General features: G+C 35.5%; 4 protein-coding genes across 4 annotated transcripts in view; all 4 read left to right on the top strand.

The window, feature by feature from the left end:
• Nucleotides 1-4,449: 4,449 nt before the first annotated feature.
• Nucleotides 4,450-23,246, top strand: LOC120343220 (uncharacterized). The gene is made up of 19 exons (XM_039412354.2): nucleotides 4,450-4,486; nucleotides 6,974-7,052; nucleotides 10,521-10,739; nucleotides 11,375-11,515; nucleotides 12,126-12,281; nucleotides 12,726-12,779; nucleotides 13,249-13,486; nucleotides 14,634-14,818; nucleotides 15,341-15,409; nucleotides 16,554-16,754; nucleotides 17,090-17,161; nucleotides 17,475-17,663; nucleotides 18,075-18,146; nucleotides 18,572-18,763; nucleotides 19,011-19,061; nucleotides 19,392-19,478; nucleotides 19,790-19,960; nucleotides 20,338-20,409; nucleotides 21,731-23,246. Exons 2-19 carry the CDS (start codon nucleotides 7,032-7,034, stop codon nucleotides 22,025-22,027), a joined length of 2,487 nt encoding a protein of 828 aa, XP_039268288.2. The 5' UTR covers nucleotides 4,450-4,486; nucleotides 6,974-7,031; the 3' UTR covers nucleotides 22,028-23,246.
• A 5,915-nt stretch (nucleotides 23,247-29,161) lies between these two features.
• Nucleotides 29,162-31,543, top strand: LOC120343221 (uncharacterized). Its single transcript, XM_078110779.1, has 3 exons — nucleotides 29,162-29,299; nucleotides 29,721-29,792; nucleotides 30,103-31,543. The coding sequence occupies exons 1-3, from the start codon at nucleotides 29,162-29,164 to the stop codon at nucleotides 30,397-30,399; spliced, it is 507 nt and encodes a 168-aa protein (XP_077966905.1). The 3' UTR covers nucleotides 30,400-31,543.
• A 4,726-nt stretch (nucleotides 31,544-36,269) lies between these two features.
• On the top strand, nucleotides 36,270-45,526 carry LOC120342136 (uncharacterized). The gene is made up of 16 exons (XM_039410831.2): nucleotides 36,270-36,498; nucleotides 36,762-36,865; nucleotides 37,183-37,371; nucleotides 37,890-38,071; nucleotides 38,376-38,540; nucleotides 38,856-38,932; nucleotides 39,346-39,517; nucleotides 39,743-39,865; nucleotides 40,093-40,255; nucleotides 40,613-40,756; nucleotides 41,100-41,240; nucleotides 41,596-41,736; nucleotides 42,226-42,372; nucleotides 42,646-42,870; nucleotides 43,309-43,602; nucleotides 43,859-45,526. The coding sequence occupies exons 1-16, from the start codon at nucleotides 36,317-36,319 to the stop codon at nucleotides 45,178-45,180; spliced, it is 3,771 nt and encodes a 1,256-aa protein (XP_039266765.2). The 5' UTR covers nucleotides 36,270-36,316; the 3' UTR covers nucleotides 45,181-45,526.
• A 6,227-nt stretch (nucleotides 45,527-51,753) lies between these two features.
• The window catches only part of LOC120342305 (sodium-dependent glucose transporter 1C-like), an 18,955-nt gene continuing 13,481 nt past the window's right edge, over nucleotides 51,754-57,227 (top strand). The window contains exon 1 of the mRNA XM_039411079.2: nucleotides 51,754-51,873. Within this exon, the coding sequence (XP_039267013.2) occupies nucleotides 51,819-51,873 (55 nt within the window). The 5' untranslated portion in view covers nucleotides 51,754-51,818. The remainder of the gene's footprint in view (nucleotides 51,874-57,227) is intronic.

Raw genomic sequence — 57,227 nt, 5'->3', positions numbered from 1 at the left:
CACAGATTTGTCAAATTCGCGAAAATATAAATCAAAAGATATGATTGAGCACTTTGCGCCAGACATTATTATTACCGCGGATTGCCGTGGTATTTTAAGTATTAATAATGCTTATATTTTGTTGACGCAACCGCATCTCACATTTTTATGTCCACAAAAGTCTTTTATTTTGTCGTGAGTCGACGTAACCACGAGTTATCTTGAACACAAATAAATTAAATTCATTTAAAATTCCTATAGTTCTCGTGGATTGAATATTTTACGCCACATGAAAGTCATTTAAACGCTAAAAATGTCGGCTGTTTTAACGAACACATTATCTCGGCGACCGTTCCAGAAGTCGTTGCATAAGAAATTCCGATTTTGAACAATCAGCTATTTTAATAACAAAATTAGTGCTGTAAAATCGCATTCGGTGTTTTGAAAGTTTCATAAGGGGGCGTTTCGAACTCAGAGTCTGCTGCTACGCCACAGCTTGTAATAATACGATTGAAAATAGTTGTTAAAAATTATTCTGCGCTTCTAGCGCCTTACGCACAATACGCCTCGCCTAAATTCGAGATTATACATGATATAAATTGTGTCCAAATATGTTCTTAAGTTGAGCAATGAACTTTATTCGAAGTTTACGAAAAACAATGTTTAATTAAACGACTTTTGCAAATAATATTAGATGTTTATTCCAACGCAAATCTTGCTTAGACGCTCGGCAATTTGCGGGTTGTTGTTTCTGATTGATATAGCTATTTGTCCGCTTCATTTTGGTTGCAAAATATCAGCTTATTCAGGTAACTTTAATGTACCACAATGCTTGCAAGTTGCAACACTTGCCATATTTTAACTGGAAATGTGGGAGCGTTGATAATTTGTAAAAAAAAAATGGTTGTGTGCAATTTCAAAAAAGTTTCTGTCCCATGACTCATTTTTGATAATTTTTAAAATCTCTTGATTGGCTTCAACATCTGTTATTACAAGCTTGTAATGACAACAGTTTGTTTTATTTGATTTAGAATTTCAGACTTCGTCACATGTTTCTTACACTCACTTATGTTGGGAATAAAGTTATTCAAACTCTGGTGCAGTATTGTTTTGGTTATTTTAGTTAAGTTTAAACCGGTGCTCTTCAACCGGGTATACAGTATACCCAAGTGTACACCGGACCATAATTTGGGTATACAACTGATAATGGGTATACGAAGGGTATACAGCTTAAGTCAGGGATTCTAAACTGTAATATAATAAATTATAAAATATTCATGCGGAGACAACAATGCAAATGGGGCGCACATGAAATTTGAATAGTTATTTACGCAAATAACCGGCTTAAGCACATTGTTACATCACAAATTATATAGATAATGCAGGCACGTGTCTGGGTTAGTGATTTCGGCTGCCATGCATGTTGCTTGATTTACGTTGAACATTATTCCCGTTGACGCTAAGGCTGTCAAATTACAACGTTTATAACTTGCTGACACTATGATTGCATGATGATATTGCAGTACAATCTGTGCTTAAAACTTGCAAATGTTTATTTAGGCCAGGGCTTGTATAAACATTGGTATTTGTAAGGTATACAAAGCTCTTGAAAAATTATAAAGGGTATACCACAATAAAAAAAAAGGTTGAAGAACCCTGGTTTAAACGTTATTCGAAATGTTTTTCGAAAGGTAGGCATATCATCTCCAAGATACAAGCAGAAGTTAACTCAGCACCGGTACAAATACGACTTCTCCTTGGAATGGAATGTAGCATATTTGGTCATGCATCTATCCAGTTGACGGGTTTCGCGCAAAATCTCCATCAGTAGCATAAAAGCTTCATCGCTTGCGCTTGGTGGAATTTCAAGATTAATGATGAAAGTTGAACCCAGGACAAAAACTCGTCTAGACGAGATATTTGCCACTAATAAAGAAATGGAAAAACCCAACAAAGGGCGAATTTTTCAATATTTTACGTAGATTTTTAACCGCCTTTTTTACAGGGAAGTATTTTAGAAGTTATATAGCGCGTCTGCTTTGCTCAACTTGTAAGGCCCACATTCATATAGATGTATGTAAAATTGTCATTTTGTTTAATGTCTGTCCTGCATGCATTCAGTACGAGTAATCAATAAATCATAAATATTTCAGGATATTTTATTTTCAGCAAATTAGAATAAAATTTCTTTTCTCTATTTGCATTGTTTTGTTCTTTCTTCTTGCACAACCTCAAGTAACTCTATCCAGTCCGTGGGGATACTGAAAAGCCAAAATATTTAAATTGTTTGGGAGAGACTAGAGTTAGACGCTGTGACGTGAATCCAGTGTCTCGACTGGTATTTACGTATTTTGCTTCAAACGAGGCCGTGTACAGGCAGACACAGGACTCTGACACGAGTAGCCAAAAATAGAAAGACTCGAACTATTTTTTTTTTTATTTAGGCCATATTTCAACAGTACAATTCTGACATTGGGTGGTTTTCCTCCTAGTGAGTTGTTGATGAAACATGTTTCTTATTGGATGTGAACGTTCAACGAACTGTCTGAGTGATGGATTCTGTGTTTTCAGTAATTAATGTGTCCCATTACAATAAAAACGTCACATACAATTACATATCTTTCAAGTATTCGAAATTCGATTCGCAAAAAAAAAACGATTTGCTTCTGTAATCATCAGGTATTCGAAATGCTTAGCCCTATCAGTAAGGAGAATATGAGAAAGAAGCTATATCGTAACACTGCAACGAAAGTATAATAACATGTATTACGCAACATTAAGAAGCTACAATCCCTTCAATGTTACAGTCTGCTATGTGATTAAAGGCCACACTTGGGCATGTACTTTCTTTCAACTAAATTTACTCCCAAAGCACGTCAAATTCGCCTCCGAGTGGGTACCCCTGGTGTGTGCTATGGAAAGGAATGGTTATGTTGGTCATTCGAGTCCAAGAAATATATCATGGAACTGTAGCAAATGTGGATTGTAACTATGGATTATAATGTTATTTAACCCCTTTATATTAATAGTATGTTGAATTCTACGAAATAGGCCATTCTAGCTGCCTTCTTTTGTATCGACCAATTTTAATGACGTGTGTTTCCAGCTTCGTCCGGGAGTTAAAATATAGTATGTTTTTTTTTTTTTTTTGCTTGATATTCGACCGTATAACTGTATTAAGGGTTCAAGTGTATATTTCAATATATCTGTATCTTAGGATTGTGCATCTTTAGAATACACGAACTTTTGGCATTCGATACATTGTGTGTTTTAGACTTCTGAGGAGTACAGACCGGTGTTATACTCAATTAAACGTGTTTCAATCAAATAACACGTGAGCAAATGCGCAGATAGGATCATTCTCCTCTATAAAACCATCATTTGTCTATGTGTTCTTCAAGCACGGTTTTATTCCACATACCGTTGGTTACCAACCTTTTTGGTGCAGCAAAATCCCATGAAACATTCCATTGGCTTGAGAAAACCTTGTGAAATAGTTTTATTTTATTGTCTGAATTGTAAAAACCATAAATATACACAAAAGCAACCCTAAATCTGATAAAAACAATATGATCTATCGAGTGTAGCTAGTTTAATAAATGTGGCAACTTAATGAATATTTGATTATAGTTAAACAATATACATATATTAATATAGACTCTCGGATTTGAATGGAACCCCTAGAAAGTATCGGCAGTACCCTGGGGTGCATACCACTGCTCTGTATATCCATCGATATATAAATATCCCCACAAATGGGTATGAAAAATCAACTTCGATTCCTCAAGTTACCTCTTGCCCTGCGAGCAATTTGATGTCCCATACTCGATGTATCGAAAATACATAATAATTTCTTCAGTAAACTCTCTTACTTTAATTAAAACAAGAGAAAAGTTTAAATAATGCTTACACAGAAGACATAATTAAAACAAATGCTAGGAAAAATATAAAATCTCGACAACATAGCATAAGAAAAAGTTAATTCATTTCACGATCGAACTTAATTATTGAATAATACAGGAGTGACAGGCACAAAATCGTTACGCCACGCTCTACTTGTGATACTAAACCACACCAGATTCCCAGTTATTTACCGCACCCTTATCAGAAAACCTCCATCGAGTTGGCGAAATCAAAATGGCGGACAGCCTTGGAGTAGGCCCTCACGGCTGGCTGAATAAAAATCGTCACAATCGTTTTCATGATTATATTGTAGAATACTTTTTTGTTTTGTACTTTTCTTGGTGCCATTCAATCATTTAAAAATATAATTGAATTGGTTTTGCATATAATGAGAAACCAATCATGCAGTTTTGCATCCGTCTGTCGGAAGACTTTATATAAATTGTTTCCGCTACGAGGCGCAATGAATACATTAGCTAATAGCTATACAGCTACAACATAACCGACAATGTTCTGCTTTTTAGAGAAGCCTAGTCTATGCTATCTTAGTTATTACTAGTGAGTAGAGGATATTCCCTGGCAGCGTGGCAATCTCCAAATCAAAGTAAGTGCTTTTCTATATTTTGAGTATAAGCTATGTTTTCGTTCAAACTTTTCTTAGCTGAAACTCAAATTCAATTATTTAGTTATCAGGTAGCAGATTTCAAATTCTAGATCAAAGCATATTTTAATTCTGCTTTAATTTTGATTGTATTTTTATCGCGACTGTAACTTCAGATTACAGGTCTTGAGGGCTTATTGATAATCACGCCGACCTATGCACGGTTACAATAATGTATGCTGGTTGAATTTAATAATTCACATCTAAGTTTAGCGCGGGGCCATCTGTAACCGCATATACTTTAGTTGCATGTGCCTTGACCTGGATTTAGGGCAAGGGTGGGCTAGATATTTTAACTGCATGCAAAAATTTTTGCCCACCCAGACTGGCGGGATATGTGTGACGTATACAGTTACATTTCATGAACAATATTATCAGTGTTATAAATGCAAAAGTGAAAAACAATAGGCCTCGTGCTACAACTAATTTCAATTTTAACAAATCTCTTATTTCTTGGCGGAAACATTAAAATTTGGTTTTAATTTGGCTGTGGCAACATCAGGCGGGCCAGATTGAATTACCCAGCGGGCCGGATTTAGCCCGCAGGTCGTAATTTGCCAATGTCAGGTTTGGCTGTTAGTGCGTTGGATTTCGTTAATGCCTAAGCTAACTTATAATGTATTGAAATGGATGCGAACGTGACAATATTTCTCATTTCCTTATGGCCTAATGACGTAAATGGTATAAAGATCATTTGAATCCAATAATGTAATAACCCACACATGTATCAAGCATGGATGATAGAAATATCAGTGATTACTGTTGTATTATGAAAGGCGGTCTTAATAATGCTCATCGCGTGATGGGAGCGCGGGGTGTAATGAGTTAGAATAAAATTAAACTAGTGGTAATTTTGATTACTCAATAATGAATCAGGTTAAAAATGCACATGAGAGGATGCAAAGGCGTTTTAAATAATGCTCATCGCGTGATGGAAGCGTAGAATGTAATGAGTTATAATAAAATCAAAATAGTGGCAATTTTGATTACTCAATATTGAATCAGGCTGTGATCATATATTGGTAAATATTGTTGTTTCATTCGATATTTTTTTGTGTACATTGATAAATTTCTTTAAAAATTCCAGATATATCAAAATCTTGCCACTTTGATTTTAAATTTGATTGACTTTGTGACGCGTAATTCTTAACCCAAGTCCCACTCTTTATAACTTAAAGTGCTTATTAATAATATTCTTTAAAACAGGTGGAAATTGTTGCAGGCAATAGGAGTTAGCTAAAGCCGCAATTTTTATTGAACGCTTAGAAAATTCTATAAAGAAGTCGCGTTTGCTATCGCGTTTCTTATCATAGATTAAAAATGCTTGTCTGAAGAAGTTAGACCCCGGTCAGACGGAACGTTACAGAAATACATTTGTGTTAGTGTGCAGCAAGACTCTTGAATTGAATAACAATACGGTTCTGCCAAGTTAGATCGAAACAGCTATCGGGTCCGGTCGAGTCTTGAGTGTCTAAAAAGCGTTTCAAGCTACGAAAAATTGTTGCTTTTATTTTTTTACATTTGAAATGGGGGTGGAGGGGGGGTCCGACCGCCAAAACCACCCCCTTGCTACGCCCGTGTACAAAGCCTGCGCCAACGCAATTATCCAGTTACGTTTTGGGTTAAGAATGCAGATTGCACTTGAAATTCAAAATATTTCAACTCTAAACCCAACGGGAAAATTACTAACTTGGGAGCTCCAGAAGTATGTTCACCAACATGGCATCCTGAACACCAACATCCTGAACATAGTATGTGCACCAGGTCAGGGTTCAGGTTGTGCGCCATCTTGATGCACACATGCTTCTGGAGCGCCCTAATTTGTAATTTCAATACGTGGAGGGGTGTTTTTGTCAATTCAGTGGTGGGGCTCTGTACAAAATATCCGATCGAGCATAGCCTTGTTGCTTCCTCAAACTGTGTGCAACTAACCGACCCAGAAAAGCTATTTTTGCATATCAACCCTCAGCATACCAGGCGACACATTGGACAATTGCTTGCATAACAATGCCGACTTTGATCGTGAGACCGGAGAAGCGAGTGTGTCAATAAAATATAAATTCCTAGTTATTTACCGCACCCTTATCAGAAAACCTCCATCGAGTTGGCGAAATCAAAATGGCGGACAGCCTTGGCGTAGGCCCTCGCGGCTGGCTGAATATAAATCGCCACAATCGTTTTCATAATTATATTGTAGAATAAATTTTTGTTCTGTAATTTTCTTGGTGCCATTCAATCTTTTAAAAATATAATTGAATTGGTTTTGCATATAATGAGAAACAAATCATGGAGTTTTGCATCAGTTTGTCGGAAGACTTCAATAACATAATTCGTTTCCGCTACGCGGCGCAATGAATACATTGCTCACACAATAGAAAAGAAAAAAATGGTCTAGCCGCAACATAACGGACAACGTTGTGCTTCTTACAGACGCCTATTCTATACTATGTTAGCTAGTACATATTACTAAAGGATATTTCCTGGCAGCATGGAAGGCTTCAAATCACTAGTAAGTGCTTTTCTATATTTATGTACATCTAAGTTACTTTTATAATCACTCGATATTACATTATATTTTATTTAAATGTAAAATATAAATATATGATCTGATTGTTGCTCTCGTTAAATTGTATGAAGCTTCTAACTAGTTGCTCAAAACAATCTTATTACTAAGCGTTTGTTTGGGTAGCGCGATTTGAAGATACAGCTACTTTGGTAGATTACCTCCAGGTAGACTAGCAAATTCCTGTCTGCTTGAATTCTGATTGAACGATTGTGAAGTAGCAATTGCATTCCCAGTGGCACATCTTCCTAACTCAGGGGGGTCAAACTCGCCGCCTCCGGGCTGCGTGTGGCTCCATGGAGCTTTCAATGCGGCCCTCGAGCGCTTAACAATAATTGTAATATTTTGTGAGGTTTTCTTTTTATCTAAATGTAATACATTTTTTTTTGTCATTTTTGGAGTCCCATTTTCAATCTTAATTGTCTTTAAAAATAGTATATATCTCCAGTCTAGTATACACAGCAAAGTGATTATTTAATATGTTATGATGTAGTGGCTAGAACAGTGCTTTTCAACCGGATATAACGTATACCCAAGTGTATACCGTACCATGAGTTGGGTACACAACTGATAAAGAGTATACGAAGGGTGTACAGCCTTAGTCAGGGATTCTAAACTCTAATACAATAAAGTTTAAAATACTCAAGCGAAACAACAATGCAAACATGGCGCACATGAAATATAAAATGTCATTCACGTAAAGAACCGTCGTGAACAGATTATTACATCACAAATTATATAGTTAGTGCGGTCACGTGTCTGGGTTGGTAGTCAAATTTATAACTTGCAGGCATTAGCCTATTAGATTGCATGACGATGTTGTAATACAATATGTGCTTACAATTTTAATGTTTATTTAAGCCTTATAAACATTAGTATTTGAAAGGTATACAAAGTTCTTGAAAATTTGTAAAGGGTATACCACGATAAAAAAAAAGGCTGAAGAACACTTGGCTAGAACATTGGGCCCGTATCATGTTGACATTATTCAAGAAGAGGGCGATGCTCAAATATATGGACACGAAAAAGTATGTGAACCAAGATGGTGTACACCGAAATGTAGTATGTGTACCAGGTTAGGGTTAGGCCATAATTTCGGTTACAAATACTGCGGGAGTCAATTGGCTTATTCCCTTAACTCGTAATAGAACTAAAAAGGAAAATTGGAATAAAATTATGGCTTAACCCTAACCTGGTGCACATACTACGTTCCGGTGTCTGCCATCTTAGTTTACATAATTTGGAAGTACCCAAATGGCAAGTAGTACGGATATGCAATCTTTTACAATAGACTACCGCTACCGCTGTCCTCACGATTTTGCCTGACCACCAGACAGTGGACGCGAAACCGCCACAAGGTGCGCATTAATAATTTTAATGACGCCATCGCACACAAAAAACGAATCTCGTAGAGCTCACAGATTTTTTTTGAACTAAATAATAGTAAGAGTCCTCTAGCGAATAATACAATATCAAACCACAAAAAAATTCAAAGCAATTGGTCCACTTATTCGAGAGAAAAGTAAATTTTTCACAACAACAACACAGAAAAATACCAACAAGCATAAGAATAAGAACGACATGATAATAACACAACGATCCAAAGGCCCTTCTTGTGTCCAATATTATCGTACTTTACATAGTGAAGCGCCTCCTCATTCACAGTTCAAATTTAGGTATTGATATTATTTATTGAGATTTGATTAAGTTTATTTTACTACGCCTCGTTTTCATTATATCATGTATGTAAACTAATTATTTACAATATTTCACCCAACAACTTTCATGTATAATAAATGAAAAATTTGTTGAACAGAAAAAGTCTATAATATATATATAAGTTGAACATGAACTCTGAAAGCATGTTTTTGAATGAAATATATATATTTTCTATATATATATATAATTCCACGTCGCCCAAAAGTCTCGAACCAGTCCTAAGGAAATGTGCGAATCACTGATTTTAAAATACGAAGATGGGGTGGTTCGCAGAAATGTTCTAATTTATTACATTGAAAATCGCAACTGTGGTACACGGCTTGAGACCTATTGGTTTAGCAAACTGAATTTTGTTTTTGAAGATGAAGACATAGAACGTATTTTTAAAAAGTTGCTTGCGTAATATCACATAACTCCGTGTAATTACTATAATCGTTCCATAATGACAATTTTCACAGTCTGATTTTCAAAAATCATTTCGAAATTCAAGTTTTTTGGGGAGTGTCTAAGGAAGGGCTTGAGGATTGACAACTACTTGAAATGGATTTACTTTGTTAATTCCATTAGGTTACATTTCCAATTCTAGCAACTGATTAAAATTTCCCATATATTGCAGTTTAGCTTGGAAAATCTTGGAAGCCGAATACGCCCCCCTGAACCTCGATCTGAAAATATTAACCTAAAACAAACTTACGTAACTGCGGTGGTAATTGTTTAAATAACCGAGAGGAATGTGGGATCAAACAACGAAATAACACGGAAAACAATCCGACAAATCAACAATGAGCAGCATCGTTATAGATATCAGATATTCCTGATGTTAACTAGCCACCCAATGTAAACATATCAACAGCAATACACCCATATTAAAAATTTCATATTTTATCGCCCATGCATGGCGAATAGATAGATATTTTCCCAACACTTTGCAAAATGCGCCAAACTTTAATAAAGCATTTGTAAAATTATATTAATTTTATTACATATATTGGCGTATCGGTTTGGGATATAGATAAAAAAAAAAGTTTTACTGGCACATCAATGGCAACTATTTAAAATTTAGCTATGTAACGTAATGCAATCGTACTGGAACAGTGGTTTTCAAACTTTTTGAGCCGCGCCCTCTTTTTAGAATTTGTCAAGTCTCGTGCCTCACCTCAAAAATAAGTAGCTAACAATAAGCTACAAATAACATATAGTACAGCGGAAGTAATATAATAGATATCAAATATAACAACAAGCACGACAGCTTTCTGCAATCTCTGAACAATGAAGAAATGTAAATATCGAAAATAAAGCGAGCAAGATCAAATCAACAAATAATTTTATTTTCAATCAGCTTCTAGCCCTTTCAACAAATTGTCTACGCCCCCGTTATATAGGCGCGCCCCAGCGTTTGAGAACCACTGTACTAGAATGATTAATCACTGTGATTCGTTAATAAATGCCACAAAACAAACTTTTATTTTTAAATTTTGAAGTCGAAATACCAAGCTTGACAGCGTGCCTGGATTTATATTTTATCAAATATCAAACAACTGGTCTGTAACAGGTCAATGTTATTGTGCAATTTTATGAACAAGTCCACTGAAATTCTATGTACGTTTCTGATATCATACGCTTTTATTTATGATATTCGTCTGTTTTTAAGTAAACGAATATACACGGAAACCTAAAACTCTTTCTCTCCGCCAGCTTCCCCCTTTTCTTCCCAAGAAAAAAAACAAAAATGTGTTGATCACTCGCAAAATGCCCGATGGTACAATGAGAATCGATCACGATGCTCTTCGACAGATGTTGATCAGACCTGAGATCGGAGACAGACCCGTTGCAATTATCTCAATAGCCGGATGTATGCGAACTGGAAAATCATTTATTCTAAACTTTATAATAAGATACCTTAAAGCAGAAGGGGTAAGTAAGAGCGATGTCTTTAAAATTCTGATTTTTTGAAAGTTTCAATGACGTACAGACATTTCACCCATGGACATTTGCACCGACGTGCCTTTACATGCACAAAATTTAGCACCCATATACAGATTGCACCACGGACATTTGAACCCAGTACGTTTGCACCCCGTACATTTGCACTCATGAAAATTTGCGCCTGTGTACATTTCCACCTAAGACCATTTGAATCCACAGACATTGGCACCCTTAGGTTATTGCGTCCACATGTGCATTTGTGCAATAGATATTTACACGCCAAATGTGTAACTGTACATGGGTGTATATGTGTGTGAGTGCAAATGTACATGTGAGCAAAAGTCTGTGGGTGCAAATATCCTGAATGCGGTTCACGGTGGAAATTTTCGTGGCTACGTTTTTTATATTTAAATCTGTCCGAACGTGTTTAAAATTTATTTATACCACCAATATCTTCTTTATCACAACTAAATTAACGATTCAAACACGTAATATTTGATATATCTAGTCATAAACCAATACTTCGATTATATATATATGGATAGTTGTAAACGCTACAAAAACAATCACATGACAAGTTTTTGGGTGGCAATAAGTTTTGCAATATTGATATTAACTTCCAGTGGAAGAACAAAGATTGGATTGGCGACGATAGCACCAGTACGAATGGACCGAGATGGAGCAGCGGCAAAAATCGAGTGACTGTTGGTATCAGCATATGGAATAAGGTGTTTTATGTCCCGCAACCAAACAATGGCAGTGAGGTAAGGACATTCTTCCCTTCAGTAAACATTAGTCATTGAAAAACCCATCCACGCGGATAAAATAAAAGTGTTGCTGGTTGCTGTTTTTTTGTAACCGTGAGCATTTTTATAGAATTTTTTTCTCGGTTCTATTGTTAAAATAATTTTTTAATTGCACTTTTATTTTTGGGATGGGTCTCAAATGGCTATTCCCTCTTTTTCGTTTGCTCAACCATTTATAATGGGCTTTGATTCGAGTCCTAGTTTTGTTGGAGTACTCGCTCCTAGCACAAAAGCCTGGCGCTGATAGTGTCACACTGAGACAGTTAATACGCGGTCAATATTTACATTCTCGTCAAGTAGCTTAATGCGGACGACTCTAATTTAGAGATGTCATGTATGCGCATGTGTTTCCGACTGAACTAATACAAAGTAATCGTGGTCCGCATCAGCACACACGCGTAGGATTGTTTGAGCCATTTTGCGATGGGGCTTGCGCTTCGTCGTTAGGCAACCCACACAAGCGTTGTGAGTGTCGGTTCGAAAATATTGCGACTATGATTCAATGAAAACACCTTTTTTGCATTTTTGCTCTTTTATGCAGATTTTAATTAAATATTATACTTTGCAGATGGCCGTATTGATAATGGATACCCAAGGGCTGTTTGACCATAAGACCTCAAAGGAGGTAAATACTGCGCTTCTGACTTTGAGCACATTGGCGAGTTCTGTTCAGATATTCAATGTCAAAGAGCGCATTAACACCCAGCACTTGGATTATTTGAAGGTAATTGGCCACTACAAATTTTCAGTGTCTGTCTTAAGTCTTGAAGACGGATATGAATAGACGGATACGGTTACCCTGAGAAATTTAGGCGTGAGTGGTGCATACTTTGGCCTATGTCGAATGAGAGATTCGCGCTGTCAAAATATTGTATTGAGTTTAATTTTTGAAATTACCTGCCCTCGTATTTCTAATCGTTAAAGTCATATATATATATATAACATAGTACTATATTTATCTTTATACTAACTTTGTGCGAAGACTTACATATTCAAGAGTATTTGGTATAGGTAAATAATGAATACGCCAGTCACTCTGCAGTCTGCAGAAAGGCGGTGTTTTCGGTGGATGAGACCAGTTGCAAAATATTTATACATAAATCCGTAATCATGATGATTTTATGAATGAATTCACCAATAGGCTAATTAAAAAAAAATTATGTTTCAGACGTGCGTTGAATTTGCAATGGCCACAGCTAAACTTGAGGAACCATTTTTCAAGGTATGCTATAACAATGTTAGGCATATTTTCAAACAGGGGGGGAATTAAATGAAAACACCTTGAAGGCTGCGTCAAAAACACTCTTATTGTATACCATCGTATATACATTGATATACGAATAAAAATTAATAACTTTTTTCTTTTTTTTATCAATAATTATTATTGTGTCTGTAATACTCATTTACAATTGTTATTACGATAAAATCGAAAGAAATTTTTTGGACGCCCTGTGCTATAATAGGCATGTTGTTGGACCGAACACGCAAGAAAACGCTTACGTGTCAAAAATTTTAGAGTTCAACTCATTTTATTGCAAAATTACCACTAGTTTTGCTGCAGAGACTTAGTTTGTTCGATTTGCCCCCCTATCAATGGCTTGCTTTTATAAGCATCCGTCTTGCTCTACTGAGACAAATTAAGCTAAACGGCCTACTAAACACTGCAAAAAGTATTCTACTTTGCGTTTCAGCTTCAAGTCTTGAATTTTTTGGTAAGAGATACTTTGGATGAATATGAAGACCAACGGGCATTCGGTATGGAGAGTGGCCAGAACGACATAAACGAAATACTGGAGTCTGAAGAGGGCGGTAAAGAACAAGTCAGAATCAGACAAGAAATAAAAAATAGCTTCACAAAAGTTAATTGCTTTTGTCTTCCTCACCCAGGAAAACTGGCAACTACTATAAGATTTTCAGGCAGAAATGATGGTAAGTAATTATTCAATTGCAGTTGAAAGCTACTGATCTAACTTATACTTAATGGGTTGTAATTACTGGGCACGAAACGTGCTTATGATTAGTTGCTAAATTGTTGTTGTTGGCCTTGTTGGAGTTCTGGTTGAAAGAAATCGCATTGCTGCTTGCTGGGCAACCAATTGTTTTCAAATTTTCAGTCATCAGCAATGAGGGATTTTTGAAATTACCTTGAGTACTGCTCAAGGTTAGACCCCAAATTCGTTTTTTGGACACGCGAGTGTACATAACGATCGTTTCAATATTATGTTGTTGTTCCTGTTCATATTTTCATGATAACATCGCTTTTCTCTTCGAATACGCGACCAATTGCTTTGAAATTTTCAGTGGTTAAAGATTGATTTTTTTGCCGAAAGGCTATTACTTATTTAAAAAATTTCTGTGGACTTTAAGAGATTCGTTTTTTATGTGTCAGAATAAAAATAGCGACACCTTGTGACGTGTATGATGGCACTCTTCTTCATGTTTTTTGATCACGTGCCATCGAACGTCGATGGTTCGTAACGAAATCCTGGCTTTGCTAAGATTTGAGGCAAGGTGAATGGCGAATAGTGCCGTACTTGATGTTATATTACAGTAGTGACTCGGATCGTTGGTGTTACTACAATTGTGATTCGGACCATCTTGCAATTTCAATTCACGCTGTCACAAGACAGGAACTTCTGAAGATAGGTCAGTTCCGGTACCGTAAACACTGGATTAACACTGAATTAACTCGTAACTGTCGCGTGAAAGCGGGGCTTGCATTCACTGTTATAACTGATGTCTTTAAATGTTGGTACTATTCCTGGAATCGGCAAACGTGTCCATATATTTGAGCATAGCTCTCTTGTTTATATAAATGATGATGAATTTCATTCGGTTAATTTCTTCATATGACATTTGTACTTAGTGCCCATATATTTGAGCAATGTAAATCGAAAGTTTTGCTAAATCACCCATTATAATGGAGCAGGAGATAAATGAAAGTTGTTTTCAATTGAAAATTTCCATCCTAAAGATATCAACAATAGTGATGAACAAATTTACCGTTCGCTTTTATCCGCGTGGCTTTATCATTTCGACTTTCGAGTGCATCTTGGATTTCTTTATATTTTTCTAGAACTCGAGGACGTATTCAGAAAATGGGTCAAGAAGTACGTTGAAAGCATTGTCAGTCCACAACATTTGCAGCCTAAAATGGCAAAAGGGAATAATAAAATGTCAGCGCGTGACATCTTAAATATGATCGTTGCATGCGACGGGGCATTCTCTGGTGGGGAATACGAAGCAAGTAACTTGAAGGAGGTATATTTTTGTTACTTTAGGTATATTTCAGGCCAACGGCGTAATCACTTTGCCCTATTTTCGGATATCTTCCATTTCATACAACTTTTTCAAGAAAAATATAACTAACTAAATGTAAAAATAATATCTACTTGAGAATGTTGCAGCAAACGTAGGTTATCCCGAATTTTGCTTAACTTGTTCACTAGATTGCACCTGGAAGCATAGCGTTTATTGAAATTATTGATAGATTTTAGTAAACGTTTTTATTAGCTACAGTATACCATTTACGCAAAAATGTCTATAAAACGTACAGCGCTCAAAATGAACTGGCAGTTTCGGTAACCCGCCCATAAAATGACTTAGTTACAGTTACACAAGACTTGTTTTTCCGATACAAACTCGGAATTTCAATACAAAACATCACTGCACAATCTTATATGTTTTGTTATGAACATCTTCAAAAAAAAAACTTACTAAAAAGTCCGTGCGTGCACGCATGGGGTTATTTCAATGTTCGACAAAAGTTTGTTTTCTTTGCAGGCAAACATCAGAGCTTACTATTCAACTGAGTACGAGAAGGCACTACTATACTATGATGAAACAATGAAGGTCGGCGATTTTTCTATTCATAAATTATTGAAAACGTTTTCAAGTTATTCCCCCTCTAAAACCACAAGTACTTCTAGTGGGCGTGGCTCAACAATTTTTGCATGTGTCATTCCTAACCTCAATGTGACTACGTCATCTAAAAATTACGACACTACGACGTCACAATTACGCAATACAACCCACCGACATATTCGGACCGTTGTTCAAATTGCGCAGACGTTCTCGTACTCTCTCTCGTTCTCTCTTCTACGATGCCAATATTATCGCAGAGATCGCTGGGATTAGTGAGTTCGTTATTGTCGGTAGACGCCTTTTTGAGCGATCGTTTTTTCGTTTTCTGTACTTTTATCAAATTATCAATTGTACATTCGCCTCCCTCGCGCAGTGGGGTGGGGCAAAAACAGTATTTATAAAATGAATACAAATAAGATTTTAACATAAATAAAGAATTGAACTTGTAAATCTTTAACACGTCAATATAAAGAAACAGTACGGCTTATCTAACTGAGCCAGCTCCTTAAAGAAATGGATAGATAAATATTTGACAAGTGGGACGTTGTCTGGTAGATGGTGCATTTTAAGATAATAAAAGACGCGTCACCTTCAGACACGGAAAACTCAGAGAAAATTATATGCAAAAATAACAAATATAAAATTGTTGCGGGAGGCTGGCAAACTCGGCGATGGGTTCTAAACATGAAAAAAATGTAACTGAATTATAATCACCGCTCGTCTTTTTCTATCAACCTGGGTGGTCAACCTCCGATAGTATATGAACCAAGATGGCGGATACCGAAATGTAGTTGTAACCCAGGTTGGGATTTGGCCATAATTTCAGGTACAAATACTAAGGGAGCTCTTGGCTAGTCCCCGAACTCGTAATGGAACATAAATGAAAAAATTGATATAAAATTATGGCCTAACCCTAATCTGGTACACATACTACGTTCCGGTGTCCGCCATCTTGGTTTACATATTACGGGAGCGCCAATTTTATTGCACATAGCTCTGAATATTCGAGCTCGTCCATTTATTGTGCATTTCTAAACAAGATTAGAATACATGTCTAAGTATCAATAAGTTTATATGCAAACCAGATTTTCGTTCACTATCTCTATAACGCAGGTAATTGCTTTTCGCGCAGAATGCTCTTAAGGAGAAATGTTACGTTGAGAAGGAAGATCTTGAAGGAAGACATAATAACGCAAAAAGACTCGCGAAGGAAAGATACGCCAGTGCAAAAGAAATGGGTGACGGGAAATGTGAACAAAACTTTGAAAAACATCTGGAAACAATGTGTGATGATCACTTTGAAACGATCAAAACCAAAAATGAGTTCATAAAGGTGATTAGTAAAATCTTAGATACTCTACTTTAATTATAGAACTGGGTGCTCTTGCAAAATGAGTTTTACTTTTGTTAGAAAGTGTTTAGAATGTATTCTTAATAATCTATGCTTACCTTTTTGCTATTTTTCAAGTTCTGCTATAATACATTCAAACCGCGTGCGCAAACTTCAGCAATGCTCCTCTACTCCAAACATTAGTGATAGTACACTAGCACTAGAGATCGTGCTATCGGCGCTTTATCAGGAGCTTATTGCAGGTTGACGTGCGATGTACACAACATATTTCAATCATACCATCTGCAAGATTTGGCATTAATTTATCTATATTTCAGAGAAAAATAGAATTGGAAAAGGCTCAACTTGAGGCAAAAGCAGTTGCAGAATATCAAGATCTTATTCAACAAGTAAATATTTTTTCTACAAATTTTAATTTTAATCGAAAATAGTTTATAAATTTGCTATGCGAAGCAAGATAGATAAGTCTAATGAACGTGTAATTATCGCAGTTTGTAAGGATTTTGTGTTTCTGATCAAAGTTCGCGATCCCATAACACTTTATGGCATAACTTACACTTTATCTCCTATTCAAATCGTACTTTTGCATAAAATGAGACTTAACTTGAGTCTGAATCATCGATAAAACCGAGATTCAAAAAATTGTTAAAAATTGTTTTTACAAGTTGATTGTTTTGTTCCTAACACTATTTTTCCAATCAGGCGGTGATTTTATGGGGTATGGATGATCCGAATGCATTGTATCACTTTCACTGCCAATACCTTGTTCAAATTCAACAAAAGTATGGAGCTAAAGCAAACATGGAAAACATAAGGATGGAAGCAAGCAAATACTTTGATGATATATTGGCTCACAACCAAGAAAGAACCCGAGCCGAAAGCATGATAAAGGTATTTTGTTTTTTTCCTTCGTAAACTGCTATAAAATTTTCGCGATTCAATCGAATTTACAGTATTTATCCAAACCATCTAGCTATTTAATTTTCAATAAAATTACCCAACAAAATAAAAATTTGCTCTCTCGGCTATGAATTTGTCAGAGCCCCCTTTTACGGAGAGATTATCGTGAAATGTAATTTCTGTGAGGGACACAATAGGTAGTCTGCGTTGGTACCGCAGATATAAAATTGCTGATCGAGTAAGTAGAACTTTTGTCCAACTCAAGGCTGCCATCTTATGTATAGTATGAAATAGTAGAGTATATTTCGCAGAGCCCATTCCTAGCCAAACTGATCCCATTTAACACATCTTTATGTTCAAAAGCAAATAATAGTAGGCTACATTACCTTTATTTGATAACAGGAGACAAGAAGGCGGGACTTGTACAAACTGAAAGTTGCTTTGATTAATAAAAGCGAAAAAAAATGGCTAGAGGTAAACAATTTCACATTCTATATTGCTAAATAGATGCCCCTCTACTATTCCATCATGGAAGCTTCAGCGCTCCCGTAGTATGTGCAGTATGTGCACCAAGATGGCGGACACCGGAACGTAGTATGTGTACCAAGTTAGGCCATAATTTTATTCCAATTTTTTTTATTTTAGTTCTAATACGAGTTCGGGGACTAGCCAAGTGACTCCCGTAGTATTTGTACCTGGAATTGTGGCCTAACCCTAACCTGGTAACACATACTACGTTCCGATGACTGAACTCGTAAAACTCCCAACTGAGCGCTGGTCACCCCAAAAGAAAGATGTAAATGTAAAACCAAAAAGTCATGAGTTTTGCGGTCCAAACGAGAAGTTCAGCTTAGCAATAGCGGAGTCCTACATTCTCTTTAGCAATTTCATACTTTTAGAAAACGGCTAAATACCAAACCCCAGATGAAATGAAGTTACATGCTGAAAATATTCGAAAAGAAGCTCAGGAAGAATATCTAGACAAAGGTTCAACTAATGTAGAAAAGAAATATCTCAATTTACTAAAAGTCAAGATTAACTTAGTATTCCAAAATGCAAGAGGAGCGGCGGTGGTTGGACAGAAGAATAATGTAAGAATTTTTAAAAGAATAAACCCAACAGTATTGCTTGCTATCTGATGGCCGGCCTAATAACCTATTCTTCTATTTGGAAATAATAAACTAGAATGTTAAGAAAGTGCTTTGCTATCAAAACTATATCTTTGTATGTAGGTATTATTGGTACAATAATACGCAAGATGAATGCTGAGTGACATGTATCCAAATATTTAGCATAGGTTTTAACTAATACTCTAACATGTATTCTTTCCTGGTTCAGTGGGGCAAGCGAATGGCTGCAGAATTAACAACCAGGGCGCCAAAGAGTCAGGTATATAATTTCTTTCCATTCTCGTATAATGATCTCAATTTGATTCGTTGGAGTTCTCCGAAACACGCTATATTTCTGTGGGCTATTGATATTCCTTGAGTGGTCCCATAGATGATTCAAATAAACCTCGTAGTAGACACAATAATACGAACAAAACAGTTTGGCTTGCGCAGCAGTCGTCAAGATCCAACTTATTTTGACATGCTGAATAAAGTAAGATTTACTTTATTTAGATTTATTCAATTTTATAAAAGCCCCGCAGATTTAGATCAAATGATTGACCCGTGAGCTGAAATCACTTTTGAAATATTCCAAAACATTGTATTACAGTTTCCGCTACCGAATCAAGAAAGGCCGTACGCGCAGGTGGTAGACAGAATTGTTATAGGATACATCACGGAGCTGCAATCTGCCCTGGTATGTGAAATATTTAAGCTTAATTATTTCTGTTACAAAATATATATTATAATACAACTTGTAACTACGACATATGGCATGCATTCAAGTATGATACATGACACAAGATGGAATTTAGCTTTACTGCATCAAAAATCTTTTCGACGAGAATCCCGTAGGAAAACTGTGCAATGAAAAACAATTCATCTTTATTCCGTTTATTTCATTCGTTCGTTTTCGCTTATCACTCTATATTATAGTCTATAATAATAATAATATCATTTAACAAATGAACAACGAGGTTTAAATATCAAGCCAAAATTATTTTTAAGGACAAAGGTAGCATTGCGGCAGACATGGATGGAAGGAGACGCAGCGACGAGGAAATGAAAATAAAACGGTTCTATGAGGACTCTGGTTACGTGCTTCAATACCTGGACGACTTGGAATTGGATCTTGCTGAAAGAAAAAGGAAAGCAGAGGAGAGAAATAAAGACAAATGGGTAAGTTGAAACAACTTCAAAAATTACGTAGTAGGAAATTTGTGAAATTTATCAAATTTCGGTGAAAAATTAGCATCAAGCTTGGGAACAGTGCTACAAATATTCCTAGAGTAGACATACAAAGATAAAATAATTGCGTATTTGCATGTCATTTCGTAGGTAGATCTTCTTTAAACAAAGATGTGCAATATTATTTATAAATTAGATTTTTTCTATCAAACAGAAAAGCACGTATACTCACAGTAAATTTAAAGTACAATGTTTAGTGTATACTTGAACCATGGTTCAAAATTCTGTAAGGTTAAATGATTTGGTTGAGCGCTGTTGAACAATGCAACAGATCTTTTTATAACTTATGACTTATAAAATTATTTCAGGTGCTTGTCCAGAAAGAGATAGAGAACATGGTTGCGGATATTGTTATTAAGGAAGAAAAAAATCTTGAGAAGGTAAGTCAGACAGATCAATTTGCATTTACATAATACTTATCGTAAAAGCGGCCCATTAAAATCTAATATTAAGAATCCACCACTTTTCGAGCAACAGAAAAAAAATGTTAAATCAAATTTTACATTTACATAACAACATTTCGTCTAATACGATTCTGATTCTCGGCCATGGGTCCACAAAACTCAGTAATTCAGTTTTGTCCTTCTAACTGAATCCTTTGTTTTCTCAAAATTCGTAATGTAGTTTCAACCTATAAAAGGTTGGGACAAAAGATTTCAACTGCTATGGCCGGCCATGGTTACATACTACGATCGCATACACAACTCATCTTGTTTTCCATTTTACCTTTGACCTTAGTATACTAATTTTAAAACTACTTCTTGTTAAAACTTCCTTAGATAAAGGTCATAGACCAGACACGGGCAAACTACGTCCCGCGGGTCAAATCCGGCCCGTTGGGTAATCCAATCTGGCCCGCCTGATGCTGTCACCAGCGCGCACCATACTAAAACCAAATTTTGCTGTTTTTTTAGTAAAAAATAGTTCATGGAATTTGCTGCGATTGCGATCAAATTGAGTTTTTTTGATTATCGTTTTTCACTCTTGCTTTTGTAACACTGTAAATATTGTCCATGAAATGTAACTTTAATCATGCTTACATGGCCAGCCAGTAAGGTCCCTGGTCCGAAAATCTTGCCCACCCCTGTCATAGACACTTGATGACAAAGTCATTTCAATAATATTCCAAAAAACATGAATAAATATTCCAAAAAACTTTTGTTCAATGACGCATCATAAAACTGCATATCAATTGAGTAATTTAATATGGTATCATATTCACAACACGACGTAAGTTCTTCTAGCTGGCGTGGCACATACATTTTTGCACGAGAAGCCTGACCATGTCATTCCAAAACTACGTCACTGCAACGTAATAGGGCCCTCCGAACTAACTGTCATCCATGACTCGCAGACGATTACCCGAAATCGAGCAAGCTATTTCTCTCGTTTTCTCGTAACGATCCCGATATGATATGAGAGAGATCGTTGGCGTTAGTGAGTTCGTTTTCGTTGGCGAACATGCCATTTATTGTGAGTTCGTGGTGACGTAATCTTTGGATGACGGATCCGGATGGTTAGGAATAACATATGCAAAAATGGTTGTGTCATGCCAAATAGAAGTACCTACGTCGTTTAGTGAACGTGCGACATAACATCATACCTGATTCTAACACTCCATCGATTTATATGGAATAATGCACTGCGTCTAATTAGGATTTTCCGAAAATATATCTCGAATATTATTATATTTTTATTCAGATAATGATAGATCGATACATCGACAGCACAGAGCTTGCAGAACACTACGCCCGAACCCATAAAAATGTTAATGACGATATGTCTTCACGAAGAGTGAGGTTTCTTATGCCTTCATACTTCTTGGAAGAGTTCAATAAAGTCGCCGTGATGAAGCTGAAAGAGTCGTATGAGGAAATGAAAAAATTGAATGAAAAGCATGAAAACAATAGGATCTCTAATACCGATAAAGTGCCGGAGGTAAAAAAATCGTTGTGGGCAAGAATAAAGGAAAAATTCGCGAGTCTTTTTAGCGCATGATCACGACTGAAACAGAAATTTCACAGCTGGTAACTTGTGCATATTAGTTTCGCCAATAATTTTATTAATTTTGACTTGATATTAAGCGGTACAAGAAGTGGACCTATGGATCGTTTTGATATTATGTTATTGTTGTTAGTATTCTTCTTCTTATGGAAAAATCACTTTTCTCTTTCATCCTTTTCCATATTGATTTTTCCGATTTCCAAGGACGAACAAGAAGGCCAAAACTTAGTAGTATGGGTATCCAATCTGCCACAGGAGACAAAATCGCAAAACGAATCCCTCAGAACCCACAGAGATTTTAGAAAAAATAATAAACGTAAAAGCCTTCTTTTAATAATAAAAAGTTGTAATCAGTAGTAGTAATTAATTAGTAATCTTACCGCACCGGTTACTTAAATACGATTTATTAACTACTGGACCAATTGCTTTGAAATTTTCATTTTTTGCTAAAAGGCTATTACTTTCATTTGTTTCAAACATTCCTGTATTGAACGCGCTTTTTTGTGTGATATGGCGTCATCAAAATGTGTCACCTTGTGGCAGTTTCGCTTCGCGTGAGATTATATCCGGTGGTCAGCTGCGTTAAGGTACCGGAGGTTTACTGTGAAAAATGTTATACCCATCCCACTTCGTTTTGATTTTCGTGCCAAGCATCGCTTTCTTGTCTATTAATGATGAGAAACAGGTTTTCAAAGCTTCTGATTCAATATTTTATCTGCTACAATGTTTTCTGTGATAGAAATCACTGATGATATTTTACGATTTTAATGTTGCCTATTTTAAGTTAAATCATGATTCGTAAATGTAGATCATTTTATGAAAAATGGAAATATCACTCAGTGGCCGTTTGTACATTGAACGTGATAGTTTTTAATATTATAAGTTGAGTTAAGTTGTTAATTAATATATAGGCATTTTTTCAAATGTTCTATATTTTTGATTTTTTGGTACTCTTATCAGACTTATTTTTTGATTATCGTTAAGATTATAATCGTAACTTCACGTGTTTGGGTATCGATCAACCATGTATACCAAAATTGAAATCATTACTTTAAAATTCACTCATATGAAATTTGAATTCACGCGATATACAAGCACTGCACAATTTCCAATAAAATATAGCATTGTTTTATTATCTGTTTTAAATCCATAGTAGTTGATTTTCACGATTTGTTTTCTGAATAATTTTGTGCTTTGCAATACGAACTAATCAAACGCATTTGGGTAATCTGTAAACGGTTCTGGAATTGTGAGATGAGCAGGAAATGCTGGTTATATTACATAGACTATCAGTAGGGGTTACGAGAAAATAACTCAACTGCCCTTTCCTTGCTCTATGCCTGTTTATGAATAGAATTTCAGGATTGTGATGCGATGAATTCATTATAGCCTGAATGAGATCGTGAGATTAAATATATTGGTTAAACGATAGAATGACGAGGACTGTAATTCTAGAAACTTCTACTACAAAAAAGTGACAGTAACATTGGAGGCCCGTCCACACAATAGCTGTTGCCAAATATTCTACTATTTGGGCGCATTTTTCTTTCAATTTTTATCTTGGTTTTTAAGAAGGTCCTATTAGTTATACAAAAGAGAGCTAAAATAATTTCAAATCTCGGGCGCCGCTGTGCGGGATTATCACTTTGTTTCTCAAAAAAGCTCAACTCAGAAAATAATATGACAAATCAAATCGAAGTCTCAAAACAGTAAATGGTTTATCTTTGTGTAGTTTCAGAGCTAACATATCTATAAACACATGATTTTTCATTTCAATCTAAATCTTGTCTAAATCTGGATCATAACGCAATTTTGTATACACATTCATGCCTAAATATTCAATAAAACCAAACGCATAATCTTCTTCATTGGGCAAAACAAAAAAACATTTAAAATTATTCATGATGCTGACGCATAAATTTGGGTACTCCTGAAGTATGCGTACCAAGATGGCGGGCATCGGAACGTAGTATGTGTACCAGGTTTGGGTTAGGCCATAATTTCAGGTACAAATACTACGGCAGGTACAAATTGGCTAGTCCCCGAACTCGTAATAGAACTAAATAAGGAAAATTGGAATAAAATAATGGCCTAACCAGGTACACATACTACATTCCGATGTCCGCCATCTTGGTACGCATACTTCATGAGTACCTAAATTTGTATTACTGCCAAGCAGCGAACAGCACACACAAAAAAGAAGTTTAACCCAATGTTATTAGTCATCGAACAACATTTTTACTTATTTGACATGAAAGCTGTGACATTAAAGACACCTCGTGTTGTATATAGAAACATTTTCCCGCCGAAAATCACATGAACGTCGAGGAATTGAAAAAATACCACGAAGATACGAAGAAACATGCCATGGAAAAGTTTGAGCGAACAAAACGAATGGGCGACGAAAAATTTCGAAAGCATTATTATGTCCATCTTGGTAAAACATGCGACGAACACTTTGATACTACGATTCGCAAGAACAATGTGTTGAAAGTAAAACAATGTTATTTGAGGAAACATAAAATAGTTGTGTTTTATTTCATTCCATAAATAAAACTTAGGGCTTAATTGGGGTATAGCAATATCTAATAACAATCTGAGGTAAAATTTACGACAATTAGATTAGGATATGGCGTGTTCTTCAAACTATTTCAAACTACACGGCTAAATTTTTTCGCGACACACCGGGACTAAAATAAAATTCAATAATACGGAAATTATTGAAACAAAATTACATTTAAGAAGACCAGTGTGTTTGCATATTTTTGCACGAAAAGACGAATCTCAGCTCTATTTCGGTGATGGTGGGTCTCAGTACTGGTTCCAAATCTGATCGATATTTTGTTTTAACATGAATTGCTGAGGAAATAGAATCGACCGCGACTCTTATCGAGTCCTTTCTCGACTACCTTACCATCAGAATTGCTTACTTACTACTTTTTATTTTAACACCAGCGAGCATTTAATCGAAGGAAGGAAAGAAAAACAAGAGAGGCGATATTAGAGTATGAGAAAGAAATGCAATTGGTACGTATTTAGTGCCATCACTTTAGAGATATATTTTCCATTCTTATTCGAAGATGTTTTTCAAAAACAAGAGAGCAATGCTCAAATATATGGACACGTGTACCAGAGCGCAGCAGTCCTTACCTTTGACGTTACCGGTACCGTAACCTCAAAAACTTCCAAGTTTCCAGTCGCAAGAATTTTCAAAATCATCCGTCACGTTTGGCGGATTAAAAACCGTGTTTCCATAATTAAAAATTAATACAGCGCAATTTTGGATAAAATATCAGATCTCATAAGATTCTTAGAAAATTTAGGAATAAATAAAAGTAATAGCCTTCTGGCAAAAAAATCAATCTTCAACTACTGAAAATTTCAAAGCAATTGGTCCAGTATTCGAAGAGAAAGCGATTTTTATCATGATGGAGACGAAAATTAACAACAAAATACTAAAACAATCCATAGGTCCACTCATGTGTCCAAAAAATAGAGGCATGTGCCATATATCCATCTTATCGGTGACGGCGCACACGTGGATCAAAGCCAAGTGGTTCATAAAATTTACAAAAAATTAAATTTCAGTTTCTAGCAAACGACAGCGTGCCACCTATACGACTATTAAAACATCACACGCAAATATTTGAAAAAATTCGCAATAAATATGAGAAAGATGTGAACGAGGAAGAATTACGAATTGAAGTTAACGACTGTGGGATGAAAATTCGTCTTGAAAACATACAAAGAAATGAGATAAAGAAACTCCTACGCGGGGTAAATTTTAATATCCATTCAACTTTTAATTACGGCTGTCCCACCGCAGTAATCAATGCTCAAGTTAGAATGAATATTAAGATCGAGAACCTGGAGTAGAATGAGTTTTCTTCAAATAAATAGACGTGAATTCTAAACCTATGCATACGACTTCATTTTTCCAGGATGAAAGGAAATCCAATCTTCATTGGTTAGTGGAAAAATTGGGCTTCGAATGCGCCAAAGAATGGGGAAAGGTGCGTACTTAATTAAATACCTACGGCAGGGTGATCCGAGGTTGCGCAAAAAATTTTAAGGATGTCCCGCGGGCCACAATCGGAGAAAACCCAAAAGAGATCAAAGCATCGAGCGTTTTCACACTTTTTATCACGATCTCGACGCGTGACATGAAAAAAAATGGGAAATCTAAAAATTTTCGTGAGAAGTTTCCCAAGTCTGCGACCTATAGTAACCTCGGAGAAGAAACGATCATTAAATATATTTATGAATGCGAGTTTAGCGTTCTAATCAGTTTGTTAAGGAAGATATAAAAAGCCTTTAGTTATTTTATAATTGCTTCCCGAAAAATCTTTTATCGTATTTGGTTTTGTGAAGTCGCTTATTCTTCCGTTATATTCTTCCGTGACAGATATTACTTGAAAACACACCAGACACTTTGGTTTACCGTTGGTGTGGGTAAGGAAATATACGTTTCTTCCCAGTTTACCTCAGTCACCTTTTTTTATACTCAATATATGATGAATTGTTAAATTTGACTAATTTTATTACTCAGCGTAATAAGGCTTGGTGCTATCGTCAAAGAACAACCAAGCTGGGACTCCGGACCCAGCTAAAAAAAACTGGATCGAGAGGCGCTAAGTCAGCTAGCTCTGCGGTTCGTCATTGCTGTCGCATGGCCAACGCTTGAAAATAAATGAACGTTTTTACTAAAATAAAGGCACAAAACGTCTCTCCAAATGTGGAGTTACTTGGCGCTAGCTTATGGTACAAAGTTTAGATAAAAAGCGCGACTCATCTCATCGGCTTGGTCCTGTCTGCACAAGACAATTCATTCTCTTTGTACCGATTACAGGACGTCATTCCCACATTGACACCGTCCTCACGTTTATAGACACAACACTGAAATTCCGCAATTTTAACAAACATCAATCTCAACATCGGGATAATGAAAAGGTCTATTCCCAGTTGGAATAGTTTAAAAATAACTCAAAACTGTTCTGAGGGCCGCACGGAATGTGCGGCCCGCAGTTTGTACCACTCTTGAACTACGGTATTATTGAAGCATTTAAAAGTAGTTCCAGATTTTCAATACAATATGGTTTAGGTAAATTACCCCTGATTTTTGAATATTCATATTTAGAAATTGAAATCATATCAAACTGCTGCAAATTTTCTGAAACACCATCAAGAGAAAAAAATTGAAAACGAATATCGTAGAAAAGCTTTGACAAAAATCGAAATGAAATACAGCGATAAACTGAAACACGAGCTAGAAGTAGAATACAAAAAGGCACTGGAAACGTGTGAAAAGGCAAGACTGGACTGCTTTACTAAGCAGATAAATTTGTTGAATGTTGATATTTTCTCAGTTTGCGCTGCTGTATTTGACCAATCTAACTGCAATCAACTTTTTCAGATCGCAAAGTTTAATTTGGCATCAAAATAAGGTCTATCATGTTTTATCAGAAATTTTTCCGTGTACATTCATATTTCGTTCGTGATTGTTTTGATAACAATGTTTAGTCACGAATTGTTTTAATCATTGTTATTCAGAAAGACATACCAGAAGAAGAGCACTTCTGTTATGACTTAGTCGAGAAAATCATTTGTAAATATGCGGAGGAACTGCAGGAAAATCTGGTGAGAATTTCCGTATAACCCCCGTCTAATTGAACAATTGTCTGACAGTCTGAACACACGCTGCAATATGCCGTTGCCATTTTCTAATAGGTCGTGAGACGAGTCTCTGTAAAACGCCCAGAAAATGAGTTTCGTAGCGCACATGTGTTAACTAAATAAATTCTATATATTTGTATGAAAATGAACATACTGAAAGCACTACAGCTTGTTTCTGTGAAACATGCTTCAAAAATCCTGATGCAAAAACTGGATATAAGGGATTCCCCAAAAATCAATGTACAGAGAATATAGAACAGATGGTTGCACATATTTCTTGTAGTCAAGCGTATTTTTCTTAAAACGTGCAACTTTTGGAAATGGGAATAAGTAGTTCCCCTATGTGCGCTACGAATCTGAAAGATAAACGGCCTTGTCTCGCGGTCTATAGATAGATATATACAAGAAAGTAAAAAGTTCCACTATTAACCTAACCTTAAAGTGTCCCCTCTGCTGCGCGGATACTCCCATCCGAGTCCGTGCGAGAATAATGCTGGTACGCTATGGTATGGTACTAACCACTGGCGTCATCCATCATCAAGTCCATGTATCTGAAACAAATATTCATCCATGTGCCGTCTTATCGAATTTCGTTTGTCCCGAGTTAATTGTTAAGTTCTTGTTAATTTTCGTCTTCATCGCCTTTCTCTTCGAATACAATTCTCGTATTATAACTAGACATTTACCGATATTACAATAATATATATAACGTTTTCTATTGTACTGGGTGAATGGGATAAATAAAATATTTTCAGTGAACATTATGCAATTTGAAGTACAGAATATCGCAGAACATAAAAAATTATTATTTGTGAATCAGATGCACAAATCCACAGTACATTTGTGCGTTTTTCCAACGCCATTTCAGGGCTACGTGTAATTTTACGTGTACGTGTAGTTTTAAAAATCGGGACCTATAAAAGTACACTTGTGGGTGTATTTGACAATAACTTAAATTGAAACACAATAATGTTCAACACATTAACTAACCATTTCGCGAGGATGATGCAGACATATGCAGTGGATTGTCCGATCGGTACACTTGAGAGCAGCAATCACTCATTAAACGATATGTATCAACGGTGCATAAATTAATGAGGCTGTAAATGCCTCCCTCCTCAAAAAAAGAATATTAATTTCAGTTGCCAGCATAATAACCTATACTTCAAAACATTCTATATAGGATTAGAGATATCGGAAATATTGGTCTATTTTTAGATGATACCGAAATGGACGAAACATCTTTGATTAATTATTTTTTACTTTTGCGTTGGTGTGTGTCATCTAATTAATATCCTTTAACGTTGCCGTGACCAAATATGGGTAGTATATAAAGTTCGTTGGTATATTATATGGTAAAGAACTAAAGTACTAAACGTTCACCAACTCTTAATTCTCACTGTGTTATTTTTTCGCCAGAATAAAAGAATTACAACGCAACAGATGCGAATTAATATGGAAAGTGATCATCGCGATAAACTGAAAGAATATTACAAGGGCTGCTCCGAGACTCTACTGGAATATTTTGAAAATTTGATTGATTTAATCAAAATAAGAGAAGAAAAAGCGTATATACAAAACAACGTAACTAAGGTGGGTATGGAAATTAATAAAATAATTTTACAATATAGCTTACTTTACGTCAGTGGTTCTTTAAAAATTACGATTCTGCTTCGAGAATATATTACCTCAACTATCTTCTAAACCAGGGTTTCCCAAACTGGGGTCCACGCTGACTGCACAGGGGGTACACAAAGATATTGATAGAATATCCATTGATGTCAGTTAACGCTCCTACAATTGATAAATCGTGCAGTGAAGCGCAACCTCGTCCATCACATTAATATCGTTTGTGTTGTAACTAAAACATCATCCTTCCTCTTTGTTAAGGACAGAAATTGATACGGTTTGGGATGGGGGTGCGCCCAAAAAAAATTCTTCAACAGAGGTCCACGCCCCAAAAAGTTTGGGAAACGCTGTTCTAAACTAAACAATATATATATTTTAAATTCAGGAAAACATGACAGCAACGCTGACATGTTTGATTGATCAAGAAATAATTGCAGAAGAAGAAAGACTGCAAAAGGTAAATTACACGTAGATCCAAGTGGTATTTGGAAACATCTATAAAGAAGTCATTCAAAATAAATTTGAAAATGCATGGGCCGGGAAAAGAAAATACAAATACGTATAGTTACTCACATTCGACCAATCGTTTAAACACATCGGTTAATTTAATTTCAAACGAAACTTAATGTTTTACTTATTCTGATGGGTGAGAACAGACACATTAATTACTCTTATGAACTGATACCTTTACGTGTTGCATTTACTTTTTCACTCGTACAAGGCTCTAAGGTACGAATTATCTTAAAATATTTTTACCGACATTCCAGGTTATGAACGATCGGTATTTTAATATGGATGAATTGGAATCACATTACAAAAACTTGAAGAGCATTTTCTTGAATAACTTGGTTTCAAGAGCAACGCATTTCTTTCTGGGATCACGCATCGTAGAAGAGTTTGAATCAATTATACAACAAAGATTTGACGAATCGTTGAAAAAAATGATTAAAATAAATGCGAAAAATATAGATATTGGAATCATAATAAGCACTGAAGTTCCCCCAAACGAGTCGATTTGGAAAAGAATAAACAGATTTTTTCGTCGTCTATTCGGATTGGATTAGGAATTGTGTGATGTAAAGAACTTTGTAATTGGTATCAGAAACTTTCTCCATTATCTATGTCTGTTATTCATCCTTATATTTGCACCGTATAATCCCACATACGAATTGCACCCAAGGGCATTCGCACTAATGGACTATTACACTGAAGATATTTGCATCCAGAACATTTTCCACCACTTTAGATAGGAATGGAGGTAGCTGAATATGCATGTGGTGGCGAAAGCTAACTTGTACAAATGTTCGAGGGTGCCAATGTACATATGTTTCATCTTTCCTCGTGTACAACAGTACGAACTTGATGAAGACGTTTCTAAACATTAGTATAGTAAAATGAATAATTATTTTTACCTTTCCGCATAATTAGCTCTCAATTTAAGCGAATTACACTTTTTGCTATATATAACAACATTGATTTCTTTTCTGGATTATCGCCCTCTTTTCAATTGTGCAAATTACAAATTAATTCCACATGATTTATATTTTGGAGGTTTTTAAGTATTAGGATATATAACAAGTGAGAAATGCTTGAATATACTGTTCGATTACTAGGCTTTCCCGACATATTTTTCTTGCCCATCCTATAAGTATTTATGCCTGTCCCGTCCCATGCAATTTAATAAAAAAACATACTAAATTTAGGTTACGTGCATATTAAATATCACTACATAAATAAAGAGACGTGTAAAACGACTGTTTCTAATAATTCTGTTAATCTGTAGAATTTCTGAACCATTTCTTACACGTTGCAAATCTGATTTATACAGAGTTAATAGCAAGAGCAGGTAACCTTCTTTCTCTGACCCGATCGAAATGAAAATTGGTTCTGTGTTATGTAAGCATTATCCCAGACGTACATACCAAGTTTCGTCCGAATTCAAGAACTAGAATTGTACTCGCGCTTTAAAATGTAATATTATTTCTATCTTTATTCCCCCGACTTTTAGTTTTCTTTCTCAAATCATATATGGAGATTTATATCAATCCCTACCTTATTGATAGAATTCTTGAATGCTAAGTCTCCCTTTGTGTTTTTTGTTTATTTTATTTTAATTTTTGACTCATTTTAAATCTTGGTGTCGCAGACTTATAATGATCGTTTTCCGTTTTTTTTTAATCGCGGTGAAATGCGTTACTGTAATGTATAATAATTTGGGCTTTGAATTTGTGTTATGATTTCTTGCATGCCGAAATAAACTTATTATTGTCTATTATCTCCTATCGCTTACCTATCCGCGCAACGCATTTTAACTGACTGAGTATACACGCTGTGTATACGTGTTACCTCGTTATTATGTTTAAGCCGCGCGGCTAGGGACAGAGTTAATTTTAATGACGCGCACAACGTAACACTATATAATATTGACCCATATTGGCTTAACTGTTCCATAAGTCCACTTGTCTCATAAAAAACAAATGTATGCATCCTATGAGACGTTTTACATGCCCGTGGACAAGCCTGACTATCGCAGTGTACTGTATCTCGGCTGATTTGAAAGAGAGATCAAATTGAAAACGTGTGACGGCGTACCGTTAAATATGTTACCGTTAATACATGATAAAATATAAAAACTGTGATTATGGAATTAAACAGATTAATCTCACCCTACAAAATTCCTCGGTTGTTTTACGTTTCGGGAAAAAGATCTCATTTTGTATGTTCATTTCCTCAAAATATAACAGCATATGCGTAATCAGTTAACATTTGAACAGAGAAGGTATATACGTACATCACGCTGCTGAGGTATGATGATCATTGGGTGTATAGACATAGGCGTACCCAAGGGTGCGAATTTGCAGTAAGACATAAATTTTGACGCATTTTCCAACATCACTTTACTCTATTCTTGAACGATTTATTGAAATCTGATTTTTCATGGTTTGCTATCAATAATCCTTGCACCAAATGAACCAACCGAGATAGATGAAAATTTGCGCTTGTACACCTTGGATAACTTCGACAGTGGAGTAAGTCTGTAGGAAGATTTTTTAGGAAAAAAAAAAAAAACTATCGGTTGCTACTTTGTGTTTTAGGCCATTATGGTTTTGCGCGTATGCATCCAGTGTCTATCATTTATATTGTCGCCGTATCTAGCTAGGCGCAAAACTGATTTTGCATTTCTCTTTACAATAAAACTCCCTTTTCCAACAAGTTTCATTCCTTGATATAGTTATTTCACATAGTGTTTCAATTTTTTGAGCATAAATTTGGACATAATGGATTTGGAATCTATCAATCAAAGTAAAATTAAAAAAAAACACTGGAATTATAAACAGGGGACCATGAGTGCTAAAAGCCTCCGGGAGGGGAGCACGAGCCTTGAAAGGCTGGGACCACTGAGATATATCATCATTATGTGACAAGTAAACATACACACGTGCAATCTTAGTGACCTACTGACAGTGGCGTATCTAGGTAAAATGGCGTCCATGGCAAAGGTTTAAAAATGCGCCCCCTACTTCGCTTGTTTCTTTTTTTCGTTTATATGAAATTGATTGCTCTTAACCACGGAATATAATTACATAACGAACAATTTAATAACGACACAATAAACAAAAGGCAGTGGATGGTCGGGCAACCAAAAGGTCTTAGAATGGTACTTTTCGTGCCTTTCTTGACGCAAGTTCGTCAATGATTTCATCAAATTTATTTTCTTTTTTTTCAACCCTCTTTATACGTAATAAAGCCAGATCACACAACTTTTCCTGACTAATTGATGATCGGAGCTATGACAGAATTATTTCAGTTTACTAAAAGATCGCTCGCAACTTTCTATGAATACTGCCACTGTCAGCAAAATTTGCAAAGCTATCCGGAGATTTGGGATTAGGGAAACCCAGAAAAGACTCTTTGACACACACTGTTTTCTCGTTCTCGATGCGCCTGATCAGGAGTTGAGTCAGATATAAAACCATAGTAGCTACTTGGCTTTTTTAAGTTTTTGCGAACATGAGATGCCATAAGGTGAATAAATTCATTCTGAACACCTGGAGAAAAGTGAGTGGTTGAATGTGGATGACTTTCCATGAAATCAATCAATCAATCAATCATCATTTATTCGTCAACACAATTTAAACATGGTATGATATATAAAAAAATAATTACAAATACAAGTGGAAACTAACTTAAATTGTGTGACAGGAGTCGCGAGGGACCTCAAGAGGTCTTCAGGCAGCGACACCTAAAACGCTTGTTGATTCAGGTTAATAGCTTAAAAAGTTAATGAAACACCAAAACATTTCAAAATAAATATTTTGAGGAAAAAAAGAACATTTTCAAAAAACAAAAAATACCAAATATCCATCATAAGTATTTAAAATAAAAAAAAACATAACATCCTGGTTACGAGCATGTTTTTTTATTATTTAAATCAGTGACCAAATTCATGAAACCGAGATGCTCTCGCAGCACAAGATCAAAAGCGGCAAGGAATTTCATTAGGCCAAGCGCGCAAAGCGAGTTTTTGGTTACTTTATTCCTTGCAATATTCATTTAAGAATCTCACTCCATTTTTGCCTTTTCTCCTCAATTTGTATATGGAATTCGGCGTCAATAATTCCGGTTTTATTGCTTAAATTTTTTTCACGCTGTAAAACACTCTCTCTCATCGTACGAATATTCATAAATTTTTGCTCCAGTACGATATCAGAGCAAATATGAGGTGCAGTTAGTCCAGTACCGTATCAATTTAAGTTCATTCATGTTGAAATATGAAGTCACCGTCAATTGCGCTAAGTGACGGAACAAACGGCATTGATCATTGGCTGACAATTTTTATTTACTTTTGTTGGATTAGTTATTATTCAATTAGTAATACGAGTTTTAATTATTTTCAAGTTTTATTGAAAAAAAAAAACATTATACGATTAGAACTTTTCGCGTTTTTGCGCCCCCGCCCAAACGGCGCCCATGGCACGAGCCATGGCTGCCATACCCTAGATACGCCACTGCCTACTGATAATATTAATTGATCAAAATTGATTTCGGGCGAGTTTTCCGTTCAGCTTAAAGTACAGGGTGTCCATGAAGTCCCTTTTAATTTTGTTATAAAGTCGGTTCTCAATATATCTTAACCAGGTTTGTTGTTTTTTTAATCAGTAATTGTTTAAGTATTTTCACTTTATTTAATACATACATGTGTGAGGGTAAAAACAATATATGGTATCGATAAATTCCCTTTGCAATTTAAAAAATTTCAAGACTTTACCCAAATTCGAACATGTACCTGTGGAATTCATTCAAATTATCTAATTACAGTATTTACGCATATTTCGTTGTTTAGTATGTGTTTCATTTTATGAATAAGTTATATTTTATTATCCATTTTATGACAAAATCGTGTTCAATGTATAAGTTTATTGTTTTGAATTCATTGCACGTCATGTTGACCTGGACGATTTTCGATTAAAATGACGTGACATCAAATCATATAAAAATTCCTATTTTAGATTAGTAACGGTTCGTCGCATAATCTTTTAATATTATGACATAATAATCCTTTCCGCAAGAACAATAATAGCTTTTCACAATCTTATGCAACGAACTTACGAGTCGTCTTTCTAATATCGAATTTGGGCAATGCGACGTAAAAAAGGCGCGAAATTAGAATCCCGATTTCGCGCCAGTAATTACCCTCTTTATGAGTAACAATGAACATCCCACGGCACAAATTCATAGCAATTACGTGTTTCGTTTTATATGAAAAAATTATTTGATATAAATATAGCGTGTTTCTCTCCAGATATCATATCAAATCCAGTTCTGTTGGAAGAACTACAAGGATAAAGATATCTGGAAGTACAGGAAAGTAATAATATTGCTAAAGTAGACTAAATATAAACTCTATGATAAAGTATGTTCGAACTTTTAATATGGATTTTGGTTCTAAAACTAATTTGTATAGCTACTCTAATGGAATACGTTTTACCCTTATTTTTATCGGGTTTTGACGTTGAAAATATTGTAAATATGTCTCCATTTGAAATTGAAATATAGAATTTGTGATAATTTAGACCAGCTAGCTGAATCTTTTCAATGACTCAAGATGATATGTATCTAGTATAGTAACTATGAAATCTATAGGTCCTGAATTTTGAGTTATGTTAATAGAGATCTTCAATTTGGTTTATTTTGAAATGATAGTTTATGAAACCTGATTGATAAGTATACTGCGAAAACTTTTCGATTAGATAACTTCAAAAACGTGGGTCCTGTAGGTATGTCAACGTAGTCCTAATTTTAAACAATATAAACTGTATATGCACAGATTTACTGATGCATTGGTATCATATCTGCGGTTGTTATATTTGTTTTAAGATATTAAATTTCATTTATTTGAAAAATTCATCTCAGCTCAAATAAGACATGTTCAATTAGAATGTTTGTTTGTACATGTTTATACCGATTGCATCATATTTTTCGATCTAGTTGTAATCTTTATATCAAAATCAAAATTTAGAAATCCTAGTTTATGTGTTTAATATAACGAGACATTCTATTCCTAATTGATGTAACGGATTAATTTTGAGCTCAATGAATTAGAAATCTTGTACTAAGAAAACAACTTTCTAAACCTAATTGACTTGACATATTATTTGAACGTTACAGCCTGAATTGAGCAGTTCAATCAATGTTAGTAATAGGTGAGAGAGAAAAAAGGTGATTTGTCAACGATTTAAAAAGTGAATAAAGCGTTGATTATATTTAGTATGGTCAGTTGTAGTACATACAAAATCGTTTCAATATTAGCTCAAAAATTTAGGTTATTCCAGTTACCGGTTTGTTAACTCTGAACTAAAAAAAGCTCAAAAGTAAAGAATATTCCAGGGCATATCGAAGAAAAGGTTGATTTCAATTTCTGTCTTTTGTTTTAGATAAATAAAATAAAACTTATCAAAGCAAGAAACCTAAATCAGCGTTATGAATATAAAGTTATATTTACTGGTCGTATTGGCCAGCTTTATTGCTGCTGCGTATGCCGGGGCAATTTCAAGAGCCGCAGAAAATGAAGAAACGACAAATGAAGAACCACAGATTGATGTACCAACGTTGAGAACTTCCTGTGCCACACAGTGCGATATCGAAGCGGAAAGACGCCATGAGTAAGTTTGACTGCATCTTTCATAAATAAAGGTTTTTCCAGCAGACTAAACTAAGCATTCAGATAATAGTGACAAAATATGCCCGAAATGAACCAAACTAATTAAAAACTATCATTTTGTAATAAATTGCACTTATAAATGAGAAATATATGTATTCTTAGCATCTTTTAAAAATATGTACCAAACCCAAAACCTGCAGAATTACCTATGAATTTGATATCAAATCAAACTAGAAAAATCACGCACAATCTTTTCACTTTTAGATGTGGTGGATTCGATGTGACTAAAGATTCATGTCTCGAGTCTGGATGCTGTTATGACGATAAAGCTGAAGACGATGGTGTTATCAAGTGTTATCACAAAGACAGTAAGTTTTAATCTTATATATTAAAGTATTGCAGTGCATGTTTATAACACTGTCCAAACACTCATTTCTTCGGAAAAGAAATCGACTTTTATAATTCGTTGTAATAAACGAATAACGATATCGAAGTGGCGCGATCGATAAGTGGTTAATGAACTGGTCTTATTTACGTTGACATCCGAGGGTAAAATTTCGAGTTCATATCTCTCCCACGCTCGCCACTCAATCTATTTTGAAACAAATTTGTAGGGAATTTCTCACTAACGGGAAAGAGCTAAAATAAAAGCTAAACAAACTATAACGTATTCTTTCTTTTTCAGTTTCTCTTTGCGACCAACCTGAATGCATCGTATTGGTTGAAGATAGAGTACCATGCGAAGTTCCCGACGGTTTCAAAGATTATGCTCATATCATCATGAAAGATTCCATGTATTGCTCATCGATGCCAGATTGCTGTTGGGATGACTCCTTTCCAGAAAACTCTATGTATTCAAGATGTTTCAAGAAAAGTAAAACAAATTCCTAGATAATGATCAGTGATCGTATATATGGCTTTTAAGTATAGTTATATCACATTCCAAATGCACAAAAATACCTCCAATTGTAAGGTTCAGCAATTGTCAAGACTCATGACTCTTCCAGTCAAGTCATATTCCTTGGAGCAAAACCAAGTTTCATTGTATGATTTCCTCGAGGGTCAGCCCTTTGTATTGAGCACTAAAAATTCATTTCAGCTGACGTCTTACATAAAACAACAAATAATTATATTGATTGGATTAGTATTAGATTAAGGCTTAAAAGATTTTAGTTTTTGTAAACAATTTCACTTTACTTGTTTTTAATTCAAGTTTGATCTCGAACTAATTCATTCAAATGAATTAAAAGCTTAAAAGAGTGGTCCTATCATCATAATGATTAGTATGACACTTTAGTAAATTGGCAAGTCTACAGTTTCTGTGGTACATTTACGTCTCCGTGGTTGGTTTTATCTTAATTTGTTCTCAAATGAATTTATGATTGCTTACAGAAGAACGAAAAGAATCCGTCGAAGTCATGGTTGCAACTCAAACTAGATGTCACGCGATCTTGAAAGAAGACAGAAAAGAATGCGGTCACGCTAGAATGACAGAAAGAGAATGCGTACAGAAAGGTTGTTGTTGGAAACCTGTTAATGATCACAGCACACCATGGTGTTACCACAATACAGAGGTAAATAAACTATTTGCAACAAGCTCTCATGGTTAATAATACAGTAAGTTTTCCCAATGTTTTGTATACAAAAACACTTTATCGGGAATCGTAGAAATAGAAAGAGTTCGCAAGATGTACATCTTCTACATGTATAGGCCTACATTTTCTGAGAGGTTATAATATATCTCTAGGGGTGTTCTCTTATCTAGTGTCTAATTGCTGGTATCAAGACCTATATAACTTCAAAAAAATTTCCAAAACAATCACGTCTTCCAGGGAAACTATGCCAATTTAGTTTTTAACACACTTCTGTGATATGTAGGAAACTGAGGAAGCTGAAGTACCACATAAAGGAGTTCCCCACGTTTACGGAATCACAGAAAACATTTCAAACAAAAATCGAGATGCACCAGCAAAATGTGGTATACTCGACTACCGCAAGCCATGCGGTGGCAAAAACATGACAATGAATGAATGCAAATTTAAGGTGAGATTATATTTTTTTTTCACACTTACATTCATTTCAAACAAGACTTATGTAACTAAAACAAATAGCATAAGAACAACAACAAAAAAGTTATTTTCACGAACTGTAAATCTAGCAATAAAACATTCTAAAAACATTAAATAAGGACGCATACGAAGATAGTAGCCAGTAGAAAACACTCCCGCTGACGTATGGTCATATGTTTTAGATTTAAATATTAGGAATGTTTTACTTTAGAAACGACAACTTGATAAAACGTTTAAAACCAAATACTGCAATTTTATTTAATTCTCAATTTGTTTTCTTTCTACTCAGGGATGTTGTTGGGCAGCATCCAATATCGATACCTACAAATGCTTTAAATCTGCACAACAAGTACCAGTCGCCAATACGTAAGTATATTTTTTATGTTTCCCTATCATATTGCGACCAATTCTTTTCGAGCCGTTGAAATCTCGATTTTCTTGGATTAGATTGGCTGAGACTCATATATAACATAGTATATAAGATTAGTTATAACTATGACAATTTCAATCTATTCATTTAAATTAATGCTACAGAAGCGATAAAACTTCCCTCTAAAAAAACAGCATATTTGGGACATGTTACTCTCTAGCAATACACATCCCTTATTACTACCCAATCGATAGACGAGCAAACGATTGATTAACTAAACTAATTTCAACAAAAATAGACAAAAACAAATAGATATTATTATCTTTGAATTTAAACCCAATAACCATAGGCTTAAATTCTCAACTTATTCATTGCTTCTATTCAAATTAATATAATCTCTTCACAATAGGCAAACTCCAACTGCAGCAACACCGTCAAATCCAATTGTCGTCAATCCAGCACCTACCGACGTTTACGGAAAAGTACTCGGAGGAGCTAATACCACACCGCAAGTTGATAATACCGCCAACACATACAATAACATTAATCAGATCCAAGAAAACCGAAATCCAATCTCTACAGTAAGTATATTTTTTGTTTCAAGTAAACCAGAATAGGAAAACTATAGTTTTACATTAGAGTAAATCCCCAAGACTTACTTAATGGCTTCAATATTAATTAGGTACTGTACACTTCAAATCTGGTACAATCTCGGCAACTGATAACTTTACTCTCCTTGACATTGTTTTGCAAATAATACTCTGTACAATATCAAAAAGTAACGAAAGTATATTTCTGAATTACAGAACACTCCGGTCCAACAGACAGTTAACCCAATGTCAGCTATGGCACAAATGCTCATTTTCTGCGGCAAAAAGAAGGGAAATCTTTGCAACATGGCAATTCTTTCAATGATGGGAGGCAACCAGGTGAGAAACATTATAATTGTTGAAAGACATTCTTAATTTGAAGCCCCAAAACATTGCTACATACACAATATTTTACGCTGTGTTTCATGCAGAATAATTCACCCAAAATTTGAACTTTATTGTTCCTAATATTTTTTAAAATCGCTGCATCGACAAATAGTTCTCCGTTTCCTCGAAAGCCTTTGAATAAATAAACTCATATTGATATTGAACCATTTCTATAATAGATTGTTCCAGCCACCAAAGTTCCCACTATGTCCAGCTACCTGAATTATCTCATGAGACGCGGAACCTACCAGAGTTCTTCGAACAACGAAGGTGCCAGAACCACCTTGACGAACGATGGGCGTATCTACATGACACCAACATTGACAGGCGACGACATTCACGGTAAATATAAAGCTATGGTTTCTTGCTCTCTATAAGAATTTAACCAACATCATATTGGCTTTAGAAAAATACTTTTTACAGGACCGAAAAGTGCCCAGAAAAGTATTGTCAGTCACCATAGAACTTAAACATATAAGAATATTTTGCAATCTTACTGAAATCAAATACAAAATCTAATTCGAATTTCAGACACTTTCGAATCAAATAATATATGCAAAGACATATACCTAATTGTGACTATCTTCGTATCTGACAATCAATAGATATGCGCACATACACGATTCATACATAGGCCTATTCACCAAAATCGCTGTATCAGACACTGAGATTAGAAATTTTGTAATATATATCTTTCAGATGAAATGTGCTTCAACACCACTGAATTGAAACAATTCGCCAAATTCCATTCACCATGCGGAGGACTTCATACGCCAAAAACAATTCAAGATAAAAGCGAATGCATTGCTGAAGGATGCTGTTGGGTTGATGATTACCATTCATGTAAGTAAAAATATATATCCGAATCCCTTCAATTTTTAAGTGAATATAACATCAAAGCAAAGCGAGGCCTCAAAAAAAGTAAAATTATCTCTGGAGCAATTAAACTTCCCTTTGTTTTACAATCGCATCACACAGAAAAACAATTAATCCAATATTTCTGTTCTCTCTACCTATTTCAATTTTTAAATAAATTTGTTTCTTATAGTTAGGTCAAGGCTAATTGATCAGAAGTAAGAAATTCAATTAAACAGTTTACTTAGGTCTTGGTATGATTCGGCATCACAGTGTACACCTTTCCACACAGCGAAAGTGACTCAATCCTAAATTTTTCCCCTTTCTTCAGTGTTGAGAGAGATGTTCAAGGTTGGAGATGGTCTTTCAGCGTCTGCTTTTTATTCTGCTTTTGGGAACCCAGTTCTGGGTCTTGACGGTACCGGATCAACCAACTGTCTCGAAGCTTTGAAATATTCACAGATCAAACAAAGTAAGTACACTACAACGACTAGCTTAAAATTCAAACTTGTCTGGCTGTTTTGATATAATGCCTTTGTTGTAGTATCGCAGATCGCCAATATGATTTCAAAGATAGTTTATTCGTAGCATGCTTATCACAACAACCTGACATCTTTCTGAGCCACATTACTCCTATTTCACAATTAGATTCGTCTGTATAGCAAAAACGCAGATCTTCGAGTTTAAGGAAGTCAGTGTGTTTAAAAACTATTCTCATGCCTAGCAAATCGAAGTAAACTATTTTTAAAATATTCAAGACGTTTAGAATGACTTTAAGTAGGCAAGGCATTCTGAACATGTTTTTACCTAAATAATTATCTTTTTAGTTGGACGTATGGCAATGATCCAAGCACCAAAAGGTGGAATCCCAACTCAATTGCTACCAATGTTGATGGAGAGCGATAACGATGATTCTTCTGCGGTAGATTCCCTCATGATGGCAGCAATGATGGGAGGCGGCGGAATGAGTAAGTAGTTTGTTGTCTCCTGAAAGTTTACATGTGATTCAATCACACAGGACTATACAGAGGGTTCTAGGGTATATTGAACTGCAGGGCCCATCTGGTATGCTGTCTGCTTCACTAGGAATATTGTATTGTACGTGTTTACTGAAAGACTTCAAGTGCATAGGAATTTGCAGAGTTGTATTGAACCCTTTTCTTGTTATCTACTTTGGAACTCCGTAAAGCCGTTATATATAGCTTGTTTTTCTGAATACGTTTGACTATGATCTAACGAAAGCTCACAAATTTACTTGATATTTTGTGTAAATATTTTATGTTATTCTCATTTATCACATTTGGATACTGAGGTATTAAAAACATAGCAGAATAGCTAATTGATCAAATGTGACCTTCGTTTTACATATTAGTAAAAGAGCATATTGGCACAAATCATATTCAAACTTTTTTATTCCATTACATTTCTTCCTACTAACGAATCTTTTAATATTCCAGGTTTTCCTCTAGCTATGGCATTGACAGAAAAAGAAGAAGATTCAAAAGTTATCCTTCCTCTTATTATGGGAATGATGCAAGAAATTTCCCAACCACCGACTCAAGGACAAACAGGAACAGGACAAGCAGCAGGAAATGATATAATGAGTGAGTTTCTACTACTTTGAGTTTTATTGCTTAATTGCCCATTTGCGTATTTATTGGCTTTCTGCAGATGAAATGAACTGCTTAATAGTGTTATTCGTCTTTAGATGAGTGAATATGGAAATTCACATAAAATTCGCTAATATTGTAATATTAAAAATAAATAGAATCCTGCCATGAAACTTTGCCATCTCATGACAACTTATACTGAGCAAATGATTCTGATGCTAACACTCACAAATAAACTGAAAAACTAAATAAATCTTTCATTTTTAGGCATTCTTCCCCTTTACTTGGCCATGGGAAACAACAAAGACATGAGCAAAATTGCACCCTTATTGTTGACACAAATGAACGGGGGAGCAGGTCAGATTGACCCGACCATACTTTCTTTCCTCTTGAACGACGAAGATGAACACACAGGAGAATCATCATCACTCCCACTTTCTCTCATTCTTTCTATGACACAAATGGGCCAGGGACAAAAAGGAAGCACACCAGGTTTGTTTTTATTTGAATTGTAATCATAGCTTGTACAAAATTTACAGTATAATTTTGATAATTTCGCTTAGTAGTATGATATCTTCCTATACAGTAATAGACGAAACTGAGCGTTTTACTTGATCAAGGTCTAAAAGTATAGCACATAATCATATACAAATCAGGCCTACATTTTATTAATAATAATCAATTAATATTATGAATGGCCCTTTAATTTTAAATATCTACTTTTCTACTAAACTGCATAGTACGATCGCTTCTGTTTATACGTTATGCCACTCTATAATGCAATCAATTAGCTTATCGCACCGTTTATAAATCTAAATATATTGAATAGTAATAGTTTATCAACAGTACGATTTTTCATTTTTAAACTTCGTACAGCTCGTGTATACATTTCCCCAAAACACATGCAATCAACTAGTTTCTCTTTTTCAGGAATCAACCCCATGTTGATGTCAACCATGATGTCAATGATGGGTGAAGGAGGGGACAACAACGCAGCCTTGATTCCAATTCTCATGAATGCGGCACAAGCTTCTATGGCGTCACAATCCGCACTTTATTCGTCATCAGGAGAAACACTACCAACCGGCCAAGACAACCAATATTATCGCCCAGGAGATAACACCAATCAACAAGGACAAAATACACAAACACCGTCCTATTATCGTCCAGGAGATAATACCAATCAACAAGGACAAAATACACAGGCACCAGTCTCTCCAATGAGTAAGAAATTTTATAATTTTATGTCATAAAATAGCAGTAAAAGATTAATCAAGAGTACTTCAGACTGTTAATGTCTTCCTTCAATCCCGTTTTTGTGACATTTAACTTCACCTACATTATAAAACCATTTGAACATAAAAATTTGACAATTCTGCAAATATTTTATCAAAAATAATAATGATTATTATTATATAAACAACGTCAATATAAATTTGATATAAACTTTCAACTAATACATGAATTGTTTTTCTTTCAGATCTACTTATGTTAACAAGTCTTATGAACGGAAAAGGCAGCAGCTCACTGAAGGATATCCTCCCATTCTTCCTGATGCAAAAACCACAACAACAACAAGGAACCGAGGGAAATACAGCAGCATCAAGCCTGAGCGCTCTCCTTCCTTATTTATCCCTATCAGAAGGTTCAGATTCAAATAACATGATGTTAATGCAAGTTCTTTCAAACCCAGAATTGATGAAAAATCCAAACCAAATGATGCCACTTATTTTGTCACAAATGGGATCTGAAGACGGTGAAGACGGCAACAAAATGTCGGGAATAATGATGGCAATGGCAATGTCTCAAGCAACATCTCAAGGACAAAGTCCAGGACAGCAACAGGGAGCAAATATGATGTCTTTGATGATGCCACTTCTTCTGGCTAACAAAAACAGCAACGACTCAAAATCTGATATCGCACCACTTGTAATGCAAATGGCAATGTCAGGCGGCGATCCAAACGCAATGCAGTCATTAGCTCCTTTGTTATTAGCTCAAAGTACCGGCGGAGATGTCGATCAAGCAACTCTTCAAATGTTAATGAACCCGTCTATCATGTCAGGAAACAACCCAGCCTTGTCTTTGATGCTTCTGAACAACAAAGATTCAGACAAACCAATGGACCCCATGTTGATGAACATGTTAATGAGCCCACAAGCCGGAAGCAATGGAGGATCTTCTCTTGCCACCGCATTATTGCTTTCTCAACAAGGATCACAATCGGAAGATGGCGCTATTGATCCCATGTTAATCCAAATGATGATGAACCCAGGTTTAGGCAACCCAGGTCAGTCATACACACCGGGGCAAACTGGCAACACGGGATATACTCCATCCGCAACTCAACCTAACCCTCTCCTGAATGTGCTGCTTCCTTCTCTTCTTAACAATAATAACGAGGATAGCAACGACGGAAACAATGGTTTATTGACCCAATTGCTTCTCGCACAAGCAGGAAATGGAGCAGCAGCATCGCCTTTTGGTATGAATCCACTCTTACAGTCACCATCATTGATGAATATTCCAACACAACCTAACACATACCCGCCCAACAACCCATTCGCCTTCCCCGCATCGAACCCCGGTCTCAATCCATTTGGATTTACCGGATTTTTGACCCAAGGCCATGACGGCGAACACTCTACCCAACCTGAAGTTTCTGAAGAATGCAGTTTCCCTCCTGGCGCAGAAAAACAAGTTTGTGACGTCATAGCAGGAACAGAAGATGAATGCAGAACAGCAAATTGTTGTTGGGATTCAGACGCCGAAGCTGATATTAAATGCTACAAGGCAACATAATACGTCATCAATGATGTCAACAATGTTACGTAATTAAAGTTCATGACACCAATTTGTTGCCAAATGCGAATAGCTTGATCGACCCTCACACTATTTAATATATAGAAATTAATACATTTCAAGGCAAAATCCTTTACTGTATATATAATACCTATGAAATGTATCTATTTCAACGATTTATTAACAAAATCACTTAAATATAAAGGGCATAAGGAAGAAAGTTTCGCATAATTATATCTTCTCTTAATGTTTTTATATTTTTGCATTCATTTACTTTTATTATTATTTTTGTGCCTCGCACTTTTACTCTGTATAATACAATTTTATCACCAATAATATAACAAAAGTGCTTAATTTCAAGTTAGATATCCCGCAGATCACAAGGGACAAAAGGGTCATATAGAACACGCTGAAGATTATCACAGGTCTGACATAGGCATTGATACATCGACTAGGTATCTGGATCTTGATTAACTTATTTAGCCTAAAGTCTGGGTTTTAGTGCCCAAATATCCTTGATACGACGTTCGATCGTCATTATTTTTATTAAATATAGACTGGATATAGCGGTGTTACGAGCTATGGCCCTGTGCGCGCGTTCTGTTGGTTGTTTTATATGATAATGCGACGCGATCATTCAAGAAGAACACAAAAATCGAGTTGGACCTCCTGAAATATGCGCACCAAGATGGCGCACAATCTGAACTCAGGTTGTGTACCAGGTTAGGATTCAGGTTATGCGACATCTTGGTGCGCATACTTCAGGAGTACCATCGAGTTAATATAGGAATGAAGGAAATGAAGACGAGACGAGCAACAGTTAGGTAAAATTTGATCTATTATTCAATTAACACACAAGGATTACCTTATAGATAAACTGCAAAAAATGTAATTGTGAGTTTCGTTCATCTAAAATCTAAATCTTAATAAGTTCGAGGAATTTTAACAATGATATAACTTATTGCTCATTACTTATTGAGCTTAATCGGTAAGTATGTTGATAGGTATTTGTCTGTCTGTCTGCTAGATGCACGCGATATCTCACGAAAACGAGATTGAATCTGCCCCAGATTTTGCATGTGCATTCACCATATCTCGGACCAGAAGCCTATTGATTTTGGATTAATTATGTCGCATAATTAGCGAGATATTAATTAATTAGTGATGGGACACAAGGTGGCACTATGGAGTGGAAGCGCTGTTTTGTGGGATCCCCTAACTTTCGATCGATAAGTCTTTGGTATCCGACCGATAATCTCGTTTCTATAATCACTATTGAGCGCTGCTTTGAAAAAACAACCTCAGTAATAGTAACTGAAATTGGCTTAACCCAGAACCTAATAATCATTGAAAAAGGAAGGATGTTTCCCCAAGCATCGAATTCCTTGTTTATTTCCGTAACCCTGTCCAATCAACATTAATTCTACAATGACGTGACAATGACAATGCATGTAGTCGCACATGCACGTCCTTCGCTCAGACAGTTGTTCAAGCATGGCTGCGAACACTGACCTGTCTTCGCGAATTTGCATGTTATTTGTCAGTTTCCAATTGTGTTTCCGAAAATTAGTCGTAATTCAAATAACCTATTTGTCATTATGTCTTCCAAAGAGTTTTAGTTTGGTTGCAATTATCAAAAATTAGTTCCGAATAATCTGCGATAGACCAGGCTAAAATTAGCTACCAGTCAGTACCTGTAACTGTGTAACAGGCATGTGGTTGAATGTTTTAATGAAAAAAAAAAAGATGATGGCTTTGGACGTATAATCAAGTTTGGAGGCGCCAATCTTCAGAATACTCTCAAAATAGGTATTAAAAATTGGCTATTGTGAAGTATAGAAAGAATTTATATGGGGTAAAGGACCGAGGAAACGTTCATATTAATTGTTTTTGCGATGGGAATATGGAAAATATTTAATTTTAAAAATAAATGTTCAAAAATTTGAGATTCATTGTACCAAGTATAAAGCTAAGTCTTATTGCGTTGTTAAGCACACAAACCGATATGGATAACATCACATGACTATTTGGTATGTGTTCCAGGTTACGGTTAGGCCATAAATTTATTCCGCTTTTCCTTATTTTGTTCTATTACGAGTTCGAGACTGTCTGCTTTAGTCAAGTGAATATAACCCTTAGCCCATAGGTTTCAGTCCCTTTACACAACTTTATGTAAAATAGTGGAACAAAATCACCTCCATATGGGGGGGAAATACTCCAGCAGCGCCGTCAAATTAGGACTTGAAACACATATCCCTAATCTACGATGTAAGCGTGCGTTGGCCGCTGCAACAGTCACTAAAAAGTTCGGTCCTAGCGCCACTTGTGGGCGTGCGTACACGCTCAAGCGAGGAACTAATCAATACATCGAAAGAGTCATGCTTTTTGGCATTACGGAAGCTCGTCATAATATGTGAATCTGAAACAAATACATTACGTTGTATCAACTTTAGGATTCAATAACAAGGAAGAGATTTGATATGATAAGATTGTCTCGAAGTCCTGAGCATAATTTTGGAGTCAGGTTGTTCCAAGTTAGAGCAGTAAAATTTTGAGAGAATGGAGGGAAGGAATACATTTGGTCGAAGCTTTGAACATTATTTTAGTCAGTATATTTGAAAACACATAGTCTTGTATCGTCAAAGGTGATTTGTATATATTAATATTATTGGGCTATTTCGGCTGTTGAACAGCGAGCCAAAATCGAGGTTTTGACAGGAAAACTTCTGGCTTGATGATGGGACAGCAAATTGACATAAAGCAAAAAAAGCACGTTTTAAGACACCAAGGTAAAGAGGGCACCACAGAAATTTCCATAAGCAATTTTTTAATATTACCTCAGTGTTCAACGAAACAATTCAAGTTGGACAGACGACACAGACCTCAATATTGGTCCGGTTGAAATGAAGTATCATATTAAACATTTCTGTCAATAGTATGAGAACTGTTTTCAAAATAAAATTATGCAAATTAATTGTTACTTAGTCCTCAATTAATAAAAACTGAAAATTACTTATTCAATTTCAGATACCATATTGATTCTACCGCTGATATAGAAAACCAGGTTCAATATTTTTTATATATGAGGCCCCAATGTCTTAAGTGTGTGGGGCCTGATAAATATGAAAGCGTTTCGTATTCAGAATTATTACATGCTTTTGTATTTCGACTTGATTTCGTCGTAAAGGTATCGCCCATAAATACAAGCAAAGAATAAAAACAATAAATGTAAAATCTAAGTGGGTTTCGTTTCAAGAATTACTACATGCCTTTGTATTCTGACTGGATTTCGCCTCCTTAAACAAAGGTATCGCCCATTTTCGTCTTTGCATGCTTAAAATTTTGATTAAAAAATAGTATTCCCGTACTACGTGTACCAGGTTAAGGTAAGGTCATAATTTTATTCCGCTTTTCCTTAATTTAGTTTTATTACGTGTTTGGGTACAGTCTGTGTTAGCCAAGTGAATATCCCCCCTGTCCATTGGTTTCAGTCCCCTTACACAACTTAATGTAAAATAGGCGAACGAAATTAGTTACCTCAATATTGGAGCGCCAAAAAAATGAATAAACCTAAATAATCAACCAATCATGTTATTATATATATATATATATATATATATTAATTCTGACATTAATAACTTCTTGATTTTTGAATTGCTTGACTACAGCGTTTCCGTTGCACAATCAATTTAAATTAGTCATATGCTTCCTGCGGCAAGACAAATTGCAAACGGTAATTGTTACATATTACAATCTACTATTCATGCTACTTTGAGAAGCATACGCAATATATAGATATAGATCAAATTGAACGTGCGGTAAGTAAATTGCATATGCAGCAAGCAATCATATCGTCTGGGCTTATATAGAGTGGATATCATGTATTTTATCACATCAGCTCAATTGTTTTATTATAAAGTTAGCAGATATTTCTAGGAATTTCTGCCGTGCAGTATTGTGATATTGATTGTAAGCTCGAGAAAAAGAAAGAGTCAATATAGACTACTTTTGCTCAAAGTCGATTTAATATGATGTTTTAGAAATATTGACTGGTTCTGGACCGGATATTGGAGTCAATTTTCTACTAAAATTATTACGACAGCATATCTTTAAAATGGTATTGCCAGAACTAACTGCGTTGCAGATACCACAAATCCGTGCTTTAACCTTTATTAGCTCAAATGTCGACTTTATTTTTGAATTGCTTGACTACAGCGTTTCCGTTGCACAATCAGTTCAAATTAGTCATATGTTCCTACGACAAATTACAAACGATAATAATTACATAATATATTCTACTATTCGTCATACTTTGAAAAGCGTAAGCAATGTATATATGTAGATCAAATTGAACGTGCAGCGAGTAAATTGCATGTGCAGTTAGATTAGATTATCGTCTGGGCTTATATCGTGTTGATATCATGTATTTCCTACATCAGATCAATTGTTTTATTATAAAGCTAGCAGACTTACTAGGAATTCATGCAGTGCAGTATTGATAATAGTCAGTCCATAGTTTATCTTGTACATATAGTAATAAGAAAGACAAATAAATGCATTTCAGTGTGAAGCGAGACGCGATAAATCAGTGATAGTTCACATGTGTGGGGATTGAGTCTAACATTAAATCATATAGAGTAAAAAAGTCAAACATAGAATACTAACAAAAGCCGGACTTGGAGATACATTTAAGCGACTCGATATCCCGGTGTCACTTTTGTTAATGGAAATAAAAGACTCCAGACACGACAGGTGGAGTAACCATGGTATGGTATATACACGGAAATTGAAAAAAAAAAGAATGGTGACTGTAGCCCTACCTGTTATCCTTTAAGGAAAGGTAATTAATTTCACTTGTCCCCAACTGTTAGTTAAACAGTTTGGATTAGGGTTAAGAATGCCTATTGCGCTGAAAATTCAAATATTTGAAATCATTACTAACCCCAACTGGAAATTATTAATTTGTTATTTGAAAAAAGGCGGGGTGTTTTCTCAAATCTCACATTTTTGCTTTAGTGTCGGGTCTTTATACAGAAAACCCAAAATTTTTACTCAAATAATTACGGCAGCATATCTACGAAGATTACCAGGCTAACTTTGATAAACCTAACACAGAAATAAACAAGAATTGACTCGACTAAAAGTCATAAAGCAGCGCAAACCAAAGAATATCTTTCAAATCAAAACACCATGTCGGTGAAGAACTATCAGTATACGTCAGCATGGTCTAATGTCGCGATTGCATAGATTGTTGCTAAATTTTAAGACATAAATCACCGCACTAGCTACAAATATACTTTTAATTTCAGTTTAAATAAAATTTACGTATAAGTTCGGAGAATTATAGCTAGTGCGTGATTGAAATTAGCTGGAGGCAATAAATAACTACGAGAAAACCTTTGAAGCCTATTGTCAAGCATTAAAACAAAAACAGTTGATGTCATTTTTCGAACAGATTTTATTAAAACCATACAGAGCTTTCAGGTACAAATAATGTAAGGTTAAGTCTATACCCAGGTGTAGTCCGAGATGTACCGCGTCAGGTTCAGGCACACCCATGTCATAAATCGCTAAAGTATGAGCATAGAAAAAAAAGCGCTTCAGAAGTATATGCACCAGGATGGCGCACAACCTGATAACCCTAACCTGGTACACATACTATGTACAGGTTGTGCGCCATCTTGGCGCACATACTTTGGGAAGACCGAAAAAAGTACTTTCATTTGGGATGGAAAATGCAGCGTTAGACCTCACGCTATAGTACTGGCTTATGGTATATCTCACGCACTGATACACACACTTCTGGAGCGACAAAATTTGTTGCAAGAACGATGTTTTGTCTAATCTTCATTATTGCAACAACTGTGTATACTGTATAGTATGCTACAAGCAATCATTGGCAGGAAATATCCAACTCGTAATAACCAAGTGGCGTCTGTTCACGATTCATATCCGAGCATAATTATTTCTGACTGTATGTTGTTTGTTGTCATGCTTAATAAGTATAGAAATAAAGAACTGATAAGTTGGTCATATCACTGCTTCTTCAACTGCTTGCTTCAAGTACTGTTTAATACAGTGTTTTATAGCAGAGTTTTATATATCCAAAGTAGCAGTATTGCATTGTTTTATGGTCTTGAATGAGCTAGCTCATTATGGTAGGGTAGTATACAGTGATTACTGAAGCAACAAGTTCCGTGATTTCAGAAAACTGTTAATAGCTTCATAACTGTATATCACAATACTAATATATGTCGCTACGTAAGCTACATTGAGATGACACACTTTACGTAAATCTAATACATAACTTTCCAAACGTCAAGCATGTTAGCTACGTTGCATGTTTCTCATTTGCAGTGCTCGTCCACAACAACAAGAAAACAAGAGCGAGATCGCTGATTATCAAGTCATTCCAAAAACGGTTCCCCTGAATTCTACCATTGGGTTATAAACCACCTGTTTCCATACTCGACCAGACCTTAACACAAAAGTGTAGGCTTGAAATTATCTATAACTTGATTCTAATTTAGTTCCAAGTTTGCAATTCTATTTATTCTTTTGTATATTTTGCAGATTATGTTAAAATTTTGTTTCTATAATCCATAATGCTATAAGAATTGCCAACCACAGCTATCTCTATGTCTATGGATTTCATGAAGAAGAAATATGGCGGCTACGAACAACTGAAAAATGGTAAGTTGTATCTGTCTATAATTACGAGAGCATCTAACTTACTGCCAATTGTGTCAAATGTAGTGTACTTTGCAAAAAAAAGCGTTAAATCTAAGTCCAGCGGTTCCCAACCAGGGGTACAGCAGTTGGAGAGGGCCACAAAGCTAGGCGAAAAACTGATTTCACTTTTCCCTCGCAAGGAAACTAGAATTACCCGTTCTTACTAATTTCCTTACCTGGTAAAGTTATTTCACACAGTGTTTGCACTTTGTTGTGCATGAACATAATAGGATTTGGAATCTATCGATCAAAATAACATTCATTATTAATACCACTGGAATGATAAACAGGGGGTCATGAGTGCTAAAAATCCTGCAGAAGGAGGCTACGAGCCATAAATGGTTGGGCAGCACTGCCTTAGTCAATAGAAACTAATCTTACGATGAAAATAAAAGTTAAGGATGGGATAAATAAAACATTATTGGGCACGAATTTATGATGGTGCCAACTTCCATGAATGAATTATCTGTATAGTTACATGGCGGGGTTGTGCAGCCTGCGGTCCGCGGGCCAAATGTGGCCCACCAGTAAAAATTGTGTGGCCCGCGAAACGAGTTTAGTTTAATCTGGTAAATGTGAGTAATTACAATCCCTTTGCGTTACATATCCTATAGCTGAGTCCAATTTATTGGACTTGCATATGACGTTACAATACAACAACTAGAAAGCCAATGTTAAATAAAGTTGCGGCCCGCGGTTTCTTCCAGTTATTTGTTTCTGGCCCTCCTGTATATTTTCAAACGTGTATGAATGTTGCATGTATTATGTCCGCATCAGGTCGCTTCTGCAGTAAAATTAGAACCATATCTATCATGATATGAAGGACATCACGACTCTGTGAGAAACTCCATCTATAAATCATGTTTGATGGAACAGTTTATCAATTTAAATTCGGTCAACACAAAAATACAGTGTTTACCAATCTCGCCGATTAATAAATCGCTTATTTACTAACGAATACATTAGTGATAAAAGTGTTTACGCAGTGCTGCATTCTTTACATAGCATATAAAACAGTATAGCATTCTTAGGCAACAGCATACAAAACACGCAAAGTTCACTATCAAAACACAATCATTTATATTTGCTGAATCCTTACACGTCTTTTTTCGTTTTCTCGGCTTTCTGTATCTAATCACAACCATCTGCATCATTCAACTGAAACGAATTTGGATTGCGAATAGGGTAGAAATTATAAAATAACGGATATTTTTTTAACTACAGAATAGACTAACACTGATGTTTTGTTATAGCATACATTAATTTGACGCAGTAAAACGAGCCCACATTTCGAAATATTGAATCGGGAGTGCAATGCAAATCCCAACAAAATACGACCCTCCCGTACGGGTCGTAGTAGTTGTTTTAGTTAATCTAAAGCAGTGGTTCTCAAACGACGAGGCCCGCCCCACAAGGGAGGCGTAGACAATTTTTTGAGGGGGCGTGAAGCTAATGAAATGAAAATATTTGTTAGACTCGACCTTGCCCGACTTTTTTCGGAAATTTTATTTCAAAATAAAAAAATAAAATGATTCCATCATTGTTTAAAGATTGCAGAGTGCTGTTGTGTTTGTATCTTTATTATCCTTAGCGTGAAGCCTTACTATCTGTTATTTGTAGATCATTGTTAGCTAGTTATTTTTGAGGTTGGGCGCGAGACTTGACAATTTTTAAAAGGGCGTGGCTTGAAAAATTTTGGAACCACTGGTCTGAAGCCTATTTGGGAGTGAAGGTGAGAAACACCCCACACAAATGCGACCCTCGGTCAGTTGTTACCATACGTTTATAAAATCAAGGAATATGAGAATCACGCAAGTTTCAATTTAAGAGTTAAGTTAGACCGTAACAACCTGCGGAGAAAACGTGGGTCTTTGGGACACGAGTAGTGTTTCTAGCTTTGAAAACTAGCTACGTATGATACAGAAATATTTTCCTCACATTTCGAAAGAAGGGGAATATAGTTGTCGAGTGTGGAAGTGTGAAGCACCCCAGATGATCCAGTACTTTGCATGCATGTTTCCCAATAGTAGTAACTAAATCATTACTGATAAATGTCAAGCTACTTTTGCGTAACTTTCAATAAGATATAGGGTGTTCATAAAGACTTAAAATCTGGCCCTCATAGAAATATTAAACGAAGTAAATGTTAAATACGTAAAGTTTACGTCGTAAACAAACACTAATTAAAAAAAAAATGGTTTATCGAGAACTGACTTCATAACAAAATTAAAATTGTGAAGGGACTTTATGGACACCATGTATAATATAAAAATAATAGCCGTTTCTGTAAGTTTTTTTTTATTAATTCTAAAAAAAACATCTTGTTTTAAGCCCGTTGTTGAGTGACGTGTGAAACGCCTCATTAATATTAGCAGGCATGGGCGTTAGATTGACTCTGCGTACAGGATTAATCGTAATATACACCTATCTTCTTCATATTTGTTTAATAACAAAAGTAAACATGCCACAGTTTCGTAACTAGTACAACATTTTTTAAACGATAAAAGTTACTGTAGTTCGTCAGTCAGACAGGCATTTGATATTAAGCATATATTTTGTACGAATGGGTTAGTTAGTTATCTTCTATGCCAGTTCAATATATACCAGAAGTAATTATATAAGCCTTATAGGGTATCCATAACGTCTTAACTTTATTTTTCAAATTAAGGGAATCAAACGATATCGTATATTGTTTTGGCCCTCACAGATGTATTAAATGAAGTAAAAATACTTGAATGATTACTGAATAAAAACCACAAACTTGGTTAAAATATATCGAGAACTGACTTCTCAACAAAATTGAAATTGTAAAGGAATTTATGAACACCCTGTATAGTGTATCTTAATTCAGTTGCCCGTTTGGAGAATGTTTCAAAAGTTGTTATTAGTCTTATAAAGGTGTTATTGCATGGCGTTGTAGGCAGATTATAAATTGTTTGGTGAGTTTTATCCAGATCTCAACTTCAGTCAAATAGCAGGCGAATCCAAATTCGGTACTTTCTGCTGTATACATCAGTCGGGCTTTCAGTTACACTTAGCCGCCTGTAGCGTTATTTTCGAGACCATATATTCAAGTTTTGTGTGGATAATCGGGGACTTCATCCCAGTCATAATGATACTGTACGAACGTTAGATATTTCAAACATATAGATAAATAAATAGTCAAGGTCAGGTTGGACATATTTTACTGTCACTATCTTGCCGTGGGTGATATGGAAGGGGGTTATTGAATTGAATATCTATATAAAAAAAAAAACTAAATAAATGAAAATCTATATAATAGACAGGACACGGCTCAATAAAAACAGAATCAATAAAATTATGAGGTGTACTGGGGTGTTATGTACTGAACTGCAAATCCTTTCTCTTTGTTTGCTTTCTGCTTCGGATCCTTGTGTGTCAGTCGCCACAAAAATGCTTGAACGAGATAGTATTATAAAGATAAATAAGAATAACATAATTTCTTTCAACAATACTTGCTATTTCGTGAAATGAGAATATGTTATTCTTATTCATCGACAAAATTAGTGAGTGATAGTTACTTACTTGGAACGGCGTACACGCAGAACATAAGCCGTAGAAAGTCGTGACAGAATCCGCCCATCACAAGCTCATTCCCCGACAAAAACCATAATATACGGCGCAAAATATACGGCTAATTCGTCATGACTTGAAATGCACGTTCGTCATTATGTAATTTCAAGCAATAAATATAAATTGGACTTTGGATCGAGCAAGACTGTTTACTAGGGTAGGACTAACTCAAACAGAAGAAACGAGCATGACGGTAATACACCACGTAAAGCACAGAATGCGATAGGCCTCTGAAAAATAGCGTAACGCAAGAACATACATCCAGGTATGCCAGTGAAGTGGTTCTCAAACGGTGGGGCGCGCTCCACAAAGGAGGCGTAATCAATGAAAAAATTTGTTAGATTTGATCATGCCCGCCGTATTTTGGATAATTACATTTTTCATTTTGTGTATTTACGTCCCATCCACGTATTTTCAACGTTTTTGCTGAATATAACATACTTTCGCCTTACTATATGTTATCTGTAGCTTATTGTTAGATAGTTATTTTTGAAAGGGGCGCGAGACTTGACAAGTTTTCAAAAAGGCTTAAAAAGTTTGTGAACCACGGCTCTAGGTGTATGCCAGTAATACGCGAAGTGCTAAATGTCGTGGAGTTGAAGACTGCTCTTCGGCTTCGATTGATACCTGGCAATGAAAAAGCATGTACAATGCAGATAAATCGAAGATACTTATTTTACGAGACTGGACACGATCCGGTCGTTAAATTCGAAGCTATTAGCCACCCCGATTCATCGTAAAATATATTTTATTCGAAGCTTTCAATTAGTCACTAATCTCAAATAATTCGAAGGTGTTTTGATTGGCAGTTTGTGTGACCTGTATTGCTTTATTATTATAAGTATTTACACAGGAATGTAATCTCTCACAACACTGTAGAGCAGGGTTACTCAACTATTTTTACCGAAGATCTGCATGAAAACTTAAAAATTATTTGGGTCCGTTCTTGCCAGAAATTATATTTAAGCATCCTTAAACGCGCGCTTCCTCGACCGGCTAATTATTATTAGTTAATCAAAATTGCTTCTTATGGTGGTATAGTTCTATTCATATATATTTAAAACTATAAAAGTACTTTTATTCGGACCGCCAGTTGAGTAGTCCTGCTGTAGTGTATTCGATGGTTGGTTCGTGTTTAAAAAGTTCGGGGATCATGCCAACCGGGAAGGAACTTCTACGTCCAGTAACTAATTGTAATCATATACCTAATTAGGAACTCATACGGCGCTATGTATCGGAACTAGGAAAGTCTCCAAAATTGTTTGTGGTTAAGCTGTATTTATACATTAGAATGGAAATATTAAAACACAGGGAAAATGAACGCGTTATGAATATTATTATTCTGTACCATTATATCAATAATACTTGGAGTCTCAAAAGCACAAAGTAAGATAATTTTTTCAACACAATGATGCCATTGTACGTTGAAATAGTTATGTCGTCTTAACGCCTCATGCGGAAGGAATAAGAACATATCAATATTTTACAGCTGTAAAGACTCTTTATATAAATTACTACAAAAACAAAAATTCGATTCTGCGGGTTTTCTACGAATTCCGTCGGTAATTATAATTATTATCTCACTAAAACAAATCATGTTTAAGAAGACTTCTGCAAAAAAATAAACATACCTGCCGAATAATACTTCCCCCCCCCCCCCCCAAAAAAATCAGGCCAAACAATTGGGTCTAGAAAAGCGACTTATTAGCCGGGAAATACGG

This window comes from Styela clava, chromosome 3 (genome assembly GCF_964204865.1).
Source record: "Styela clava chromosome 3, kaStyClav1.hap1.2, whole genome shotgun sequence".
NCBI lineage: Eukaryota > Metazoa > Chordata > Ascidiacea > Stolidobranchia > Styelidae > Styela > Styela clava.
This window is presented reverse-complemented; position numbering and strand designations above follow the sequence as displayed.

Coding starts and splice junctions, on each gene's coding strand:
- LOC120343220 (XM_039412354.2), top strand. CDS start 7,032: ATGGAAGGCTTCAAATCACTA. Junction 13,487..14,633: donor ATTTTCAGGCAGAAATGATG/GTAAGTAATTAT, acceptor ATATTTTTCTAG/AACTCGAGGACGTATTCAGA. Junction 19,961..20,337: donor AGAGAAATAAAGACAAATGG/GTAAGTTGAAAC, acceptor AAATTATTTCAG/GTGCTTGTCCAGAAAGAGAT.
- LOC120342136 (XM_039410831.2), top strand. CDS start 36,317: ATGAATATAAAGTTATATTTACTGGTCGTATTGGCCAGCTTTATTGCT. Junction 38,072..38,375: donor GGTGTTACCACAATACAGAG/GTAAATAAACTA, acceptor TGTGATATGTAG/GAAACTGAGGAAGCTGAAGT. Junction 40,757..41,099: donor GGTTGATGATTACCATTCAT/GTAAGTAAAAAT, acceptor CCCTTTCTTCAG/TGTTGAGAGAGATGTTCAAG.
- LOC120343221 (XM_078110779.1), top strand. CDS start 29,162: ATGGAAAGTGATCATCGCGATAAACTGAAAGAATATTACAAGGGCTGC. Junction 29,300..29,720: donor TACAAAACAACGTAACTAAG/GTGGGTATGGAA, acceptor TTTTAAATTCAG/GAAAACATGACAGCAACGCT. Junction 29,793..30,102: donor AAGAAGAAAGACTGCAAAAG/GTAAATTACACG, acceptor CCGACATTCCAG/GTTATGAACGATCGGTATTT.